Raw genomic sequence first — 72,089 nt, 5'->3', positions numbered from 1 at the left:
CTAGTCCAATAATGAGACAGGACTGTAGCCTGGCAAGCAAGACCTACATCAAGATGTTAGGTCTGGCAACTCTCCATAGACACGGATCAATCCGAGGGGCAGGATAAACGGCTGTCTTTCAAATTCCCTCTGCACGCAATAGGACAGCGCTTCAACCAACCAGAGCATTTTCCCAACAGCAGAGCTAACGTTCAACTTTTGAATCTGGCCGATGAACACATCTTCCTTTTTTAAGAATGACTTAAGTGCCGTTCTTTGCTCTTTTCTCTAAGAAAAACTTAACTCCAAGTCCTCCAGAGTCGCGGCCAAAGCCGATTCGAAAGACTGTTCGCCAGCAGCCGTCATTCTATGTTTTCAAGTAGCAGGGAACCGTCGCAACTCTGTCGTCATTATGTTAAGCCCGCCCCGCCTACTCTATACACGATGTGATTGGCCTGACCCAATTTAGGTTTTTACAGCTCCGAAAGTCAACGGAATAATTTTTGCTGCCGCTAGGGTGCGTCTAGATTTCTAGGCTAACAGGACTGTTTATCTCTTCAGGATGTGTCAATTTACAAGTCCAGAATTGTACTGCCATTAGCCATAACTGAGGTGGCCAACATCACTTGATCTCATTTTCTCTTGTTTTTTTTTGCAGCAACAAACGTGTTTCATAAACACATAATTATAGCAGCCAGAGAAAATGTTATATTAAAGAGTCAATGGTCAAGAGACCAACTAAAGCAAACGCTAACCACCATAGTGGTGACTTTAAAATACAACTATTGATTTCATTCAAACGGAAATGAAATAAAGTCAGTCTGGTTAGTAATAAGTGAAGCTGGTAATGCTGTTTGTGGAGTTGTTTAATCCTCCTCTGCTGAGATCTTCACAGATTTAATGTCTTCTTTTCTCTTCAGTTGATTTCATCTGAGGCTGTGTCTGAAGTCAGTTGTAGTTCTTGTGTTTCTCTTTCCTTCAGTGATTCTGCTTGTTAACAGCAGGTGTTCATAATTAATGCTCAATCATCACTTAATTATCTCATTAACTTCAACACCGCTTTAACTCTGTAGTGTGCACACATATGAACACTGAGCTCATTAACTGAGTGTTAATTTAACATGGGCGTTTTTCTGTGTACTATTACATAAATCTTACCTGTTTCATTTACATACGACTGACAAATATAAATCACATTCAGTTTATTAATACAATTACATAAATCTTATCTGTTTCATTTAGATATGACTTAAAAATATGAATCACATTCAGATTATTGATTGGTTTATGTTAAAACTATGTAATCCAAATGCATGGAAATTTGTTATGCAATTCAAATACATAAATCTTATGTTTAGACACAATTTTTTTTTTTGAGTGTAATGTTCCTTTAGGGTAGATTCACTTTACAGTGAATAATCTTCGTTTACCTTCCTATTAAATATTTCTATCAGGACATTCACTTTAAAACATCTTGTTCTTTCCGTTTGTAATACTAATATCATTGTTTTTTTTTAATTTTCTCCAATTTTTTACCCTAATTTACTTCACCTATATTCTAGTGCTTTATACGGTGGATTCATCAGGCAAGATTGTGCAGATATGAGAATCCCATAATTTCAGTAGTTCCATAGTGGACTATTCAAATGTTCTTCCTTTATGTACTATTAAATATATTTTTCCACTTTCTATATTTTATACTTATAGATTTTCCTCATTAGCTTTATAGCACAACTTCCTGCTTTCTTTTGCTCCCAAAAAGCTTTAGTTCACTTAAATCGCTTGTACTGTTAGGCTACAGTAAAATCAACAAAATGCCAAATTGCTGCTACATTCATAATAATTTAAACAATCAATAATTATCATTTACCCACAGCAATTGATTTATATTAGCAGGATTTTTCTATATTTCAGCATTATTCTTCCCTCTTTTTGGACTATTTACTTTAATTGTTTTTGATAAGTAAATTCCAAAGTATCACTCTACACTGTAAAACCCAACAAGTTAAGCTAACTCATTTCATTTGAGGAAACCGATTGCCTCAATTCAATTAAGTTTATAAAAACAATAGTTATGAGTACTCTGAACTTATTTCAGTTGAGTTTACTAAAAGTAGATATACATTGCAGTCAATAAATTAAGTGATTAATTAAGTGATTATTGAGCATTAGTGATTAACACCTGCTGTTAACGAGCAGAATCAATGAAGGAAAGAGAAACACAAGAACTACAACTGACTTCCAACCACAGCCTTAGATGAAATCAACTCAAGATAAAAGACGTTTAAATCTCTAAAGATCTCAGCAGATGAGGATTAAACCACTACACAAACAGCATTACCAGCTTCACTTATTACTAAACAGTTTAACTTTTGTCATGCGTCTACAGAAGTTGTTATTGAGAATGAACAGAGGATTAGATGATAATGATTTATTGAGTTTCATTTAAAGACACCATGATAGTGATCAGTGTTTGCTTTAGTTGGGCTCTTGACCCTTGACTTTATAACACCAGTTTTTCCTCTGGCTGCTGTAACTGAGTGTTTATAAAACACATTTGTTATGGCACATACGCCAAAAGAAAATATGAGCATGTGGTTGTGTTAAGATGATAAAAACCATAATTTAGTGACTTGATTCTCTGATATTTTCCAGAGCCTAATCTCTGATTAGACAGGTGATGTATTACTTGTATTATTCATTATAATAGAACTGATTCTGCTGTAAGGCCCATTGTTGTGACAATCAGATTTTAAAAACCTCTATGGTATCATGCTGACTTACACAGTAATCAAGAATCAGCATATGAAACTCAACAATGGTGACCATTAAAAAATGATTTATGCCGCAATGCATGCTGGGAGCCATGAATAAGTTTTGTATTATGCTAGTACCCAGCATGCATCATTTTTTAATGGTCACCATTGTTGAGATTCATATGCTGATTCTTGATGTCTGTGTGAGTCTTTGTAATGCAATACCTTTTCTGTGAAACTTTTTGTGCACAACTCTTTGTAAAATCCTTCTTATTATCTGATAGTGATGGGAAATCCGGTTCTTTTCCGCGAACCGGTTCTTTCGGACAGTTCGTTTCAATGAACCGGTTCAAAAAACCGGTTCACCAGTTCTTTTACGTCATCACGTAATGACGTCAATTCTGTCATCCCGGCGTATAAATATACATTCAAATAAAGGCATTTGTAATCATAACTTCAGTTAAATAATGTACTCATCGTCATAATAATTTTGGATCGGTTTCTTACATTTACGTTTTGAAAATGAACCCTGTAGTAGGCCTAAGGCAATGCGCAAACGCGGATGTTTTACATGTGAATAAACTGGTCTTCATCATTTTTATTTTATGTGCAATTAAATAAACTTACATTTCGCCGAATTCGGCCCCTCATTCAAGCCATTGGTTCACCCGTGCTCATGTAACAGCACAGCACATAGACAGCATATAAACACAGCATCAGTTGGCCAAAAGAAAGTTCGGTTCAGAGACGGTGCGATCACGCATGCGCAGTCTCTCCAGCTCATCGGTTCTCCGTATCGAACGTGTCCGAAAGAAACAGTTCTCGGTTCTGTGCTGGTGATCCGAGAACTGCTGCAACAACCAGTTCTTGACTCGAGAACCGTAGCATGCCTGTGTGTGAGCTGAAAACTACTGAAACCTTACTAGGCTAAATCAGTCGACAAAACTAAAATCTCGATGCATGTCTCCAGCATGTTTAATACGTTATGTTTTGATTAACACATTATAAACATTTGCACCCTTTAAAACCTTGGAAAGAGTTTAGGCTACGTCAAAAACGTATATCACCTTACTTAGAAATTAAATTATCTGTTCCTGAAAATAATGTTTTAGTATAATAATAAATGTTTAGTTTTATAATCCATTCATTGTTTCCAATCTTTAAAATAATACAGTGAAAAGGCAGTAGCCTATGTGATAAACATGTTTCTAACATGTTTTATTTTGTTACACTTATTGATGTTCAATAAAATACTTAAGAAACATGCATTTCGTCCCTCTGAAAAAATTGCACGCATGCTCAGCTCATCAGCTCATCGGTTCTCCGTATCGAACGCGTCCGAAAGAAACAGTTCACAGTTCTGTACTGGTGATCCGAGAACCGCTGTACCTGTACGTTCGGTAGTGCGCGCATGCTCAGTATTAACTGCTCGTGCTCATCACTTCTCTCAGCACAACATGTCTCAGTTCAGTGAACTGTTGGATTTACTGGAGTAACATATATGCCTACTCCGGGATATTGGTTTATTTTGAGTCGAAGGGACTGTCAGGACTCAGGCATGTCCGAAAGTGAGTAACTTAACTTGTGGATCAGCGCTGACGCAAGACTCAAGACGCGAACTGTTTCGAACGATTCAGTCCGATTTAGTGTACTGGTTCGACCAGTTCACTAAAAAGAACCGGTTCAAAAGTACGATTCGTTCACGAACCGGCCATCACTATTATCTGACAGTCCTTCACCATCAACACCAGATTAGACTTTTCCTTGCCTTTTGTGCCATAACAAATATGTTTTATAAACACTCAATTACAGCAGCCAAAGAAAATCTTAAGTGCAAAAGTCAAGGGTCAAGAGCCCAACTAAAGCAAACGCTGATCTCCACCATGGTGACCTTAAATGAAACTCAAATCATCAACTTCTAAACCTTTGTTAATTCTAATAAGAATTGTAGACAATTGGCAATATAAAGTCAATCTGGTCAGTAATAAGTGAAGCTTGTAATGCTGTTCGTGGAGTTGTTTAATCCTCCTCTGCTGAGATCTTGACATATTTAATGTCTTCTTTTATCTCCAGTTGATTTTGCTGTGGCTGAAGTCAGTTGTAGTTCTTGTGTTTCTCTTTCCTTCAGTGATTCTGCTTGTTAACAGCAGGTGCTCATCACTAATGCTCAATCATCACTTAATTAATCACTTAATTATACAATTATCATTCTGGGATCTAGAAATGTTCTATAACTCATTCAGTTTGAGTTCTGTTTCAGTCATTCCAAGTTTCGGTAATATTTGAGTGCTGTGAACTCAATTGTATTTAGTTAATATTACTGTTAGGTTGTACAGTGCATATTTACGACGCTAGAAATACCCAGCTGTTTCCAAGTCTGATTTCTTTGTACACCTTTGTTCCATAATTTTGCCTTAAACGGTTAAATCACCAAAGGTCCATGCCCCAAATTCTACACATTGCCTACCATATATACCAGCAAATTACTTTGGTTAATGTCTTTCAAACATTCATCGTATTTAGTCCACTGCAACCCTGTTACATACACTCTAAAAAATGCTATGTTGGCTTTAATTAACTTTTTTATGTCAACAGGTCCCACGTAACTAGGTTACGTTGGATTTATGTAACATTATTTATTGCATTATTGAAGACACCTGATGTTAACAAGCAGAATCACTGAAGTGTATCACAAATCATAAATTGTAAGTTACCGTTATGGTGATGGGTGTTTGCTTTAGTTGGGCTCTTGACCCTTACATGCTTACTTTAAAGTTTGATTGGCTGTTATTGATTCATAGCAGGCAGATGAACAAAGAGACAATGTGATCTGATGGTTTTGTTTATGCTTTGACATAATCATACTGTGATCGGGAAAATGAAGTTAATTGATATAGTTGGGTTTAACATGTTAATTACAGCTGCTCTGTGATTCCACTGAATATTCTTTTTCTTTTTTTTTTTTTCATATAATCCAAAATATTTAATAAATTTTGTTCTGATCAAAAGATTTTTAAATGAATTTATTTAGAAACACAGACATCAATAATCAGCCTGTGAATCTCAACAATGGTGACAATAATAAAGCATGTTGCAGTGGCTGCCACCAATCACAACTCATTAATGGCTCCCAGCATGCATTGCGGTATGAATAAATTATGATCTGAATTCTCTGTATGTAATTTACTTTTCCTAATTTAATATTCTGCTCGTCACCATTGTTGAGATGCATAGACTGAATCTTGACATCTGTGTGTGCCTAAAAGAAAGATTTTTTTGTTTTTCGTTTTCAAAACAACTTTTGAGAAATCCTTTGTATTATATCTAAATTTCTGGATATTTATGCAGAATCACAGTTATGCTGTAATCAACAACATAAATCTTTGTCAGAATTAAGGATCTTAATGAGTTCAGTGATCAAATTCAAACAATGATTGATATGGTGTAACCAACACCATCAGTTTTTTTCTTTGTTCATCTAGCAATTATAACTCAGATACAACAGCCAAACAAAACTTAAAGTAAATGTGTAAGGTTCAAGAGCCCAACTAAAGCAAACACAACTCTCCTGGGAGTTTATTTGGCTCCAGACTCAAGAGTGTTAAAGTTAATGAGCTAATTAAGTGATTGATTGAGTGATGATTGACCATTATTGAAGACACCTGATGTTAACAAGCAGAATCACTGAAGGAGAAAAATCACAATTTTAGACACCGTTATGGAGATTAGGGTTTCGATTTAGTTGGGCAGTTGACCTTCAAATGATTATCTTTAGATTTTGTTTGGCTGTTGATCTGAGTTATTACAGCCAGATGAACAAAAAGAAAAGTTGATCAGGTGGTGTTGGTTATGTTTGAACATAATCATAATTTGATCTGAATCACTGAACTCAATTAGAGCCTAATCTCTGACTTAAATGTATATTGGTCATTACAGCATCACAGTAATTCTACAAATTAAGATCCAGATTTTTCAATATAATTCAAATTATTTCTTAAAAGTTGTTCTGATAAAGAAAAAGAAAATATTTCTTTAAGGCACACACAGACATCAAGATTCAGTGTATGAATCTCAACAATGGTGACAAAAAGAATATTCAATTAGGAAAACAAGACAATTCAGATCATAATTTATTCATACCGCAATGCATGATGGGAGCCATGGATGAGTTTTGATTGGTGGCACCCAGAATGCACTGCAACATGCTTTATTGTTGTCACCATTGTTGAGAATCACAGGCTGATTCTTGGTGTCAGTGTGTCCAAATAATAGAATTTTCCAAAGTCCTTTAATCAGAACTACTTTCAAGAAATCTTTCTGATTACATTGAAAATGATTAACATGGCATAATATTAGAATCACAGGCAGCTGTAATCAACAAGGTAAACTTAACTCTCTAAATGAGTTTTGTGATTCAGGTCAAATTATGATTATGTCAAAACAGAAACAACACCACCTGATCAACGTTTCTCTTTGTTCATCTGAGAGTTATAACCCAGATACACAACAGCCAAACAAAATCTAAAGTTATTAGTTTAAGGGTCAAGAGCCCAACTAAAGCAAACACTGATCTCCATAATGGCAACTTAAAAAAGAGATTTTCTCCTTCAGTAATTCTGCTTGTTAACATCAGGTGTTTTCAATAATGCTCAATCATCACTCAAACAATTACTTAATTATCTCATTAACTTTAACACTCTTGAGTCTGGAGCCAAATAAACTCACAGGAGAGTTCATTTAACACTGGAGTTTTTGCTGTGTGAGTTCATGGGTGGAATAAATATATGGCAGGACTTTTACTTTCTGACCCCTGGACTTTCCACCTCTGCAGATGTGGGCCGGATCTGGGCCGACACAATGTTGGCAACCTTTGATATTGTGTTCACAGTTTGAGCACACAGTGAGAGCGCTGTGAGGTTACACTTTTAGATCACTGTGAACTCAGATGGACGGTGTGACCACATGGTGACATCACTGTGAGATCAAAGTGTTGACTGGGCAATTACTGTACATCTATGCCAAAACAAAATAAGCCATCTTTTACAAACAAAACAAATAACAACATTGAATGCAATGCATTATATCCAATACATTGGCTAATTAGGTGTAACAAAAAGGCATCTATAATGAACAAGGAAGCAGGTAATTGCATTTTCTTGATATTATACAACAAACTCTACACCCTTGCTTCCTTTAGTGTACGCGGATCCATGAATATGTAAATTAGCCCCGCCTCCACTCACTCACAGCAGCTCAGATCACTGTACTCTGCAGTGAGCACCACTTCCCAGCCAGCACAGCCATGTGGGGCCCAAATGGGTTTGACCTGGGCTATCTAACTGGGACCCAGCCAGTTTTGTCCTCGGTTTCCATGTAGGCCCCACATGGGTTTGCCCAGATGAAATGAACACTGCTTAGTGTGCACAGTACAGGCTGTTTAATGTAACACTGAATCAGTGTTGGAGGTAATGAGATAATTAGGTGATTGAATAATGATAGTGCATTATTGATGAACACCTGCTGTTAACAAGCAGAATCACTGAAGGAAAGAGAAACACAAGAACTACTTCCAGCCACAGCCTTAGATGAAATCAACTGAAGATAAAATACATTACATCTCTCAAGATCTCATTAAACAACTCCACAAACAGCATTACCAGCTTCACTTATTACTAACCAGACTGAGTTTATTTCTGTCAGACATCTACAGAAAATAATTAAGAAGAGGTTTAGATGTTGATTACTTATTTGAAAGTAATAGTTTGATTTGATGTTACCACTGTGGCGATCAGTGTGTGCTTTAGTCAGGCTCTTGACTTTTTAACATTAGTTTTTCTCTGGCAGCTGTGTCTGTTTGTTATGGCGAGAACAGCAAGAGAAAATGCAATCAGATGCTGTAAGCTGATTGATGATAAGAATATAGGCATTGTCATGTAGTGGCTTAACTCACTGATTTTTTGTGTAAGGTTTGTACGGGTAGTATGTCATTCATTTTGTTTTATTGTTGTGATTCTACAGCAAGAGATCCAGCACAGTTTAATCAGAACATCAAATGATTTTTAAAACCCCATTTACACATGTTGGACTACTGAAAGTTCTACTTGCACACAGACATCAAGAATCAGCATATGAATCTCAACAATGGTGACACGCTTCATGCTGCAATGCATTCTGAGTAGGGTAAAGCCGGTTCCTTGATTAGTAGTAAATCGCCATCACCTGCTTTCAGATGGAGTGGTGTTAAATTAACACTCCTGGGGCTGGGAGTGTATATGAGTCCACACTCAAGAGTGTAAAGTGTTAAAATATGAGTGTTAAATTAACACTCAAGAGTGTTAAAGTTAATGAGATAATTAAGTGATTAATTTAGTGATGATTGAGCATTATTGAAGACACCTGATGTTAACAAGCAGAATCACTGAAGGAGAAAATCACAAATTGTAAGTTACCCTTATGGTTATGGGTGTTTGCTTTAGTTGGGCTCTTGACCCTTATATGTTTACTTTAAATTTTACTGTTGTTTGTCTGCTGTTATTGATTTATAACAGTTAAATGAACAAAGTAAAGTATGATCTGATAGTGTTGGTTATGTTTTGACATAATCATGCTGTGATCTGAAAAATGAAACTTATTGAGATAGTTTTGGTTTAACTTGTTAGCAGCAGCTCTGTGATTCTACAGCATATGAGTATCAGTACTTTACTTATAATCCAATATATTTAATAAACATTGTTCTGATCAAAACACTTTCACATAAATTCATTTAGAAACACAGACATCAATAATCAGCCTGTGAATCTCAACAATGGTGACAATAATAAAGCATGTTGCAGTGGCTGCCACCAATCACAACTCATCTATGGCTCCCATCATGCATTGCGGTATGAATAAATTATGATCTGAATTGTCTATGTAATTTACTTTTCATAATTGAATATTCTGCTCGTCACCATTGTTGAGATGCATAGACTGAATCTTGACGTCTGTGTGTGCCTAAAATAAAGAGTTTTTTTTTTTTAAAACAACTTCTAAGAAATCCTTTATATTATATAAAAAATTCTGGGCATTTATGCAGATTCACAGTTATGCTGTAACCAGCAACATAAATCGAAGTCAGAAAGAAGGCTCTTAATGAGTACAGTGATCAAGTTCAAATGATGATTGTCATAATATAACCAACACCATCAGATCACTTTTTTTCTTTGTTCATCTGGCAGTTATAACTCAGATACAACAGTCAAACAAAATCTAAAGTTAATAATATATGGGTCAAGAGCCCAACTAAAGCAAACAATGATCACCATAATGGTGGCTTACAATTAGAGATTTTCTCCTTCAGTGATTCTGCTTGTTGTCATCAGGTGTCTTCAATAATGTTCAATCATCACTAAATTAATCACTAAATTATCTCATTAACTTTAACACTCTTGAGTGTTAATTTAACACTGGAGTTTTTGCTGTGTAGTAAATGCTGCTCCATCTGAAAGCAGGTGATGGCGATTTACTACTAATCAAGGAACCGGCTTTACTGATGAGATGCGCATAACAATATCATGCCCATATCGCCCAGCCCTAATTCTGAGTGCATCATACGAAACTTATCCATAGCTCCCAGAATGCATTGCACCATGAAGCATGTCACCATTGTTGAGATTCATATGCTGATTCTTGATGTCTGTGTGCGAGTAAATCTCACAGGAGCCCAAAATATATAAACGGTGTGTTAAAAATCATTTGACGTTCTGATTAAATTCTATTATTCTCTTGCTGTAGAATCACAACAATAAAACAAAATGAATAACATACTACCATATAACATATAAACCTCACACATAATCAATGAGCTAAGCCACTACATGATGATTATACTCAATCAATTATACTCAATTATACTCAATCAATCAGCTTACAGCATCTGATTATATTTTCTCTTGCTGGTCTCACCATAACAAACAGGCACAGCTGCCAGAGAAAAACTTTTCTTGAGAAAAGTCAAGAGCCTGACTAAAGCACACACTGATCGCCACAATGGTAACATCAACTCAAACTATTACTTTCAAATAAGTAATCAACATCTAAACCTCTGTTAATTCTCAATAAGATTTTCTGTACACGTCTGACAGAAATAAAGTCAGTCTGGTTAGTAATAAGTGAAGCTGGTAATGCTGTTTGTGGAGTTGTTTAATGAGATCTTGAGAGATGTAATGTATTTTATCTTCAGTTGATTTCATCCAAGGCAGTGGCTGGAAGTAGGCCTAGTTCTTGTGTTTCTCTTTCCTTCAGTGATTCTGCTTGTTAACAGCAGGTGTTCATCAATAATGCACTATCATTATTCAATCACTTAATTATCTCATTACCTCCAACACTGATTCAGTGTTACATTAAACAGCCTGTACTGTGCACACTAAGCAGTGTTCATTTCATCTGGGCAAACCCATGTGGGGCCTACATGGAAACCGAGGACAAAACTGGCTGGGTCCCAGTTAGATAGCCCAGGTCAAACCCATTTGGGCCCCACATGGCTGTGCTGGCTGGGTTTCAGAGATCCACTTTACGTTACTGTAGTAAACATTGCACAATGTCAAGTGGAAATATTGGTTTAATTCAGCCATATATTTTTGAACCAGAAACTGATTCAGAAGAAGAAGTGGAAGAGTGAATTATACAGGCTCGTCTACAAGTCGATGTATCAGAATACGTTTTATGTATCACTCTACGGAGAAAGGCATATAGTTGTTCATCATAACATCATAATATATATTATATACACAATTCACCCGCTATATTCCTAAATGTACCCAATTTTAATATCAACAACAACAAAAAAATCCAAAGATGATCAAACATTTTGAAAGTAAATGTAATTAATACATTATATAAAAGCAGAAACATTGACTAATTGTTTTTAGAAAAAAATTTAATTGTATGTGACACTTCCTCAAACATTAGTGACACCTTTAACAACATCATCTGCGACACCATTTCTGCTTTAAAGTCATTCTTTGCTTACTGCACTTTTCATCTTTTCCTTCATCCTGGCTGTGATTCTGTGTTTGAGGTCCGAATGTGTCCTCAATATCTCTGCGTTCAACATTTTGATAAATGTCCTCTGAATCCATTATTCACTGTGTCTGACAGTATGTCTTCACAGATGAGCTGTGATCTTTGAAGTGGTTTCATTTCACACTGGCCTTCGACACAAATAAAGACTTGCAGTCCAACTTAAAAAACTCCCTGCAGACTCATACTACTGTGTTTGTGTACTGTACATTCAACCACATGTTATCAGCTTCAAAAGCCAACAAGAGGAATCTATGAACACTCAAATAAACTCAAACACCCTTAAACAGGCCAAACTGGACCTTTGTATTGATGATGCTGGAAACAGCAGAAAGTGCCTGAATCTGATGTTTCTGTTCCTCTCTGATCACTTCAGTCTGATAAACCTGCTCTCTGCTGCCCCTGCTGGACTGGAGCAAATATAGCCATAGTGCAATAAAGCAGAAACAAAAATGAAATATGAAATAAAAACAAAAACAAAAATACAGTTTACTATAGTGATAATGGTTATGACCATTTTATTCAAAGTGAAAGCAATACAACTCAAAAGCAGTTTCACAGACACTCAATATCAGAATAACTGGGAGAATCTAGATGACTTTAAACTTCTATATTTTACTGTGATTTTCACCTCAGCGCTTCAGACAGCAAATGAGACGCATGATAACAGCCAGAAGAAGGTTATGTTGGCATAGATCTGCTTGTGATGGAGAAAAGTGTGCCACACTAGTACCAGATTACCCAGTTTACCCCGCTGATGTTTATTATAGTGACACTTTTTTTGTTGTTGACAGTTTTATATTTTTCTACCATGAATTTCCATTTATGGTTTTGTATGTTACAAAATAGCCTAGAATAAAATGAAATTGATATCATGAAAGCAGTTCATAATTATAGCAGACTGTTTTAAAGACAGGAATCTTAATCAAAAATCAATAAAAAAGACTGATGATTCCATAAAATAATACAATTAAAAACATTAGAAGACGGGATGAACCCTACACTGTAAAAAATTGCTGTAAAAAAACAGCCAAATTTTACAGTAACATGCTGTTTTCCATTCCAGAGAAAAAGCATTCTGGGTGATATTTGTCGTTTTCGAGAAAGTAGCCTACAGGAATATACTGTAAATTAACAGTGCTCAAAGTTGACAATCAGAGGCTGTGTTCCAAATCATACCCTATACCCTCATTCACTATTCCCTAGTTCACTAATATAGTCCACTTAATTGAGTGAGTCGTTTCATAGTTGATTCAGTTAATTTTCGAAGTTATTGATGAACACCTGCTGTTAACAAGCAGAATCACTGAAGGAAAGAGGAACAAGAAGAACAGAAAAAAAAGATGAAATCAACTGAAGATAAAATACATAAAATCTTAGCAAAAGATCTCAGCAGAGGAGGATTAAACAACCCCACAAACAGCATTACCAGCTTGGTCAATTTAAAGCAGTCGGTTTCTGCAAGTGAAATTAGTAAACTCGAGTTTTACTTTAGTGCATTTTTATAGTAACATGCTGTAGATTACAGTAAAGAACTGTACAATTAACAGTAAATTACTGTAAAAAAAAAACCTGGTAAGGTCTAACAGTGTATATAATAACTGTTTCAAGTGTGTATAAAAACATCTGAACAAATTTTCTCTAAATGTGGAGAGGTTGTGAGCAAAAACAGAAACAGGCTCAGTCCAAATAGTGTGGAAAAAAATATTGTTCCTTTAATAAAAATTGAGTGTTCCCAATCCCACATACCCCCTGGCCATAGTTACACAAGCACACCCAACTTGTGCCATATTTTCCCAGCACATCCTCTGTTTCCCCACAATACACAAATTCATCAATCTTTATTTGTAAAATGAATGATATCCCATTCTTAGTATACATGTGCACTGTGTGTGTGCTCTAGATTTACTATACTCGTCTTAAAGCCTTCCGTCCACTATCTAGCCGTGGTAATTTAGATGCAGCCTTGGCACTTCACCAGGCGAGGGCGCTATTACTGAAGCTTTGAGCAATGAACCCATTTTCAAAACAATTCTTCTAAGTGGTTCAGTGCTTCAGCAAAGCTTCATTTGCCCATCACTAGTTTAAGGGTCAAGATCCCAACTAAAGCAAATACTGATCACCATAATGGTGTCTGAAAGTTTAAGCTTTTCTCCTTCAGTGATTCTGCTTGTTAACATCAGGTGTCTTCAATAATGCTCAATCATCACTCAATCAATCACTTAATTAGCTCATTAACTTTAACACTCTTCAGTTTTCATTTAACACCCTGTAGTGTGGACACATATGTACACAGAGGAGTGTTAATTTAACATTGGGGATTTTGCTGTGTACAGGTAAGGGCAAAATAAAGTTCTAGCATATTAAAGTTGTTTCAGCAATATTTTAACACTTTAACACTCTTGAGAGTGGAGTTAAATAAACAAAAAAATCATATGAATTTCATTTTTAAATTTTTAATTGTAATTCTGACTCCAAGACTACTTTATTCTGACTCCAAATTTAAGTGACTCTTTGTTTTTACAAATTGTCTATCTTAACAGCTGGTTCTCAGATTAGTTGTGATTTAATTTAGACCATGGATTATTCTGGATATCCCATAATTTCAAATATTCTTTCATTAAGGACCCGGTATCGCTTTGAGACCGCACATCATGAATGTGAGCTCACAGACACAAACTAGCCAGTTCTGAAATAGTCAGAGGGTGCAGTGCAACTATTTTACCCTAAGCGGCCGCTCACTGCTGACTCACAACAAAAGGTGTCATTTTTTAATAGTCGCAAGATGCGACGTGCTAAGTCAGTGATAGAAATCAGAAGGTCTCCTTAATGGTCTCCTTGCTCCATTCATTAGTGCCTTCAGTGTGATCTATCCTAGAAGAGATTTGTGGAAACACCAGACTACACATTAATGATTTCAGAATAATTCAGAATAAATCAAGGTTTAGCATTTATTCTTTGTCCTGGGTTCCAGGATAGTAATAAACTCACAACATCCAGTTACTCATGATGTGAATTAGGTTGATCTGGGACACCAAACCTCAGATGTGTTCATGACTGTTATTCTGATATTGAGTGTCTGTGAAACTGCTTTTGAGTTGTAATGCTTTCACTTTGAATAAAATGGTCAATAACCATTATTATTAAAGTAAACTGTATTTTTGTTTTTATTCTATATTTCATTCTTGTGTATCTGTTTATTGCACTTAAAGCTCGTCCCATGTTCTGTATAATTTTTTCATCATATTCATAAATTCATATTCAAGTTTGTCATTTCTCTTAACCCATCTGTAATGATAAAACACTCAGTTCCCCGAACTAACACTAACACTCTTTAGAGTGGGTCCAGATGTTCTCTGAGCAGAGTTAATTTAACCCCTGGGGATTTTGCTGTGCATGGTGGAAACTAGATGAGACAAAAAATGTACAGGTCTTAGAATAAACTAGTCAAAAATGTCACTTCTATCGTTTACGGTCTGTATTATTATTTTAAAGACTTCTTTAAAGTCAATGAGTTTCACTTTTCAAACATTTAAATACAAATTGCCCTCAAAATCTATAAAATCTGAACTGCCTGTAGCATCATTTATTTTACCTTTAAAATCTCTGTGTCTATGATTTTCAACTGAAACGTGCTTTACTATGAATAGCTTATTATCACTTACGACACAGGCTCAGCAGAGTTTAGCTGACTTTGAATGAGAGAGAGACTCAGAGGCATTCAGGACTGGTACACTGCATTTTCATAAACTTTTAACATAGTTGTATTCTACTATCTTTTAACTGTAGCCGAAGTTAAGACATCTTTGCCAGAAATTACACACGTCGTTTTTAATTTCTAAATAATTTTGGACTATCTTGTAGAATTTTCTTCATTGTTACAAATTATTTTGAGTTTATTACTTTTTTCTCAAATAATGTTAATATTCCAAAAGTGAGAAAAACAAACAGTAAAAGCAGTTTATTAATTGCTTAGCCACTTGTTATTATAACAAACCTGTTGATCTGCTTTATCAATGCAGAAATGTTCTCCATAAACAACTGCAACTGCTGATAAAGCACCACATTAAGTAAAAGGCAAGGGTCAAGAGCCCAACGAAAGCAAAAACACTGATCTCCATAATGGTGACCTCAAACCAAACATTTTCAATAAGACATCAACATCTAAACCTCTGTTAATTCTCAAAAGATCTTCTGTAGACGTGACAGAAATAAAGTCAGTCTGGTTAGTAATAGGCTAAGTGAAGCTGGTAATGCTGTTTGTGGAGTTGTTTAATCAGATCTTGAGAGAGTTAATGTCTTTTATCTTCAGTTCATCTAAAGCTGTGTCTGAAGAAAGTTGTTTGTTAAAGTTTTATAAAGTTGTTAAAGTTTGTGTTCTTTCTTATTACGCTTTCTTTCAGTGCTTGCTCACAGCGGGTGTTTTAATGATTGAAAGAATGTTTCAGGAACATCACACTAACCTTTCAATAACATTCTATTAACATTCAGGAAACATTTTTATGTTCTTTGAATGTTACAAATAAACGTTCCTAGATTGTTGAATTTTAAATCAAAATTATAATGAAATTTAAGAAATAATGTTTAAGGAACATTATATCTTTTGAAAAACGTTCCTCTAATGTCAAGAAAACTGGAAATTTTTTATGTTCCCGGAACCAACGCTGAATATTTAGAGAACGTTCTCATAACAAAAATCTGTTAGCTGTTAAATTCTGTAATTATTGCACATTAACACTGGTGGATTCGTGTCAGCCTCAATTACATCAGCCGACACCTGGCCTATAGTTTGATCATTGTGAGCTTGTAAACGGCTCCAACTTACTCATTCCATTGAAGCAAAGGGTCTCATTCATGAAACATTCGTAAATATACGAGTAAATATGTGAGTGATTTGCGCGTAAAGAGACCTTCCCGAAAACTCTTCTCCTGATTCACAAATACTTCGTAAACGTCAGATGTGATAGTGAAATGTGTGTGTGTGTGTGTGTGTGTGTGTGTGTGTTAATGAATTCCAATCAGTCGTAAATGGGCGTGCACGCTCATTCTCAATTACCATAAATCCCGCCCATTAAATCCGACTGACAACTATATATGGGCATCATATTATGACACCAAACGAAGGATTTCAACATGTCTTCTCAAAAGCGAATGAAAAAGAGAAATTTCTCATATGCAGAAATTGAAGTTTTATTATCAGAAGTTCATTCAAAACGCCACATTTTATATTCAAGCGTACATAGTGGCGTATCAGGTCCTAAAAAAAAAGGAAGCTTGGCAGCATATTACAGATGCAGTTAATGGAGTTTCATCTGTTAATCGAACAGTCCCAGAAGTGAAAAGAAAATGGTTCGACATGAAGCTTGACTGCAACACTTGTGACTTGCAGACTTGCAGATGCTATTACTGGCTCTCATAATAAAAGTAAAAAGAAAAACCGTATGTAATTACTATATATAATATTTTTTCAAAATGCTGTGTAAATATGTACCCGATTAAGGTGAATTAAAATGCAGCCTTATTAATGAGCAAAACGTTCGGATGTTAAACGCACTATTTACGCGTGGCTGGGAGCAGGTGTAGATTTCTTTCGTACCAACTAACATTTGGAAAATACGAACATTTTAATGAATCCGAAAATTTACGCCAGAACCACTTTACACACGATTTACACAAAAATTCGTTCTGCTCGTGTTTCATGAATGAGACCCAGTGTGTCAATTAGGAATGTAAACAGAGTCACTGATAAGCAGTTCTCTGTATTGTTTTGACAGTCCACAAAGTGACCGATTCAGTCACAATAGCTGAATCATGTTTATCATTTATCATTATCATTGGCAACACATTAATTTTTATTAGCTGCACGGAAACACTGAACATGAGGTTTCAACAAAGTTTCTGTTTAACTTGAGTCACACTTTTCCAGGGAAATGATCCCGACCCAGAATTTCCTTTGCTTGCTTTTTGTAAAGCAAAGCTATTCATAAATAGTTCCATACATTATATCAGAAATTTAATTTTTGGCGCACAGCAAAAACTCCTGGGAGTTTATTTGAGACCACACTCAAGAGTGTTAAAGTATTAAAATAAGAGTGTTAAATGAACAATGAAGCAGTTAATGAGATTATTAAGTGATTAATATGGAAGTAAAATAATGGCAAATGTTTTTGAAACAAAAAAGCCTGTTGAATTGCACTACTTGAAAAAAATAGGCATTGCATTAACCATGCACTCTTAGAAAGAATGTGGTAAAAATGACACAACCTGTGTTAAATTTTGACACATCCGTGGGTGAGCTCCAGGACTACTAGTTTTGTGTTAATTTTAACTCATTCACTGTGTAAGTCATTTTAACACACAAATTGTGTCATTTAAAAAAATAAAAGCGAAAGGGCCAGATGCTAAAATATTAACCATTTAATCAATAGTCGAGTACAGAATGCATGTGCACACAAAGTACAACACAATGTTTCAAGCTCAATGACTGACAGACTCACTGTACTGGACATTATTCAGTTATTCACGCTTCAACCCCTAATTGATAATGCTGCTTTTGACAAAAGTTCATGAAGAGATAACAGTTAACAGAGTTTGCACTTTGAGTGTCGGCACTCAAAATGATGAGTTGAAAACAACACAACCTGTAAAAAAGAGTTGTTAAAAATTACACATGTTGTGTAGATTTTAACACATGTAGTGTATGTGCTCAGGGACAACACATGTTGTGTAGATTTTAACACATGTAGTGTGTGTGCTCAAGGACAACACATGTTGTGTAGATTTTAACACATGTAGTGTGTGTGCTCAGGGACAACACATGTTGTGTCAAATTTAACACACAACCTGTGTCGATTCTTAACTAGGACTACACATTTTGTATAGAGGGTTTTCACGACGCGTCATCAATCCGGAAGTCGGCCATTTTGGAGGTACTGAACGTAAACAGTGCCATTGAACTGAACGGACTTGCAAATTTGGCTGATTATTGCTTCTGAAAATGGTCAAGTTTTGGTCTGTACTCATCGGTCGCACCGAGAAAAAACATTTCTAGTTCTATAGACTGCCGAAAGTTAAAGAGAAGAGTGCAAAAAACTGATGAAAGATGGCGTTTGTGGTTGAGAGAGGCACAGCATCAGCCACATGTGTAAATGAAGCGTTAACTATGGCTAAAATTTTGACGTATAATAGTTAACTATGGGTACATACACACTGTCAATCCGATTATCTTTGTATCCGATTGGAATATGATCTAAAATGATGTCCACACTCCACACTGTATTGCAACTGTTCAGAACCGATTTGTGTGTCCACGCAGCTCTTTGACAATACGGCAATGATGTTGCGTTGATGGAGAGGTTTGCATTTGCAATATAAATGTTTTCTTATTTAAATTTTACAATATGGAAATGTATAGCCGCTGCGCTGGACTACTGCGTCTTGAGCTGCAGAACTGTAGGAGGCTGGTAGGTTACTGTATGCACAACTCTTTTTCATCCGCGCCGGTTTCAAAATACTTTTCAAAAATAATAATTTTCTGCTTGTCCTGCACTTTGCAACAACACAACCTTGTTTCGGCAGCGACTTTCAGCATGTTCCCTATAACAACGTCTGATGTTTATATTTTACGTGGCGTGAGAAAGTCACATAAACCACGAGAAAGAGCGTTCAGACTGGTGGATTTCCTGATATGTGATTTGAATAGGATATTAAACCACATATGGATAGCTTGAAACTGATTTCATGTGTTTTTTTTGGACTGACAATCTGAACGTAGCCAATGTCGGGATACGAAAAAGTAGTAAGGACTAGAGAAGCTAGCTCGTTCAGATCTTCACCACATATTACCTTAAGTTTGTCAAAATTTTGAGCTCTTTCCTGCTTACCAAGTCCTTCTCTATATGATTTCGCAGCTTCCATGTGTTTTTCCCGTGGTTTAGACATCAGAAATTAGTGTAACAATGTGTTCAATAGTACATAAACAGTGCAATCCATGCCGTTGTTTACATCCGAGTACCTCCAATATGGCCGCGCATCCGGGTAACTGACCAAATCGTGACGTAGGTGAAAACCCTCTATTACCTTTAACACAACTAATGTGTTATTCCTCTTACACAGAAGTGTGTTGAAACCTTTTACACACTAATGTGTTATAGTTACACAACTTGTGTCAGATATGTGTCACATGTGACTGTAGTCTGTGTATTTGCCAGAGTTACTTCCTGTGTTTTTACTAGAGCCCGACCGATATATCGGCGGGCCGATATTATCGGCCAATATTAGGCATTTTCCTAACTATCGGTATCGGCATTTATAATGGCCGATAAATTAATATTAAAAAAAATGCAGCGTGCAGTGATTTATGTAAGGATGGCGCTGCCAATAAAGCACCTAAAAGCTGTCACAAAGAACTGGCAAAAGTGGCAAAAAAAATAACGGCCGCATCCGGTGTAGACACAGTGTTAAAGGGGGGGTGAAACACTCATTTTCAGTCAATCTCATGTTAATCTTGAGTACCTATAAAGTAGTATTGCATCCTTCAAATCTTCAAAAAGTCTTTAGTTTTATTATATTTATAAAAGAAAGATAGGCTGTACCGAGTCTTTCCGGAAAAAAAACGAGCGGCTGGAGGTGTGCCGTGTGGGCGAAGCTAAAGCTGTGCTAACGCGCCGAGCTAACAACACTCAGACATTTGAAGCAGTTTTACTCACCGCCCGGTTCCAACGCACGACCGCGAACCTTTATCATTGTGACTGCTCGATCCTTAAGCATTAGACGATCTGCAAATCCGTCGATCTGGGCTTTGTTTATAAAACAATCATCGTCGAAATGCAGGGAACAAACAAGAACACTTGCACAACTCCGTTGATGCTCTGAAAAAAAAAAAAACTCCATCCACTGGTCCCTTAACGCTGGGTTCTTTGGGAATCTGTGCAGGGTTGTCTTGCCCTGGCAACCAAAAACACTCTTCTTTGGTGACATTGACTTCCCTAAAGCCGAGCAGAGCGCTTTGATGGCGTACTGCTTTGGCTCTCTTCTCTCTCTGGTCTACGGATGCGCGCACGCGCCCGCGCCCGCGCCTTTGACCCATATAAGGAAATTACGCCCCAGCTGACGTCACACAGACCCATACTCGAAAAAAACTTTTGAAACTTGTGACAAACTGGAAGGACAATTTTTGGCACAGAAATACTCCTTCAAACGTACAATTTAATTTTTGAAACTTTGTCCATGTTTAGCATGGGAATCCAACTCTTTAACAGTGTAAAAAACTCAGTATGCATGAAATAGCACCCCCCCCCCCCCCTTTAAAGCTCATTCTGCTACGTTACATCATCAAGCAATATTCCAATAATTTATGTAATTATGACACTTTATATAGGGCCATTTTGCATTAAGAGTAGCCTAGTTTCACGTTTAGTACATTTAGTACACGTTAGTGAAGATTATGCAACAGTATTTAGAATATAATATAATATAAAATGCAATGCAAACTAGTTTGGTTACAGCTCAAATTCTCATTCTATCATTCACCCTGCCTCCATTACATATCTTTGTCACACAAGTGTTTGATCACCACATTTGAGTGATCATTGCAAAACGTTTATATATTTATACTGTTTATTTTGTTTGATTGTTACCATTGTTGAGATTCATATGCTATTTCTTGATGTCTGTGTGCGTCTAAGTAATGCCATAGATGACAGGGTTTTGTGCACTAAATAGTTATTAAAAGCCAAGTACATTATTTGATAAACAACACTTCTAGATATGCTGTAGAATCAAATTACTTCTGTCATGAATAAAACCGCTTTTAAACCACAAGTCCCATATAATCAAAGCATTAGACACTGAACATGATCAGGGATTCAGGCAATTACATGATGATTTCATCAATAAACAGCCAAAATCTCCTGATCTCAGTTTCTCATGGCTTTTTTAGCTACAACAGTTGTGTTTTATTAACACACAATTAAAGCAGTCAGAGAAAATTTTATATTAAAGAGTGAAGGGTCAAGAGCACAACTAAAGCAAACGCTAACCACCATCATGGTGACTTTAAAATACAAAATATGATTTCATTAAACTGGAAATTAAATAAAGTAAATCTGGTTAGTTTTAAGTGAAGCTGGTAATAAGTGTACGGCCATGCGTTTCACCTTTTTGTTTGGCAAAATGACATCAGCAGAGGTCAAACTCTTGACGTCAAATTGACATCAACACTTTGACGTCAATATGACTTTCATTTTTGACCTATTTCTTGACGTAATTTTGACATCAAGATGCCTGCCGGGAAGCTGGAAGAAATTATTTTAAATATTATATAATTGTATATATTATACTGTATTAATAGTCTTTCTAGTTACATTAAGGCTACATGTATTAAAGCAGAGTGCTCTGGGTAATATTTTAATAATTTAAATGTCTGGCATCGAGCCACAGTGCTTCAAGTGGGAGCCCCCTACCCCTGTTATCAAGGCATCAAAATGTGCAACAAACACTTACAACACAAAACACATTTCATAAGCTGGAGTGTGTACTCTTGTGTACACACACACACACACACACACACCTTAATACTCTAATATGTCATTTGTTCACAATGTCCCACCACACAATAAACCATTATACCATTTCGACTAGACACATTCAAAATGCAAAAAGATTTGTTTTTCCAAACTGTTTGGAGCAGTTTGTTATATTTTTGTAATTTTTGTATATTTGTAATTTAGAAATATAACATTAAAGAGTATATTTGATGTGATGAATTGCTCTGACATGTATCAGATTTACCAATTGTTATAATTTCAATTTGTGCTGGTTAATTATGAACAATGGTTAAAATTGGGGGGGTAGGGGCGGGGCTCCATTAGGGCTCCTCCCCTAACTGCATGTGATCTCACTCCAAGCTTTTGATAAAACTTGAGAACCCTGCTTTATAAAAAACAGACAGGACGGCCAGGACAGGACGTGAAAACAGTCCTGGGAAAACAGGATGTTTGGTCACCCTAATAAAGAGTTTGTTTGACCATTTGGATGGTTTAGACATCATGAATCTACATAGACAAGCTCTTATTGAGAATTAACAGAGGTTTAGATGTTGATGTTTCACTGAATGTTTTATTTGAAGTCACCAGAATCGTGATTAATGGCTCCTTTATTTGAGCTCTTGACCCTTTATTCTTCTTTTAGTTTTTCTCTGGCTGCTGAAAATATGATCAAATGTTTCTTGATGATGTCATAATCAGCAAGTCCTGATCTGATCAAGTTTTTGAGTATATGGATGGTTCGCATTTAATTTATTTATGTGTTGTTAGTTATAACAATCTTGTGACACTACATCATGTTGTCCTGCAGTGCAGAATAAAAAATTAAATAAAAATGTTTTCTGAAAATGTTAATCTACAGCAGAAACTAGTCAAACACAGACATCAAGAATCAGCGTATGAATCTCAACAATGGTGACAAACAAAAAGCTTCATGCCGCAATGCATGCTGGGAGTCATGGATGAGATTTGTACTATGGTGGCACCCAGCATGCATTGCGGCATGAAGCTTTATGTTTGTCACCATTGTTGAGATTCATGTGCTGATTCTTGATGTCGGTTTGATACCATAGCCTGTAAGGTTTTGTACGAACTGTGTATTAAAAAATATTAATTTTAAGTTAATTGCAATATGCTAATCTTTTTAAAAAAACATCTTTAATATATTATACTCATCTTTCAAATATCAAACTCTTGCTGAGCTTAACAATCTTACATGTTCATGATGATAATATTATCATCTGAGCATATTTTTTTCATGATTATGTCTGCTGTTTCAAATGTGTTAAAATAAATACAGATTTACAGCAATCAGAGAAAACTAATATTAAAGAGTCAAGGGTCAAGAGCCCAAATAAAGCTGACACTGATCACGATTCTGGTGACTTTAAATGAAACATTCAATGAATCGTCAACACCAAAACCTGTTAATTCTCAATAAGAGCTTCTGTAGAGTCTGACAGAAATAAAGTTAATCTGGTTATTAATAACACGTGAAAGCAGCATTTGAAAAAGACATTGAAAAAGAGGCATGATGTGATTGGCTGCCAAAAAACACCCGTTAATCTTTAAGTTTTCATGAATTAAGATTTAATTTATTTATTTGAATGTATTGCTTTATTTATTTTAGAGCATGTTATGGGATACCATATAAAATATACCTATAATTTTTTCATAAACACAAACTCTCCTCCACCCAGTGCTATTCTATCCAGAGTTACATTTTAACACACATTGTGTGTTAAAAATATACACAACATGTGTCAAAATACCATCAACACATGATGTGTGTTGTTTTTTAACACATCTCTTTTTAGAGTGTGCTTGCATTTTAATGCATTGTATTTTTAGGGCTTGCATTTTTATGGGCTGAAATTCAACATGGTTGAATATTTAAGCTGTGAATATTTCAATTAAAAACATTTATTAAAAATTCAATAATCCATATTCACCTTTCATATTTCACTTCCAAAATATTCAAACTGTTAAAAAATACAACCTATAATATTCAACAGGCATTTTTCGGTCCATTTTATTTCGCTTTGCAAATTCTCATTATTAAATTTTTAATAATGAAAATGTGTTTGAAATGTTTTTAATTGAAATATTCACAGCTTAAATATTCAACCATGTTTCAAAAACATTTGGCATTATTTTACTTCCATAGATTAATTGAGTGAAGATTGACCATTACTGAAGATTATATATATTGTGGAAGAAATTTAATATGTTCTATATTATGTTTGCATTTTCTTATATTCATAGAATCTTAGAAATATGATGATAATCAGATGAATGTAGTGTTGATGCATACCCTTATGAAAATACGCATGTGTACGTCCTTGTATATGACCTGACAAAAGTTAATGTGACTGAATGTATGACCAAGACAGAGAGTCTCCATTCAAGGGTTTAATATGATTAAATATGATAGACAAATCTAAACAATGTGTTAGTTATGGCTAAGATGTATCTTGATTTTGCCTCAGGAAAATAACCTTGGGGGAGGAACAACTTAAAGAATGAAGGATACCCCCCACTCTGCAGGCACTTTGTAATGACTGTATGACTGCTGACCTTTCCTTGCAAGGGAATAAATCATTGTTAAGGACAATTGATACCTGTTTATCTCTTATTCAGTATTAGAAAATTGTTTGCCACCATAATTTGGCGTTGTCGGCAGGATTCCTTGGATGTGCCTCATGGACCCGAGAGCGGACGGTGACTGATCATCCTGGACTGCAGGTCCAGCCCTACCTAGCAAACTTGAGAGAGAGGGGCCGACCACAGGGGCCCAAGAGAGACACCACTGGAATCAAAAGAACTGAAGTGGCGTAAGCTGTGACTGGTAAGAGACAGAGTCTAAATTGTTGAAAAGGGATGAACTCATGATGGTCAATGGAACACTGTGGTGGACTAGTACAGATTGCTAGTCCAGACTAGTACAGTTTATTAGTCTGGTGGGTTCAGTTAATCCACTCAGGGACTAAGGATCTGTTTGATCAAATTTGTGAGTAAGTTCTCACTGGCGTGAGAATGAGTGCTCGCCTTTTTTCAACTGAGGTGAAAATTGATGTCTAGAGTTATATAGGGGCACCAAAAAAAAAACGGAAAAAAGGGACCATCATGGAGAAATCTCAGAGTAAACTGCGCAAAAAAAGGTCAATATGATAAACCGGTGTTTGGTCTAATGTAAAAAGGCTATGGGGAAAAATGTTTGAACACTGTAAAAAAAAATCCTAATTTTACAGAAAATAACTGTGATTTTTTTACGATCATTTTCTTTCATTTTAAATTGTACTCAAAACACTGTAAAATTACAAAAAATATCTGTAAAATAAAAATTCAGCTGTTATTTTAGGTATTGTGACATTAATGACAAATTACAGTAATTCACACTTTTTATACAGAACATTTGTTGTATTTTTCATACAGTATTTTTTCTGTTTTCTTAAATTACATAAAAATGTATGTAAAATTACAAATATAATCTGTAATTTAACAGAAAGAAAACAGTTAAATGATAAAATGGTCAAATGACTGTCAGCTCCCCAAAAAACTGTAAAACATCCTAAATTAAATAAACTGAAAAACACTGTTATTTTACAGGTATTTCCTGAATAATCACGATCAAATACCTTCATTGTAAAAAAAATCGTAAAAAAAGGGTCAAATGACTGGCAGCTGTGGCTGCCAAACAAAAACCTTAAAATTAAAGTCAAATATGGTAATTTAAATAAACCGAAAAAGCACTGTTATTTCACAGGTATTTCCTGCATTATTATGGTCAAATACCTTCATTGTAAGAAAATCGTAAAAAAAGGGTCAAATGACCGGCAGCTGCGGCTGCCAAACAAAAACCCTAAAATTAAAGTAAAATATGCTAATTTAAATAAATTGTAAAAAACTTTAAAATAAATTTGATGTCACCATGATTGAGATCAGTGTCTGCTTTAGTTGGGCTCATGACTTCAATTTTTAACTGACGTTTTTCTTTGGCTGCTTTAACTGTGTATTTGATGCACAATTGTTATAGCAATAAATGCTGGAGAAAATTTCAGATGATTTTGGTCATTCTTTGATGATGTCATCATATGTTGGCTTGATTCTCTGATATGACAGTCAAAAATATGAATATATTAGCTTAGATTACATGTAGATGGACTTTAGCTTTATACAAAGTCTATAATGTCATAATTTCTCACATGCATATCATTTTTTAAAATCGTAATAATTCAGGAAATAGCTGTAAAATAACAGTGTTTTTCTGTAAAACATTTAAGGAAAATTTCTGTAAAAGTTTTTTGCACTTCTAAAATAGGATATTTTACTTTATTTTTACGGTTTTTGTTTGACAGCCGCAGCTGACAGCTTTAAAATAAATTTGATATCACCATGATTGAGATCAGTGTCTGCTTTAGTTGGGCTCATGACCCGTGAGTTTTTAACATTAGTTTTCTCTGGCTGCTTTAACTGTGTATTTAATACACATTTGTTATAGCAATAAATGCAGGAGAAATATCAGATGATCTTGATCATTCATCAGTGATGTTACAGTCATCGTGATGATCTGATTCACTGATATGACAGCCAAATCTCTGAATATATTAGTTTAGATTACATAATATGTAGATTGTATTTAGCTTTATACAAAGTCTATAATATCATAATTTCTCACATGATCCTTGGCAACAATATTGTAATAATCTGAAATTTAAAAAGATATGTATTATATGGAAAAAGTTTTGAGCTGGTTAATTCTTTTTTTTTTTTTTTTTGTAGTATAGACATCAAGAATCAACATAGGAATCTCAACAATGGTGACAACCAACAAAGCCTTTTTGAATAATTCAGGAAATAGCTGTAAAAAAACACTGTTTTTCCGTAAAACATTTAAGGAAAATTTCTGTAAAAGTTTTTTGCACTTAATTTAAATTAGGATATTTTACTTTATTTTTACGGTTTTTGTTTGGCAGCCGCAGCTGACAGTCAATGATTTTTACGATTTTATTTTTTACAGTGAAGGGTATTGAAGAATTAATAAAATACCATGAGTTCCCTCCAAAGGGAACATTGAGTGTCACTAGGCTGACAGCGGTGCAAGAGTCGGTAAAGGAGGGAACGGAACAAAAGGGGTGTTTTATGAGACGTGTGTGTGTGGATTGTAATAAAACAATCATGTGCTGGATGTGGGAGGCAGAGGTGAGAGATAGAAAAAGAATGCAATGTGAACTAGCATATAGGGCAGTAGGGCCTGATGAGAAAAAAAATCTAACGATGAGAAAAAACTCACTGCACCAACACCTTTCAACCCTTTCAAATCCTTTCAACCCTTTTTCTGTTTTATCTGTTTTAACACCACCACCCTATCTGTATCCTGTGGCTGAGCTGTAAGTGCTGAGATTGGATCCAGAACTCGACTGCTCTCCTCCAAGGCCACAAGCGCAAGCCCAAGGGGGTTGTGTTTCCAACAAGAATCGACACAACAAAGGTAACAAACTGCAGCCAGGGCAAAGAGAAGTCTGTCCAGGACTATTATGTTCGACTATATGATGTTTACAGCAAATACAGCAGCATAGAGGAACCTCAAGAAAGGGGCGACAAACCAGGACTCTGGGAGAGTCATTTGACAGGCAGTTTCCTGAACGGACTGAGACCAGAGATCACATATGAAGTGAAATGAGTTCAGTGATTCAGGTCAAATGATTGTGAAATAATGATTATGTTAAAACACAACCAACACCATCAGATCACCTTTTCTCATTGTTCATCTGGCTGTTATAACTCATGTACAGCAGCCAAACAAAACTTAAAGTTAATAATTTAAGAGTCAAGAGCCCAACTAAAACACACACTGATCACCATAATGGTGACTTTAATTATGGTTTTCTCCTTCAGTGATTCTGCTTGTTAACACCAGGTGTCTTCAATGTTGGCAATAAAAGATATTTTGTAAATTTTACTCATTTTAAATGGTTAACTTTTAAGGAATTAATTTGATTAATTATTACTCAATTCTAATTTGTTACATTTAATTAATAATATTGCTTGTAATCTGTTGCCTCAATTTTATTGATTAGATATCAATAAAATCAATGTATTCTTTTTTACAGTGTAAGACTGTGGCTGAAATTACTCCATATTTAATATACACACATTTTTTGGCTCAGATAAGGTCCAGTTCTGGTTTATTTCTTTACTCTTGGCTGACATGTGGCATTGCTATGCAGAGGAGTAAAGTCCAGGTTCAAAAAGTAAAAGTCCTCCTCAGTATTTTGTTCCACTCACTGACTGAGTTTATGGGTGGAATAAACATATGGCAGGACTTTTACTTTCTGACCCCTGGATTACCCACCTCTGGCTCTGAGCAGTGTTGATTTAACACTGGGTATTTTGCTGTGTAGAAACGTCACAGTACTGTGTGGGGGTTTCCTGGTTACAGATTTCCAAAGAATATTTTTTTCTGGTTTTGGGGAAAGGAGCCATTAATAACAGATAGTTGGAGAGACACCACCCAAAAAGGAGAACAAAATTCTTGTAAGTTTTCAATCTTGAACACACTTCATCTGTGAACACATAGACTACTGTATTGTAAGACTGTGAGTTAGAGCAAATAATGAAATCAGGCAGGTATATTGTAAACAGAGTTACTGAAGGCACAACTGGACCACAAACAGAGAGTCTCTGGCAGGATGAGGAAAAAGCTCCAATGTGCAGTAAGTAGAAATTTTATTCTGACGTAGAGATGGAGTTGGTAATGGAGCAATAAAGTTACAAAATTTTTTAATCATTCTGTTTTTACATTGTAAAATTCAACAGTTGTTCTAATTAACTAACACTTTTTAGTTAACTTTACTTAATCTCTTAATTGTAAAAATCTTCTGTACTATTCACATGCTTTGCATTGGTTATTCAGAAAACCCAAGTTAAGATTAATTGATTGGTTTGAGTTACGTTTTGTCAAGCAAAAATAAAAAATGTTTAATTTTTTTTAAATGAATATAAAGTTATAAAGACAATAAAAAGACACCAGAGATGGTATTGTTAATGGTGTCACTAATGTTTGAGGAAGTGTCACATGCAAGTTCAAATATTTTTTCTTAGAACAATATGTCAATGTTTCTGCTTTTATATAGTGCTGGGCAGATCAAGGCTTCGTAGATCACTGAAACAGTTAAAGCAAATGTGCCGAGGCTTCGAAACAATCCGACACCCCGTCTCCAGGGTGACCTCTAGTGGTCAGAACAGTGTAAATGCAACAAAAATCCGGGCCAAGCATGCATAAAAATACATTTGACAAATCTATTGCAAAAAAATGTTTTAAGTAAAATCTCTGTCGAATGCAATTATCTAATCAACTAATAAGATTATCAAGTGTCTACATGTTATTTTATCAATTGTCAGTTTTTTTTTCTTTTTTTTTTTCTATGAATGGCTCAGCTAACAGTCCAATAAGACACTATTAACTACCATCATTCATTTTAATTATACTAATGTCTGATTAAAACAAATGTATAAAATCAGAGATCAGGTAAAACCCACAGACACTTGTTCATTGGTTCTTAGATACTCCTCATAATTCATCGGTTGACAGAAATCATCGCCCCCCAGCGGTGAACCACTTAAATTCTGAAGTGTTTCGAAACAATTATGATGTAATGACGCCTCGTTTCCTGAAATCATGTGACACTGGCAGTTTGATACACCCTCCGAACCACTGATCCGGAACAAACAATTCGTAAAGGTTTCAAAGCTTCATGAAGCAGTGTTTTGAAACTGCCATTTTATATTTAATGTATTAACACTTATACACAATTTTTTTCCAATATGTTCATCTTTAGATATTTTACTATAAAGCAATGTTTGTCTTGTAACTGTGCGTTCACACCGCCGCCGGCGATAGAGCGGCAAAATTCGCTCTCGCCGCCCTGCCAAGATGCGGGGACGCTCTGACGTAGATCGAATTGCTTGACTGCGTCAGAGAATGTCTAATAAGGGGAGAACTTCCACTCTCAGTAAACTTCCGGCTTCTGAACTGGTTGCAGTTCCACTCTGGCTCCATATGAGGGCGCTCACAGGACGAGTGCAGAATGAATGGAGGTCTATGGCGCTATACCCCTCAAAATCCACTTTTCTCAGGATATAAAGTTTTGTCTAGTAAGTTGAATGTTGTATTCGAAAGGAGATGCAAATAAATTACACATTGCTGGGTGTTAGATTTTTTAGAGTCACTTATTTGCTTTAAAAAGTATTTTAAAATGTCAATGACGTCATACACATCGTACGACCAGAGATACTGCTTTACGGCAATCCTTCAGTCACTCTGGTGCTTTCGCGCTCTGCACTTTCTTTTCTCTCGAGGCATCGACAACACAGCTGACACAGGTAAATACACGTGCTATCAGTCCTTCACTGACCAATCAGCGTTCATTAGCAGAATGCTAGCGTGTTATGGGCAACAACAACTCAACCTGTAAGAAATCGAAAGGACATAAGTACTCGTTCATTCAACTTTCGACCTATAGCCCATGTTGAACTTGCAAAACTTATAATCAAATCTGAGATTTCTTAATGTCAATTGGGTGAAAGAGACAAATTTAGCCGTCTAGCCCCATAGACTCCCATTCATTTTGCACTCATGGGTGATCGCCCCCAGTGGAACTCTGGTGGAACTTCAACCAAAATTCGGTACAATAGGACTTAATAAGGAGTGGCCAGGCTCTCCGTAGACGGGCACTGACTGCGTTCTCTGGAGTCTTCTCAAGCGGAGGACTTCTACATTCCGATTGGTTGCCCCCAGACTGCGTCATAGCTCATTACCATAAAGTTGACCTGACTTCAACTCTTCTCACCGCTCTCGCCGTCCAAGAAGCGCCGCGCCGCCCTCGCCACCGACTCGCATTGAAAATGAATGACTTTTGGCCACTTAGACGCTCTCGCCGATGGCGGTGTGAACGCACAGTAAAAAATAAATAAAAATACTATAAAAGCATATTATCTAAAGACAAAGATTAAAAGGTTGATTTTAATCCTTTTTTGGTAATATTATATGAAAGGTATTAACTGATATGTGTGTGTTTTGTCTCTGTTTGTCAGGAGGACGCAGGTGTTTGGTGTTGATGACAGTGTGTCTCGGGTTCATTTGTGTTCTTCTGCTGGTCTTCATCACACTTCAGCACATCACCATCACAGCAGAGAGAGACCTGCTAAAGAGTTACAAGAACACAGTTGAAGAGTTCAATCACACTATCAACAGCTTACAGGACAAGAACACTGATCTAATGGCTGAAAAAGACCAACTGAAGAACAACTTCAGCTCTTTGAGTCAGAAGAAACTGGAGTTAGAGACTGAACTAAGGGAGTTATCTAAACAAGGTTAGTACAAATGGATTTGTATGTTTATTTGCCCTTTATAACACATATAATGAGCAAAGTGTTTGTTTATTGAAAGGAAATTGCAGTTTTTTCTTCATATCCAATGAGTTGATGAGCTGGTCTGAGAGCAGGAAGTTCTGCAGAGAGCGAGGAGCTGATCTGGCCATTATCAACACTCTAGAGAAGCAGGTGAGTTTGTGTGAGTGTCTGTTAATAAATGAGAGGAATCACACTTATTCCTGTTTATATTCACACACAGAAACTCATATCTTCAGTAGTCAAGGAGAGAGTGTGGATTGGTTTGTCTGACATTGAGACTGAGGGGATCATGAAATGGGTGGCTAATTCAGCACTGAATCAAGGGTAAGTGATAAAACACTCACAGAGAAACAATTCATATTAATTTGTTTAACATAAATAGTTGTCCTTAATTACACAAACACAATCACGACAACAACCACAATAAAAAAAATACAAACTGCATGGATAAATTCTTCTCTCTTTTACTTTTCTGCACTTTAACTTCTGCTCTGCTATTCTGGGGCTGTGAATATTGTTGGCTTCTTTATGATGAATAAAGCTTGTTAAGCTCCTCATTTTTTGTTTTACACATTTTATTCAGGTTTTGGTACCAAGGTGAGCCGAATAACGAAGAAGATGAGGACTGTATTGAAATGATGCCTACAAAAGACCCTGTGAACAACTGGAATGATCAACCCTGCTCTGATACGAGGACATGCATTTGTGAGAAACAAGTTTAATAAAGTCTTGTTGTGCTTTTGCTTCTATTATTTTAGTGAATCATGCTTATTGTGAATGTATTATTTCTGATTGAGGTTTCTGTCTTTTAAAAAAAAACTGCCATCTGATCTTCATGTGAATTTGCTAGAAGGAAATGTAAAATTTTCATTATTTTTTCATTGCTGTAATAAACTCACAACATCCAGTTTCTCACGCTGTGAATGAGGGTGATCTGGGACACCAAACCTCTGATGTGTTCATGACTATTATTCTATTGAGTATCTGTGAAACTGCTTTTGAGTTGTATTGCTTTCACTTTAAATAAAATGATCAATATCAATTATTATTATTATTATTATTATTATTATTATTATTGTAAACTGTATTTTTGTTTTTTAATCATTCTTGTGTATCTATTTATTGCACTATGGCTATATTTGCTCCAGTCCAGCAGGGGCAGCAGAGAGCAGGTTTATCAGACTGAAGTGATCAGAGAGGAACAGAAACATCAGATTCAGGCACTTTCTGCTGTTTCTGCATCATCACTATAGGTCCAGTTTGGCCTGTTTAAGGGTGTTTGAGTTTATTTGAGTGCTCACAGATTCCTCTTGTTGGCTTTTGAAGCGGATAACATGTGGTTGAATGTACAATACACAAACACAGTAGTGTGAGTCTGCAGGGAGTTTATAAGTTGGACTGAAAGTTTTTATTCTTGTCGAAGGCCAGTGTGAAATGAAACCACTTTCTGTACTGTAAAATCCAACAGTGATTCTAACTAACAATTTTTGTTAACTTTACTTAATTTTTTGACTTAATTGTACAAATCTAGCAGAGGTGGAAAGTCCAGGAGTCAGAAAGTAAAAGTCCTGCCATATGTTTATTCCACCCATGAACTCACACAGCAAAAACTCCAGTGTTAAATGAACTCTCCTGGGAGTTTATATGGCTGCAGACTCAAGAGTGTTAAAGTTAATGAGATAATTTAAAGTTCAGTGATTCAGGTCTAATTCTTGTGAAATAATGATTATGTTAAAACACAACCAACACCATCAGATCATCTTTTCTATTTGTTCATCTGGCTGTTATAACTCATGAACAGCAGCCAAACAAAACTTAAAGTTAATAATTTAAGGGTCAGGAGCCCAACTAAAACACACACTGATCTCCATAATGGTGACTTTAATTATGGTTTTCTCCTTCAGTGATTCTGCTTGTTAACACCAGGTGTCTTCAATGTTGGCAATAAAAGATATTTTGTAAATTGTACTAATTTTAAATGGTTAACTTTTAAGGAATTAATTTGATTCATTATTACTCAATTATAATTTGTTCAATTTAATTACTTTTACAATTAATTACTAATTGAAATAGCCCGAGTAAAGATTACAAGCACTTTCTGTGTGGAAAAAGTTGCCTAGCTTTTTTTAAGTAAATGTCACTCCACATTTTTTTCAGTGCATGGATTTAGTGTGCGTGAAGTGTACTGCGCTATGGACAGTCTTGCACACTTACTTCCCGTCATGTGCACACGCTCTCAAGTGACCAAGACCGCAAGTGTGGGTATTTGGACAGACCCAGAAAACATCCCCATCACAGAAGAGAGAGAAAGAGAGTCCTGTTTAAGAGTTTGATAATCTTTCTCAGACACAGATCTGCAAACTTTACCGTCATGGTTCTCATTTGTTCTGAAGTGCACGTTCACATTAAGCATGCTGATCGTTATCGCTTCAAAGGAGAAAAAATGGTTAGGATTAAAACACCAGTGATTACATCATCTGTCATCACTTCTTCATCATAATTTTGTAACCCGTTTTGTCAGAGAAATCACTTCCTGTATTCCTTTTTGGCGTAAGCACTATTTGTGAAACCATGACTATCATTCAACTACAGCTCATCTGTGAACACTTGCTGTCAGACATAAGAGTGAATAATGGAATTAGAGGACATTTATGAAAATGTTAAAAATGATGATATTAAGGACACAACTGGACCTCGAACACAGAATCACAGCCAGGACGAAGGAAAAGATGGAAAGTGCAGTAAGTAGAAAGTTTCATTTGAAGAAGAAATGTTGTTAACTTTTGAGGAATCTTTTTTTTTCAAAGAACAACGTGTCCATAATTCTGCATTTATTAACATGAAGTTGCATATTTAACTGTAGATATTCCGCTATGATTATTAAAGAATAAGTTTTTGTTAAAAAGGCCTGTGTATTGTCTAAAGATAAAGGTGGATTTATTTGAGCCTATATTTCTAATAATATGAATTCTAAGTGAATTGGTTGTTAACTTGTCTCTGTTTGTCAGGAGGACGCAGGTGTTTGGTGTTGATGACAGTGTGTCTCGGGCTCATTTGTGTTCTTCTGCTGGTCTTCATCACACTCCAGCACATCACCATTACAGATTTAGAAGAGACCAACGAGAAACTGAAGAAAGATTCTGGACAAGGTCAGAACAAATCAGTTTTTGTGCAAGTGGTTTCTTTTAGGATACAGGTTTGAAAAGTGTTTATGTACAAAAATCTGTGTGGTCCAGTTTTTTTTTTCATGTCCTACGAGGAGATGAACTGGTCTGAGAGCAGGCAGTACTGCAGAGATCGAGGAGCTGATCTGGTCATCATCAACACTGAAGAGAAGCAGGTGAGATTGTGTGAGTGTCTGTTAAAGGAGTAGTTTACTTTAAAATGAAAATTAGCCCATGATTTACTCACCCTCAAGCTAGGTGTATATGACTTTCTTCTTTCCGACGAATACAATCAGAGTTATGATAAAAAAATGTCCTGGCTCTTCCAAGCTTTATGGTAGTGCATTGCAACCAACAGTTTGAAGTTTAAAAAAAGTGAATCCATCCATCATTTAAGTGCTCCACACTGCTCTGGGGGGTTAATAAAGGACTTTTTTTGTGAATTTGTGTATGAAAAATATTCATATTTAACATGTTACAAAGGAAAATTCTAGCTTCTGGCCAAACGAACATACTCTACTTACGCCTAAAGCGCAACTTAATATAACTCCGACTGTATTTGTCTGAAAGAAGAAAGTCATATACACCTAGGATGGGCTTGATGGTGAGTAAATCATGGGCTAATTTTCATTTTAAAGTCTAAATCTACTCCTTTAATCAATGAGTGAGAGAGCAATCACACTTATTCCTGTTTTTATTCACACACAGATGTCCATATCTTCATTCATGAAGGAGAGAGTGTGGATTGGTTTGTCTGACGAGAACAAGGGCAACTTGACATGGGTGGACAATTCACCACTGAATCAAGGGTAAGACTTAAAACACTTGCATAAAACCACTGCTTATTAGTTTTAGTCATCATAAAATGTAGTATACTCTTCTTCTCTGCTCTTTCACTTCTGGTTCATCTTCTGTACAAGTTTAGGACATGAATTGTGATGCTTTGTCATATGTTAAATTGTTAAAACGAATAATTAAACATTTCTTAATAATTCTGACACATTTTATTCAGGTTTTGGGATAACAATGAGCCGAACAGTCTTGATGAGAACTGCATTGAACTGGATCCTGGAAGAGACCCGGTGAGCAACTGGAATGATCTCCACTGTTCAAGGAAGATAAAATGTATTTGTGAGAAATAGGTTTCATGCAGTCTCGTCATGCTTTTACTTCTATTATCTTATGGATTCAATCTTATTTTGATCACATGATTCATTTTTAAGATTCCTGTCTTTCAAAACTGTCAGTTTATTTCATCATGAACTGTTTTCATGTGAAATGATGCACTTTATCTGATGTGTTGCTCCATTACAAGCATATGACCATATCCTAGCTGTTATCGTGATGAGCCTCCTTTGTTAGTCAGAAATGTTGAGGTAAATATCACTTTACAGAAGGTAAATTGCCGATTCACCCTATTATTCGGATATTGAGTGTCTGCGAAACGTTTTGAATCGCTTCTGTTCTAATAAAATGGTCACTTGCCGATTATCACCGCATTTTTGTTTTTATTTCATATTGAATTATTGTGTAGGATCTGCTTTATTGTGCTGTAGAGATTTCCTCCGGTCCAGCAGGGCGCAATAAAGAGCAGATTTATCCCACTAAAGTGATCAGAGAGGAAGAAGAAGACATCAGACATCAGATCCACAGCACTTGCTTCTGTCATTCAGTGTCTTTGCTGCATCTAGAGACGTTTTTTTTCCCTCAGGATCCTTGGGAAAGGACGGATTTTGATTCTTTCATTTGGTTATTTTAAACCATGCTCATGCTAATCCTGCACTAAATGATATGTTCTTCAAGATGTTCCAGCAATAAGTAAAAATGGATGTATGGCGACCGTCTGATTAGTTTAGAAGACAACTAATAACCCCACCAAGTGAAAACCCTGCTTCTTCACCTGCTACAGTTGAGGTCCTTTGTGTAAAGAATCGTCTTGACTCTGCTTTCACACTCCCGCTGGATTTACCTCAGACGTCCAGTGATTCGGGCAGTTTTTAAGAGGATCTCTTCCGTAAACACAAGGCCGATTTCTGTGGGTCAGACCCTGTGTGAACCGTCATGGCCAAAGTGCAGGTGCTAAACGTGGCTGTTCTGGATAACCCCAGTCCTTTTGGAAACCCGTTTCAGTTCGAGATCACGTTTGAATGCATGGAGGACCTACCTGAAGGTGAGAGATTTCACAAATTAACACTATTTAAACACGAACTTGGTAATTACTGTGTTACATAGTCGAATACTATGCATTTTTTTGCAGAATCATTATTCCTTAAACAGCGCGAATAATTCGAATAGTCATGGTGATTTTTACGCGGGAAAAGTCTTATTGTCAGTTGTTAATGTTCACGCGCTAATATTTTGGCGCCGGCGGGGAGTTCGATGACAGCGCGAGGCCGCCCCTTCTTCGCTGATTGGTCGGATTGTGGACCAGTGTATTTGTGCTGGCTTTGATTGGTTGGAAGTTATGACGTCACGTATCGAGAAACTATGAAGATTTGCGAGTTATGATTCGTGTCCTGGAAATGTTAAATTCGGTTATGTTACTGAAATACATTTGTTTTATTTTATAAACACGAATAAGCGAAGACTCTTTAAGTTGTTAGTTAGCTTCTTTAATTTGTTTGGTAAATTGTATATCCATATGCTAAAATGTACACTCTTAAACGCTAGTCTTGTAGAGTTTGAAAACATTTTCAATCCCAGACTTGTAAATTATACAAAAGAATTTTGTTGGGCACTACAGTGATACCTAGGCCTAATCCGTTTTATTATTTATCTATGTATATAAGTATAATGTAATGTTATTATGCCATTATATTCGGTACAAGTTTGTATTTGTTGCACGTACAATCAAAATATTGTGCAGGATTTATTTAGTGTCTTTTTTTTTAATTTGTTTTCAATTTTAGTTATGCCTTCTGGACATTTTTACTTTTTCTCAACATTTGCATTATCATAGTTAAAAAAGAGAAACACTGGGCATGTTTCCACACATTTTTTTCACATAAAAGAGAAGGAAACAATTGTTTTCAGTTATAGCCACCAACTTAACCGTGATTATGACACTTAATGGCCAAATAAAATGCTCATTAAAAGTTGTTGGCATCAATTTGTAGGCCAAACCCTGAAGGCCAATTCACCTTTTAAGAATAGCAGTTTTTTGATAAGTGAGATAAGGTTTGTGGTTAACATTAGGGTAAGAAATGTTGTTATACAAATGCTAAACCTCAAATAATACTCCTGATATCATAACTAAATATAAAACACTAAATACAAATATAATGACCACAAAGGTTGTCGAATTCGTCAAGCATGCAAACTCACATCCTTGTGGTAATTTTGCACTAAATGCTCTATTTGCTTGCAGCTGTTTTGTTTTTGTTTTTTTTTTTACCACTGAACATCCTCTCTTGAGTTCATTGTATTGGAAAGACCTTGTGCAAATGTGAGATTTGAATATTTATAATAGCTTATCCCTCTGTTTCTCTCAGATCTAGAGTGGAAGATCATCTACGTGGGCTCTGCAGAGAGCGAGGAGTACGACCAGGTTCTGGACTCGGTTCTGGTCGGCCCGGTTCCTGCAGGAAGACACATGTTTGTGTTTCAGGTGGGCTGAAATACTTCTTCCTGGTTCAGTGCAGTTTGATCATCTTCCATCTCAGCTCTAAGCCATATAATTATACCTACTTGGTAAATAAATTGCAGTGCACTCACTGCCACCTAGAGATGCATTGAGAAAATACAATGTGAATTTGCAGTAAAGTGCACAAATTGGATTAAAGAGGAATTTTGAGATTAGTCTCAGTTCCAAAAAAGTGCTAAACGATGAAACATTTTACCAATTACAATTAAAGATAGGCTAGTTGTTGGCCAACATTAATATGTACATTCAACTGTCCATATCCATGCCTAGATGAGTCCCTAAGAAGTCAGTGAGGTTGTGCTTTGTATGTGATAAGACTATCGGACAAGTTTATCTTACCGAATACACAGGTTATTTTCTGTTATTTTTAGGGATGTTACAATATATCGTGTCACAATATATCGCAATACAAAAATGCATCAACATGTATTGTGTATAGTTCGCCCCAAAATGAAAATTACCGTGTGAAAAAATTCAAGTTTACGGAGTTTTAGTGTCAGTACTACATTAAACTGCTATATATAATGTATAATAATGCAATAGGGGAAAATATGTGGGTCCTGATAATGCCAAATGTCTTATGTTACCAGTAAAAAGTATACATTATTTTAAATTGATCTAGTCAGTGACAGTGCGCAAGAATATTCGTATAAAATTATTCTGTGCATTGGGTTTCCAGCACCAAGTCCAAGCCTATTCATTTAGACACACAATGTAAAACCAAATTTAGTATTTTAAACAACAGTACACTTTTTGTTAACCTTGTATCATATGTCTTGGAGTATCGCAATAATATGGTATCGTGATATGTATCGAATCGTGACATGAGGGTATCGTTACACCCCTGGTTATTTTCAGTGTGTACTGTATTGATCTTTTGGAAACAGTTGAATGCATAATTATAATCTACTCAGATTAGTCTTTTAGGGTTGAAAAGGGGGCTGAACATTTCTGGTAAATTTCCAGAAACTTTCCCAAAAATCCTGGAAAGTTTCAGAAAATTCTGGACAGTTTCTGTAAACTTTGCAACCTTAAACAAAGGGGCGTTTGTAGATATCATGTTATTTAATGAGGGCATCAGAGTGAAGGTCGTGTTTCTCTCTCTCTCTTGACGTGATTGACAGGCGGACGCTCCAAACACTGGGCTGATCCCTGAGAGTGATGCGGTGGGCGTGACCGTAGTGCTGATCACATGCACCTATCGGGGACAGGAATTCATTCGCATCGGCTACTATGTCAACAATGAGTACACAGAACCCGAGCTACGGGAAAACCCCCCGGTCAAACCCGACTACACACAGGTGAGAGATTACATTCAGATTGAGCTTCAGCCGCTGATGTTACAGCACACACACACACATAAAAGAGTAGAATTCCACAAATTATGGTTATAATGCTGTTGAAAAATGAATGTACACAAAGTCAAATTAAGACTATTGTAAAATAAAGCAATAAGCCCCTTGAAAGTGTGTTTTACAGTGAGTTTAGAACAGCTCGGGCGTTGTTAGACTCGACGCGGAGCGGAGTTAAACCCCCTTATCTCTTCTAAATCCACTGTAAAACACGGCTTCAAGGGGCTTATTGCTTTTATAAAACGGTTACTCCGTAAAATATTAATTTGAATATTAATTGTATTCATAAAATAAACACCAGCAACAAAAAATGTAACGTTATAACACATTTATTCCTCCGCCAAACAATGTAGTTCCAAAGAGGTTGCTAAGCAACACATGCAGCAACACAGAATCACAAACGGCAGTTGCGCAGTAACGCTAATGTAACGCGGTCACAGGCGTGTGTTTGTCGAGTAATTTACAACGGCTTCGAAAGCGGCTCAACCAATCAGAATCAAGGACTGGAACTATCCGTTTCATAATACTGTTTTGATTTTAAATGTCTTAAAGGTTTATTGATTTGCTAAATAATGAGCCATTATCTCAATATTTATAATCATTAGCTATGTTTTCATCCAAATTGCGAACATTCGAAGTTGAATAGTCGATGAGAACAAAATCATCACTTCCTGATAAACTGTCGCCAAATATCACTAAGAAAAGTGAAGTAGGAGAAGCCACTGTTGGTCTTTTTTCATATATAAATGAAACTCAGTAGAGCGTTTGTGAGCAGACGTCACAGTTACGTCACTTGCAGCTGCGCACACATCGCGGCGGCAGAAAAAACAGTGGTAACAAGTGGAGGAAAATGGGCAAAATCTAGGAAAAAAAAGAGGATGTCAGAATCAAAACGCATAAAAAGATAAGTAAAAAGATATAGTAGTACAATAATATTCACACATGCAGTTCATTGGTGGCATAATGTATTAGCCCTATACATTTACAGCATGGAATAATAATTAACCTACCATTTTATCACAAATTCTGACATTTTCTTGCAATTGTGAGTTTATATCTCTTAATTCGGACTTTATAACTTCATCATTTATAACAGTTGTGCGTTTATATCACAATTTTCAGGAAAAAAAAAAGTCTAATTTGCCGGATATAAACTCACAGTTCTGAGGAAAAAAGACAGAATAACGAGAACAAACTTGAAATGACCTTTTTTATTCTTCCATAGAGGCCATTATTCCGAACCACTTTGACGACAGATTTTGCTCAGGCTTTTCAGAACGACCTTTTCAGATGCTCATCGAGGAGTTTATTCAGTAAATGTGTTTCCATCGTAGTTTATGTGCATATTTTCTTATCGGATAACACATTTACCCGCATCAATTGAGTGCATACGTTTTATTTATGCTCATTTTTTGAATTTATGCATATTTTTTTAATGCGATATCTCAAAATGCGCATAAAAATAGGTGGCTAGAAACCAGATATTAACAGCAAGAAGTAAAATCTAGATTCTAGTAAAAATCTAAAGGAAAAAATCTAGTAAAACATTATTAAAGCATATTTTACACACTGGTTTTTACCGAATGAGCACACATTTTTTTTTTATAATTAATTATATACATCAATATAACAATAAATATAGATATTATTAATATATAATATATTTATATTGAAATTTTGAATTTTTACAGGAATATGGGAAGCAGGAATACAGATGTGAGTTTAGACGAGAAGACCCATTAATACTCAGACACATGATGCATGTTATATACCGAGAGTGTGTTTGTGTAACACAGATCTGCTGCATCTGAAATGTGGTAATGCCGGCCAGATCAAAGAGGCAGGTGGCGGCCGCTAATAGCCCAGTATCGTTTATAATTCATTCATTCTGCTAAACCATTCCGGATCACTGCCATTGTGCGTGTTGTTCCCGAATCCCGTATTTCCATCAATCCCATTCTGTTGTGAATTAAGAGATTCTAAAGCCATTCAATGAATATGTAAAACTCATTTGACACGTAAAGCAGGTGAATGGGAAACAGACACCACTGCTGAGATATCATTTAATAATAATATATTGGTAACAGTTTACAATTAGGTTTCCATTTGTTAACATTAGTTAAAGGGATGATGCATGGATTTTTTTATTTTTTATTTTAATGTTCCTTGAGGTGTACTAATAATGTTCAAGTTTTTGTACAAAAAAACCCCCAAACAATTTTTTTTTTTTTTTTTTTTTTTTTTAACCCTCGTTCTGAGCCTCTGTCTGAAATGATCAGTTTTTAAGGCGCGGCTCCTTTAAGGCTGGTCAGTAAACGCCCACTGTTATGATTGACGGACGTCACTGCACTCACTAAACAAAATGCTCCGAACAAACATATAATCCTCCAATGTGATTCTGGACGCCACTCAAATAAAGCATCCTCTTGTTTCCGACGCTGGATCCTCTGAAGTCTGCACAGAGATTCAAACCAGCTGTTTAAAATGGACGCGTCAAAGCAAACGTTCTTTCACTCTTCCAGTTTGGCGCCAGACTAGAGCGTTGAGTACGTCAGAAACTGAACACACATCTGTAAACTGTCAGGCATTATAATGGCTTCTGTTTGCTTTTGACGCGACGCTCGCATCGTGTAGGCAAGTGTCAGCCGTTAAGCGACTGAGTGCCAGTGGGCGGGGCCTATGATGTGATGATGTGAAACTATTGGTTGATGTCTTGCTCTGGAGGTGGGCATATGCAAATATATTTGTCGCCATATTCAAACAAGCCGTTTTTTTTGTTTTTTTTTAGATTGATCAAATAAACGCTTTGTTTATAATGAGGAGGATGTTTTAAGCTTTGAAAATTGCAGGATGATTGAACGGTACAAAGACCTCTATTATGGCGAATCTGATTTGCCATGACCCCTTTAACTACATTAGTTACCATGAGCTAACATTGAAAAATAGTCTTAATGTTAATTTCAGCATTTACTGATACAATATAAAAATCTAAAGTTGTATCTGTTAATATTATTTTAATGGACCTGAGCTCACATGAACTAACAATGAACAGATGTATTTTAATTATTGCTCATTGTTAAAGTGTGTATGTCAGGTTAAATTTTTTTTTTAGATAAACACAAAATAGTTAGGGGAAATACACGTTTGACAAGTTGATGTATTGTTTTTTATGTTTTTCGATACCTAAAGGCAGAATATAAGATGAAAAAGTTCGTTATTTTCAGTACTCGCTTAAAACTGCTCCTCCCCCCAAACGAATCGCTTGACGTCATAAGAGGGAGACGTCTCCCCAGTTCAGAGTTGAGGAGAAGTTTGTGAGCTGTGTTGATAATTGTACGAGTGATAGAGCGAGAGAATTAGTGATTAGGACATTTATTTATTTAGTTAGTTAGTTAGTTATTTAAGTTAGTTAGTTAGGTATACGCAGGCGTATTTTCACGATGGTGAATTACTGCGTTTGTGCTGGGTGCAAAAACACCGTTAAAACCGGTCACAGAGTCCACTTTTTCCCAAAAAGCAGGTCTGTGTTCCGTGCCTGGGTCAAGTTTGTTCGGACCAAACGCGCTGATTTCAGTGCTGCTTCCGTATCCAAGACTTCGGTCATATGTAATGAAAATGACGGAGAATGTTTTTATGTTTCCACTGTTCGATCGCGTCCGCGCCTATCTCTTTCTCTCTCTCACACTCACACACACACACACACACACACACACACACACACCAACCAACCAACCAACCAACCAACCAACCAACATATTCCAGAATTGCAATCTTGACATCGCAGCCTGTTCATTATAGCCACGGAGCTTCAGAGCTGAGGCGGAGCTACAGATTTGGCGTCCCTAAATAACCCGCGTGACTAACAGTAGTTCCGCATTAATTCATTTGCACGCGAGTTTTATTTATTTTTATACCGTGTATTCTCAGTGTATATTCATGCACCGTACCGTTTCGGTTCAATGCTTTTACATGTACCGTTCCACCTCTAAGTTATGCCTATACTTACCAAGACACCTGACCAACTCTCCACTGGTTCTCTTCACACCAGATGTTTATGGTTCTTCGATAGGAAGTAGTTAAATTTCTGTTTGGCTCCTCATCCGTCTCACGCCTGGGAGGCTCAAAATTGTATGGCTGTGGGCCATCGTAGGTTTGAGGGGGATTTTGGATCTCCTCAGACTCAAAACTCTCCATACTTGAATAGAACTTTTTTGGCACGTCTCCCTCTTATGACGTAACAGCTCAGCGGCATTTTAAAAATATGATCTTGACAGAAATGGCTATAAAGCGTACTGTAGGGCAATTACAGTAATAATTTTAATGATAATTACATTTTCACTCAGACATCTAAACATTATTTAATATATCTAAAAAAAAAATTTAACCTGACATACACACTTTAATGTTAGTTAGTGCATTAAGTGCACTCTAAACAACACTGGGTTAAAAACAGCCCAATTTGGATTGTTTTCAACCCAAGGGCTGGGTAAATATAGGACAGAACACATGTTGGGTTAATTTTACCCATCAAATTGGGTTGTTTATTTAACCCAGCTTAATGGGTTGATTAATTTTTACTATAGTACTAGGCCTAGTTCTTTTTTTTTTTTTTACTTCACTTCCTCACGTTGATTTGCATAAAATTGAACGATATACAGAACATTAACGAATTTATAGATACAAAAAACATACACAAACCTGCATTTTACCGAAGACACGCACCAATTTGACAAAACTTTACAGCTCTCTCCTGACGAGGTCATAAAAAGCCTGCGATAAATAACTCAACCCCAGGGTTGTTACGTCTGACCCAGGATCTGGGTAACACAAAAACTACCCAAACACTGAAAAAATAACACAAAAAATGACCTCAAAATGCTAAAGCCAGGATTTAGGTAGAACAAATAACCCAAGATTTTTTTTTTTTTAAGAGTGTAACGTTAACTAGTGGGACCTTATTGTAAAGTGTTACTAATATATTACATTTTAAGGAACAGTGTTAGCATTGAGTCTTTAAAATGTAACACTGACAAATCATTATTCTTTTTGATGTTTCATCATGGGTTTTTTTTTTGTGCCGGTCCGCAGCTTCAAAGGAACATCTTGGCGTCGAACCCTCGGGTGACCCGTTTCCACATTAACTGGGAAGCAACGATGGACAAGATGGAAGATTCTGAGAATGTAGACCCCGCCCCCAACACCATGCTCCCGCCCACTTCCATGCCCGGCAAAGCCCCGCCCCTCGGACTCATGCCCGACAACTCCATGGACTGCTTATAGAACTGACACAACAACAACAACAACCTCATTCATAAAGTAATAAATGTGTTGTCTTGTATTTATACACATACATGTTCTCTCAGTTGTGATTGGACACAGTCAGGGACTTTTAAGGCCTTTTCTTGCACTTCCTGTCTCGAACAGCAGGGGGTGGGGCCTACAACGTGGGGGCGGAGCCTACAGCACCAGCAGACACAGACTGTTTCTTCAGTTTTCCTCTGGTGCGCATCACTAGTGGAAACATGTTCAGGTCATGAAAACACGTTTCAGTCACATTTCTCTGCGCAGTTAAAAAAAAAAAACTGATTTTTTGGATTCGTTTACAGATATTTCCCCAATTTTGTCTTTATTATAATGCAAAACAAGCTCATTTTCATCACTGCAATGCAAAAATGATCATAAAACATTTTATTGATGCTATAATAATTGATGTAAATTGTAAGTTGATAATGATAGTGTGGATACTGTAATAACAAATCACCAAGGAGAATATTAATAATAATAATTACATCTGTAAGCTTTGATTTTCTTTTAATTCTGGAGTGAAATGTGACTGACGTGTTTCTGTGAGATTCACGCTGTGATTCTTTACGGTCAGAAATCAGCAACTTTTCTGGGAGTGTTTTTCTCGGATACGATCGGAACTCCTCACAAATCCAACTCGGTTTCTGTTTTGTTGGAGTGAGATTATTTAGAGAAGTATTTTGGTTTTACTCTAAATGCCTGGTTTATATTGGTTTTTGTTGCCTTCTTTTTCTTCTCATGTGATTTTTGTTGTTTATGAAAAGTATTCGCCTGAATAAATATTAACTTTTGTCTTTGTAAAGCTGTCTTTGGTTTTCTCTGCATCCTCGCGCTCTTTCATTCGGATACACACCCTGTGTGTGTGTCTTTTTATGATGTTGCTAGGCAACAGCTATTAGAGATGGCACTTTGGGCTGCTCCACCTTTGATCCACACATCACATCAGACAACTACTCTTCCTTTCATCCCTCCATCCCTCCCTCTCTTCTGTCCTCTGATGTGTGTGTGGAAATATGCAGACTGTGGGTCAGAGGGGCTGTGGACGCGAGTCGGGTGACGCCCACATCATAATGTGCATTCAGGAATTCATATTTACTCATGAGCAGAAACTTATAAAGCTTCAGAAAATACAACAAGGATCATTCATGGGGCGGGTTATAGGGAACATACTAATATATTTTTTATGGAGTCCAAATTACTAAAATTTAAAGATTTGGTGGATTTACAGACTGTGCAAATCCTATATAGGGCAAAGTGTAATGATTTACCTCAAAATGTACAAAAGTTATTTACTTGGAGAGAAGGAGGGTATGTGTTGAGAGGAAAATTAAATTTCATATTACCAATGGTACACAGTAGGAAGAAAAGTTTTTGTGTTTCCATACAGGGGGTGAAACTGTGGAACAACTTAAATGAGAAGCTTAAGAAATGTCCAAATATAAAACAATTCAGGAAAAGATTTAAAGAAATGATTTTTGAACGTTATAAAAATGAAGTAAAATGAGTTGGTTAAGCCAGAAATGTCTGTTGCTAACATATTGTATAAATGTATGAAGATTTATGTGGTTGTGTTTTGTAAAAAAAAAAAAAAAAAAAAACTAATGTATTAAGAGTTTGAAAGAGGGGTGGGAATTAACAAGTGTTAAACTTCAGCCCACTCCTTTTCAAGCAGCGGTGAATTTTATTTGTTGGATCATCAGTGTTTTTCGATTATTGTCTTATGTTGTACACACTGTACACTTTTTCACTGTGTGCTTGAAAAAAAAATAAATAAATAACTATAATAAGCCTGCAACGTGGCTGATATTTTGCACCCTTTTGCTTTTTAGCGGAATTTTTTTATTTTTAAGTTTTACATTTGTTTTACAGTTAAAATGTTGCGGGTTAAGCCTAATAGCATGTGATAACCATTTTTTTGTGACGAGACATATATGGGCTATGATGTAGGCCTATGTATGCAATTTCCCATGAAAACCACCCCGACAGTTTTAAAATATAAACACTTATAATATGCTTACCATAGTGAATCAGGGTAAGACAAAAACACACTTTGGAAGAAGAATTGATGATGTATTGACTCATTTGAATTTGGTTAATTTTAACCTATAAGTTTTCTAAATTTTGTTTCCCTAAATGTTAACTATAACCTTGTTTTCACACAAGGAAATAATGCTTTGATATTTTGTATGTTACCCTTTTGGATTTTAACAAAACAATATATATTTAAGTTTTATATTTTATATATTTTAAGTTTTATATTTCTTACAGTTCAAAATATTGCGGGTGAAGCCTATAATAGCAGGTTCCAGAGTGACAAAATGTCCTTTTATTGGACCCAATATGCGTTAAATGATCGGCATCGTTTTTTCCCCAGGACAACAACAGTGGAAATGTTCAATACATGTGTTTATTTTATAAAACAGTGAACATTTAAGCCACTCAATAACATCATTCATAAAGTCCCGTCCATTTTAATAAACATAAAAAAGGGACAGTTCTCTTTCTACATTGGCTAATCACATCTCACAACAGCTTGATTAGTGCCTGTCAATCACTCCACACATCTGTCCGCCTGGCCAATGGGGCGAGTCGGGGGGGCGGGGCTCAGTCCGTGTGGGCGGAGTCTGTGTCGATGGCTACGGGAAGCGCAGCTGCATGAACGATCATCTCACCGATCCTGCGTCCGTGTTTTTCACCCGCGATTCCCGGAACACGGAACACCCCGCGGGGCGGCGAGCGAGCGAGCGAGCGAGGGACTGCGGGGCCGCGGAGGTGCGGCGGAGAGCCAAGCCAGGAAAGGACGCCCGAGTCCGGGTTGATGCTGGCGGCCCGTCCGCCCTTTAAACACGGATGCTTCTGCGTTCATAAACGATCGCCGTTTATCCGTGAACACATCGGACGCGTTAACGTCCACTATTTTCACTCTCAAAGCCGATCGGCAGGCGTCAATCGCATTCACGGACCGTGAGAGCCGAGGCGCGGCAGGAGCATCATCTTCCTGCGGGTCTCCAGCGCCTGACAGGCCCGGAGACATGGGCAACACGCCGGCCGCCAAACGGGGAAACGAGATGGAAAGCGGTGGGTGTCTTTAAACCTCCCGATAATTGTGTTTAGTCATGATCGATCATGGCGATCGGTTTCATCATCAGATGCTCAGATTCATCGGGAATATATTCGTGCATGTGTGAGGCTTCAGCAAAGAGAGAGAGAGAGAGAGAGAGGATGCTGATGCTGTCATGGCGATTTCAGGCTCAAACAATGTGTTAATGCTTTAATAAGCGCTTCGTTTGGGGGGTTTGTGTGTGTATGTGTATGCAATGCCATATCAAGAATGTTTATTCAACAGAAAATACTCTATATGTGTGTATTTGATGGGTCCAGATGTGTAGAAGGTCTGAAGAAAACAGCAAGAGCCCCTTATATTCAGGGGACCACGTATCAAAATTTGATCACAACCGTATTAATTGACATCTTTGATGGTTATGGCCCTGCTGGTTGAAATGTTTAACCCTGGGTTAAGTCTTCACGGTTCATACTAACCCTGGTTTAGCCTAGTAATTAGGTTGTCACACTTTAGGCTAAAACCCATCAGGGTATCATTATTAATTTGCATATTTACATTGTTAAATCGAGTTGCAATCTGTTTTAATAATGCTCTAAAGTCACGCTTGCCCTTCACTGTTGACGCTTTTAATGAGTCTTTCTCTGCTGGAAATCAAATCAAAATTGTTGACGGCATCATCTTGCGTGTTTTTGTCCAATAAAATGCTTTCTGAAATGATCACATCACGTCTCGCAGCTGTGACGTGAACCAGTGGCTTCTGGCTAATGATGTTATTAATGAATACATATTCGATAAGTCCCTCGATTATGTCCCACCCAGCCTTCCTGTTTCAGTATGAAATGTCAAAACAGGAACAAAAACCGCTCAACCGTTTCCCTCGATGCTGACGCTTGAGAGTTTCTGTGACTGTACAAAATGAATTAATATTTTCTGAGTCAGGAATTCTTTTATGATTGGTTTGTCTGTTGCGAAACAACTCAACGTAACGCATAGGCCTACCTTTGGTAGTGAAACATTGGTGCTGCTAACCCCTGTTACAAATACAAGTGTGAAACATTGCTTAACCCAGGGTTAAAAGCGGCCTTTCAACCCAAAAATGAAAATTATCCAATAATTTACTCGGCCCTGAGCCATCCTAGGTGTATATGACTTTATTCTTTCAGCCAAACACAATTAGAGCTATATTAAAATATATCCTGGCTCTTCCTAGCTTTATAATGGGAGTGAATGTTACCTGAGATTTTTAAAAAAGTGCATCCATCCATCATAAATACGACTCCAGGGGTTAATAAAGGCATTCTGAAGCGAAGCCATGCGTTTGTGTAAGAAAAATATCCATATTTATAACTTTATAAACCATAATCACTGGTTTCCGTTAACGGCTGTACGCGAGTCTAGTTCCGGCGGAAGAGTGACCTCTGACCTGAAGAGTGACCTCTGACCCGAAGAGTGACCTCTGACCCGGCACATGACGTACTGATGAAGATAAGGATAGAGGAAAACAAAACACCGGTCATGAATTAGAAATCTAAAACAAGAGTATTTGAAGAGAAATGTGGGAGGAGCTAAAGTTTGTTGTTTGAACTGCGAAAGGCGTCTATTCTTACCTGAGCCACTCCTACGTTCTACGTCATGCGTCGGGTCAGAGGTCACTCTTCGGATCAGAAGTCACTCTTCGGGTCAGAGGTCACTCTTCCGCCGGAACAAGACTTGCGTACAGCCGTTAACGGAAGCCAGTGATTATGGTTTATAAAGTTATAAATTGGATATTTTTCTTCGCTTCAGAAGGACTTTATTAACCCCTGGATACGCATGGATTACTTTTATGATGGATGGATGCACTTTTATGGACTTCAAAATCTAAGGTACCATTCACTGCCATTTATAAAGCTGGGAAGAGCCAGGACAATTTTTAATATAACTCTGTGTTCGTCTGAAAGTCATACACACCTAGGATGGCTTGAGGGTGAGTAAATCATGGGCTAATTTTCAGTTTTGGGTGAACTAACCCTTTAACCTGGGGTTAAAAAGACTAATAGTCCAACTTTATCTGCATGTACACACAGTATACTTTCATAAAGCGATAGGCCTATACTATATAGCAAATCTCACCCGCTGAGTGCTTGTATCGATGCAGAATGTAAACTATATATTATCGCTCGGCTCGAATCTGCTAAATGTTACTGTGCGACATGAAGATATTAAACATTAATGTCGTGCTTTCCTGAAAGCTGCTTTGAAACAATGTGCGTTGTGAAATTCGCTAAACAAATACATTTGTCTTGAGCGTATTGAGTCGTTTTACGCCTGCTACAGATCCTATAAGATCATTACAAATCACACTGTAGGACATGGATCTAATAAACTTGTGTACGACATGTATGTAAACTTTACGATGATGACACCTATTGAATCGTAGGCTACGATGCTAGTTAGTATAGCAGAATAAAACGTCATCAGCATACGTTAGTGGTGAACAAATAGAGCAAGATGAATCGCACTTGTGGTTTTTATGTGTGCTGAAAAAAAGAGGATGAAGCGAAAGAGGCGAATATGGCTTGACAATTGTGCAAATAGGGCTTGAGGAAAGTAGTTTGACGTTTTAGCGCCATGTCGCGTTGATCAATACCATTTCATGTCGCATTTTGATTGGCTAGTCGGTAGAAGTAGCAGCAAACACTGAAAATGATCGTAGACTATCTTAGCATTTGAACCTTTTGAACCACGTTTAGGAGCCACAATCACAGAAATCTCCACGATTGGTCATCTTTCGTCTGAGACAGACCAAAATCATACAATGTGTACCCGGGTATAGGCCTAACTCCCATAAGGAAAGCCCTGCTTGAACACACAGTTTAGACCAGTCCTTCCCCGCTGGCCTGCTGTGGGCTTGCTGTGCTATTTACATGCGATTTGTTTTTTTGCTTGCTTTATATCTTTCTGTGCTGAGTTTGTGGGAAAATCTGCGGAATGGATTTTAAAACTGAAAGGTTAAAATTACACTTATTGTAAGCTGAAGTTGAATCAACTTTTTATAACCTTTTGTATTGCTGATTTTGCCATGTTATCACGTTTAAACCTTATCATTACACCGTGCCCTAACCAGACGCGATGCCAGCGACAAATAATTTGTATATCCACACACTGCGAGATGCGTCAAAATCAATCAAAACCCATAGCCAATCAGAACAGCGTGTGGGCGGAGTCTCGCGGCAAGTGCACGGCATCAGAAGAACGGCAATCGCAAGAAATTGGACAAGTAGGCTACATAATCAAATTCACAAATATTACACCATTTAAACATTAAAAAACATAGGCTGAGTTACCAAAACAATAATTGTCAAAGAATACTCTTGTTTGTTCACAGTTTGAACGTTCTTGTTTCCATTTGTTTAATTTCAAGATCTGAGGTGAATTATCCATTGTTGCTTTTACAGCTAACGTTAAGTTACAAAGCTGGAGCACGAAATGATATTCAAAGTCACATTACACGCTTTTAACATTAAATAAAGCACATAAACAGTACCTGAGATTATCATTGCCACACTTTGTGTTTGTTGTTGACAAAAACTCTGAATAACATGTAAAAGATACCTTTTATCGCGCGTTGCGTCGCCGCGTCGCGTGCCTCGCGTCGCGTGTAGTTAAGACACGTAGTTATCCTTAACTATCTTATTCAAATTCAATACATCCGGCTTTTTTTTTTTTTTTTTTTTTTTTTTTTTGGCTTGTAATGTATATTTTAGTGAGAATGTGGAGGAAAAAACACCTCAGTTTTATTCAAAGGTCCAAACTGAGCAAAACTACGCAATCTGGTGCAGTTCCTGATATTTATAAGGCCAAAAAGTGCAATGAAATTCTGATGAAACACATTTTAATGTAAATCAATGCAATTTCCAACAACTACTTGCAAAAAATGCAGATAAATATTAGTTGTCGCTGTATCTCCCAATAATATTAAATAGTACGATTAATATTTAAATGCTTAGTTTTAAATGCTCAGTAGTTTTTATTGTGGAGGCAAAATAATGCAATACAATGATGATGATGATTTAGATAAACCTTCTTTAAAAGCCTGATGATCATATTTGATGGCTCACATTTTGATGAATGGATAATCAAGTAAATCTATCAGTTGCTTCAGTCCAGTAAGTGTTCATCTTGTAATATTACTAACAATATAACAGCTATTCTTACATTTACTTTATACAAATCACAGAAAACCTTGCATCACAACCTTTTAAAATGATACTTTTACTAGTTAAAAAAAGTATAAACTGTCAATCAGACGACAGAAGGCATGTAGTAGATTGTGTTTTGATCATTTAGTGGCCTTAGAAATCAAATATGATGTTGTTTCTTGTAATGTTGAGTGTGTTTTCTGTCTCTTCCCACAGTCAAAGAGTTTCTGGCCTTCGCCAAAGAAGATTTCCTCAGGAAATGGGAGAATCCTGCACAGGTAAGAGGATATAAAGGGAAAACCAGGCTTCAGCTTTCAATACGCAAGCGTTTCCAGTGGGAATAGTTCTCAGAGCTGGTTTATTGTATTATGTTAAACGAGTGTCACCTGGTCATTTAAACAACAGTTGAACAAACCCAGAAGATCACAGACTCCTTTGATAAACCACACAAAACACTCTCGAAACTTGTGATGAGAGCTTCGAATCGATTAAAACAACAATGATTGACTGTTTCTGGTGACGCCTGCCGGTCAGAACTGTGTAAATTCAGGGAAAACTTAAAAAAAAATACATAAAAACACCTTTTACAAACCAACTGCAAATGTTTTATTGAAAGTTAATCTACTAAAATGCACTTAACAAATCATCTAATACAATTTAAATATGAAGTGTCTGTATAATAGATGCTATTTTATCCATTTGTAGAGCCTGTTTGGTTCGTTTTATAGAGAGCTTGGTCAATCAGAGACTTTCAACTACAACTCTTCCTTTGTATTATACAAATATGTCATTAAAATGTCTAAAAATGTGTAAAACTGATCTGAGATCAGGTAAAACCCTGTAGATTCTGGTTCATTGTTTCACAGAGATCGTCGCCTCGTAGCGCTGAACCATTGAAACTTCAAAACATTTTGAAACAGTTATAAAGCCCTGTTTACTGAAATCACGTGACTTTGAGAGTTTGATACGTGCTCCAAATCGATAATCCCAAACAAATGTTTCACAAAGGTTTTGAAGCTTCACAAAGTACTTTTAAACTTAAGCTTAACTTTTAGATATCGTACAGCAAAAGAAGGCTCGCATAAACACAAGTGGATCAAATACATAGAAGCTTTAGTTTGTGCAGAAAGATGAGAACACACATACACACACATAAGTAGGCATTAAACGGAAGTTGCGCTCATCTTTTCTTCAGTATTTTGACATATATCCGAGTGAAACGGCTTCACAAACAAGAACAAATGTAGGGCGGGGCTTGTGGAATTGATTGGATGGTTGTGGTTTGCTATTGGTGGATCTGATGTGATTGACAGGTTATTGCCCCGCCCTCGTCATCAGAGAAGAGAAGGAGGGGAAGTTACTCTGATTCAAGATTACACATTAATTAAAAGAAAATTGTGTGCACAAATAATTTATAATAAATACTGCAAAATTCCATAAAAATATGAATGGTCAAACTCAGTTAATGTGAGTTAAGCGTGTCAATGTGTTTTCTGTTTATAACTGAGACCAGTTAGTCTGAAACATATGGAAGCTTGTTTCCGTCACAGAATAAAACATTTTAATAGGTAATTGCAACTTTTTATCTCACACTTGCGGGTTTATAACTCACAATTCTGACTTTATAACACGCAATTGCGAGTTAAGTCCAATTCTAAGAAAAAAATTAAATTTCCTCAGAATTCTGACTTTATATCTCCAAATTGTGTTATAAAGTCAGAATTGTGAAATATAAACATGTAATTCTGAGAAAAGATGTCACAATTGCAAGATATAAACTCACAATTGTGAGATAAAAAGTTGCAGTTATCTTTTAAAATGTTTTTATTCTTTATAACAGAACTGCGACTTTATATCACGCAATTTTGACTTTTATACAGTGAGGAAAATAAGTATTTGAACACCCTGCTATTTTGCAAGTTCTCCCACTTGGAAATCATGGAGGGGTCTGAAATTGTCATCGTAGGTGCATGTCCACTGTGAGAGACATAATCAAAAAAAAAAAATTCCCCGTCACCCTTTCCAGCCTTGTGGAGGTGTACAATTTTGTCTCTAGTGTCTTTGGACAGCTCTTTGGTCTTGGCCATGTTAGTAGTTGGATTCTTACTGATTGTATGGGGTGGACAGGTGTCTTTATGCAGCTAACGACCTCAAACAGGTGCATCTAATTTAGGATAATAAATGGAGTGGAGGTGGACATTTTAAAGGCAGACTAACAGGTCTTTGAGGGTCAGAATTCTAGCTGATAGACAGGTGTTCAAATACTTATTTGCAGCTGTATCATACAAATAAATAGTTAAAAAATCATACATTGTGATTTCTGGATTTTTTTTTTTTAGATTATGTCTCTCACAGTGGACATGCACCTACGATGACAATTTCAGACCCCTCCATGATTTCCAAGTGGGAGAACTTGCAAAATAGCAGGGTGTTCAAATACTTATTTTCCTCACTGTAACTCACAATTATGACCTTTTTTTGACTTTATATCACTTTATATAGATGTAAACTCACAATTGTGAGAAAAAAGTCTGAATTGTGAGATAAAAAAAGTCACAATTACCTTTTTAATTTGAAACAAGGTTTAAAAACTGTATGAGCAGATTCTGTTCTGATTAATCGGATATTGATATTAATCGGATATACATTACTTTAGTATCTGTGAATAACAGCACATAAACATGCTAAAAACAGCGTGGCCTGTCCCGCAGAACACGGCGTGCCTGGAGGACTTCGAGCGCTTGAAGACTCTGGGCACTGGCTCGTTCGGGCGCGTGATGCTGGTCAGACACCGAGAGACCGGCCAGCACTACGCCATGAAGATCCTCAACAAACAGAAGGTGAGCGGGGCCGACACTCACACTGGTGTTACGCCGAGTTCACACTGCACGGTTTTCACAGTAGCCGGGTCGCTGTCCTATTCACACTGCACGACTATCTGGCGTAACATTCAGTTTCTGCTGTGTTCACACTGTAAGATGGATCGGCGACAGGAGGTCTCACACTGCATGACTTTACATGACTACGACTGGGGCTGCGTTCCAGTCCACTTTTAGACACGCAGTTGCGAACGTCCCTAAGCACTTCCCCTCGGGGGAATCCCTGCCGCCATTTTGAAGTGCGTTCCACTTCGTGAAGTGGACGGGGGAAGTTTATATGAACAGACCCTCGTTCCCTCAATTTTGACCGAGTGAGCGAGTCTACTTCATATGTACGCTTCAGGCAGCTCCATATACGATTGTGACGTCAACGGATATTGCGTTTAATTTACCCCACCACAAACAACTCTATGATATATTAATTATAAAAAATAAAAAAAGCAACTCAAACACTCCCATATACATATAGAATGCTGCATTAAACAATTGTGTAAGGGAAAATTTTTTATAATAAATCAACCCCATAGTGGATTCCAAGTGATCAAGGGCTTCCAGTTCAGCCTATTGCAAAGGTTCGCCAGTAGTAGGCACTCATGCAACGTTAGCAATGACGTTCATCCGAGTGAACGAGACGGAGGGAAGTTAGCGAGTGAAGGGCATGACAATTTTGACGATCCGATTTGCAGCGAAAAGGAGAAAAAGAAAAACAGATCATGCTGGAGGAAATGGTTGGAGAGACGCAGGGAGCAAGGATTGTGTGTTCTGCAAAGAGAGTTTGGGGAAAATAAATAGTTTTGCAATGTTCTGCTGGTCAAGCAAATGTTTGTGCTTTGTTTCTATGTGATATAATTGTAAATATATCTATTAAAATACTGATATTCTGGTCAGTAACTCCTCCCCGAACATCCCGCTGCCCTGTATCTCGCTCTCTCATTGGCTGTCGGTCATCGCCGATGTCGTTTTCAGTCAGAACACATTCACACAGCAGGACTTTGAGTCTCCGACAGGTCCAGATGTTTAGCATGCCAAATATCTCACGTGTGTCTGCGATTCTCTCAGATCTCGTCTTTGATCATTCACACTGTGTGACTGTCACTCTCGTGAACGAGCACTGATTTGCCTGTGATTTCGGGCATTCGTCGACGATCTGAAAATCCGGCCTAAAATGGTTCAGTGTGAACTCGGCATTAGACGTGATGGATGCGTTCAGTAACACTGCTTGTCTTCAGGTGGTGAAGCTGAAGCAGATCGAACACACACTCAACGAGAAGAGGATCCTGCAGGCCGTCAGCTTCCCCTTCCTAGTGCGCCTGGAGTACTCCTTCAAGGTGAGGAACGTTCAGGACAACAGTAACTGGATGATGGCTCATGTAATGGACGTGTGTGTGTGTGTGTGTGTGTTTGTTGCAGGACAACACCAATCTCTACATGGTGATGCAGTATGTTCAGGGAGGGGAGATGTTTTCACACCTGCGCAGAATCGGCAGATTCAGGTGAATATCTGTACATTCTTGATGTACATGTACATTTATATACTCTGTGTATTTCTATGGCATCGCTGTCGAAGAGTAATTAGCTGGTGAAGTGGATTCACTTATTGTAGAGTTAGCGAAAGATATCATGAGTGTTGTAATGTAACAAATAGTAGATTTTAAAACGAGCCGTTCATTCATAAATCTGCAAGATCTCATCTTCATGCTGTGGAAATACAAACCGGGAGACGCTGAAAAGGGGCGGGGCTACAGAAGGACTATGCCTTAAAGGGATAGTTCACCCCCAAAAAATGAAAATTCTGTCATCATTTACTCACCCTCATGTTGTAACAAACCTGTTTGAGTTTCTGTCTTCTGCTGAACACAAAAGAAGATGTTTTGAAGAGCACAGGTAATCGAACAGTTTACGGTAGCAATTGACTTCCATAGTAGGAATAAAAAATACTATGGGTGCCGTCAATTGGCTACGCATGTTCTTCAAAATATCGTCTTTTGTGTTTTATATTTTGGGTCAACTATTCCTTTGAAGTCCCCCTGTAGTCAAGAATTTTATCCCTTACAGCTCATCTTTGATCGCCAAAATTTAACTCGACACCCTTGCCTCATTTAGTATATGCGGTTCTATGAATATGCAAATGAGCCCCGCCTCCACTCACTCACTCAGCTCAGAGATCCACTCGTTGACGATCACACGTTGATCTGATTGGTTACAAGGTAGTTTGTGACGTCAGAAACACCAGCGATTTTCAAACCGTGTTTTTGAGAGGGTAGTTTCACTTTTTTGCGTTTTTAAGCCCCAAAAACGCTGTCGCCGTCTAAACGAAAGGCACATCTGATCAAATATTTTTACGTTTTCACCCGCGAGCGTTCTCGTGTAAACAGGGCCTGAGACTGTCTTTGGTTCACTGCAGTTTTAAGGAGAAAATACTCAGAAATGGGTTCGACTTATGAATTTACACATGGTTTGTCTTAAAGCATTTTAAAAACACCACATAGACATATAAACACATAAAAAAAAGTATTTGCTTAGGATTTATGTTTACTATTATCATCACTTTAATATCTCCTCTAATTCAAAAGATTTAAAAACAACAATTTAAATACATTATTTAATAATACATTTATTATCTAGTATATTCCCCTACTTGTTTTTTTATGTTCTCAAATTTGTATTTTTGTTGAAATGTAAGTTTTGCAAATAAAAACACACACACACACACACACACACACTCTTATACATCTATCTTTATGAGGACATTCATTGACACAATGCAATCTCTAGCCGCTTACCCTAACCTTACCCATCACAACTAAGTGCCTAACCCGAACCCTGACCCTAAACCTACCCTTAAAGGGTTAGTTCACCCAAAAATTAAAATTCTGTCAGTAATTACTCACCCTCATGTTGTTCCAACCGCGTAAGACCTTCGTTCATCTTCGGAACACAAATTAAGATATTTTTGATGAAATCTGAGCCATGTTTCACTCCTCCATAGGCTTCCAGTGTGACCGAAACTTGCTGGCCCAGAAAAGTTATTAAAGAGATCGTTAATATAGTCCAAGTGACTCCAGTGGCTCAATCTTAAGTATATCAAGCGACGAGAATACTTTTTGTGCGCAAAAACAAACAAAAATAACGACTTTATTCCACTATTCATTTCCTTCTCTCTGGATGTCTAGTTGGTTTGCGTAGTGTTTTTGCGCAGCGCGTCTGTGTTACACGTCACCACGTAGGCTCACTATTGGCCGACGCCAGTCATGTGTGTGTTGCGTGATGACGTGCAACACAGACGCGCAGCGCAAACACACTACGAGGCCCAGAGAGAAGGAAATGAAAAGTGGAATAAAGTCGTTATTTTTGTTTGTTTTTCCGCACAAAAAGTATTCTCGTCGCATGATAAACTTAATGTAGTGCCACTGTAGTTACTTGGACTATTTTAACGATGTTTTAATAACTATTCTGGGCCGGTGAGTTTCGGTCACACTGGAAGCCTATGGAGGAGTCAAAATTCTGTCAGATTTCATCAAAAATATCTTAATTTGTGTTCCGAAGATGAACGAAAGACTTACATGGTTGGAACAACATGAGGGTGAGTAATTACTGACAGAATTTTCATTTTTGGGTGAACTAACCCTTTAACCTCATTATAACCTTATCCCTAAAACCAAGTCTTGACCCTCAAACAGGCCTTTAAAGGGGTCTCAGAAAGTGAGGACCGGCCAAAATGTCCTCACTTTACTCTCTTTGTCCTCACTCCAATGGTCTAAAACTCAAACTGGTCCTCACAAAGATAGTTGTACAAGTACACACACACACACACACACACACTAATTCTCCATTCTGACTACAAGTCATTAAAAACACGAAAAACACAAGTGGAAATACAGGAATGATGTTGTGATTAAAACACATGAGTTAAACGCCAGCTCTGCTCACTTTTTAAAGTGTAATGAAGGAGTTCACATCTATGACTTGGTGTTTTTCCGTCACAATCTGGTTCAACTCATTCTTAAAAATCACAATGGTCAGGCTTTAAGCAGAAGCCTTTTAATGTTGATGAGAAATGTGTGTGAACCTCTGACTCGTGGTTTACATGTGCAATTACAAAAGACCAAATGCTTAGAAGGAAAAACGGGTCGTATTTATATTTCTTTTGACTCAGATTGAATTGCATGTGTATAAAAAAAACAATAAAAAAAAAAACTTTGAGATTCCATTTTGCATCTGTTTTTGGCCTAAATGCTAAATTTGATCCTCTGACCTACATCTAAAAAAATCTTCTTTAAAGGTATTTATGGTTCCGTGAGGAAACTTTAACAATTGTCCCATTGAACAAAAGGTTCTTTACAGTGAATTTTTTTTAGAATGCTCTTCACATTAAGAAGAAATGGTTCTTTTAAAGAACTCTTCACTGAAATGTTCTATGAGGAACTAAAAATGGTTCTTCTATGACATTTTATAAAAAATAAATAAAATTTTTTTTTTTTTTTTTTTAAAGAGAGTCAATTACAGTATATGTAGTTTAACTTTTATGTTTTTTTAATCCACATAAAAGTTGACATAAAACTGATCCGACATTTGATCACGTAACAGTCTGCATATTTGTGCTTGATATCTTTGGCTTCGGCTCGTGTTCGTCTAGCTAAATATAGAGGATAAAACAACTTTGGGTATAAAGAACCGAACCATGACTTCCGGTGAAATCCGAGGATATTCGTCCTGAAAGCTGTGCTAATGTGAGACTGTGACATGCGTAATATTTATTTGTTTTGTTTTTTTGCCATGACATTGTGTCCTAATGCAGTAAATCACTGATGCATCGGGGTTCAGTCCATCTGTTTTATTCTTGCTGATGCCTTTATGTAACGCTGTGTTTTCTCCTTGTCTTTTGCTCTCTCTCTGTCTCTCTCTCTCTTTCTGCAGTGAACCCCATGCACGCTTTTATGCTTCACAAATAGTTTTGACCTTTGAATATCTGCACGCCCTTGACCTGATCTACAGAGACCTTAAACCAGAGAACCTCCTCATCGATCAGCAGGGATACATCCAGGTGAAACACACGTCTACGCCACTGTGAAAGAGTTCACATTCAACAGACACTAATATTTATTAGGAAATGAACAGTCTGGAATAGGTTGTTCACGTGAACTTCTGAATCATTACTGTTCTCCAGCATTTGTGATCTACTTTACATTAATATGCATCAATAAGTATTTTAAACAAATATTTTTGCACAGGCTTCTCTGTAAACTTTAACCCTTGTATGCATAAATGTTCCGCCAATCACCATTACATGTTCGGGTCTTTAGCGACCCGGATCTATATCTACAGTCAAACCAAACATTATTCAGACACCAGATATCATTTTTAATATTTTTTTTTTGTACTAGTGTGTGCAGGACACTATTAGTTCATTTATGAAAGTGAGGAAAGCAAAATAAAGTAAACTGTGACATATTATACCCAAATATTCTTCATACACTGACTACCAGTAAAAATTATACAAAGTTGGGAACAAAAAGTATTCAGACACTTTGAGCTGATCATGTTTTGCTTTAGTGTTTTTTCTTTAATTGCTAATGGACCTTTTCACACACAGACTGACCTAAATGAAGCATTACTTGGTGATCGGTTGATCTAAACTGGTGTTATATAATTGTGTAGTTAAATTTAACAGCTGACAGATATTCAACATAATTCATTTATGAGACAGTCTAACAGAAGGACGGACAAAACCAGAGAAATATCCACTGATTTAATAACTCTGAGTTCTTCTCATATTTCCATTTTCTAAGCGATGGCGAATAAACTGTGATGATGTGAGAAATGTTGAAGGTGTCTGAATAAATGTTGGTTTGACTGTATGCATACACTCTTGATATTTTAAGAACAATTACAGAGGAATAAAATAAAGCATATTTCGTGACGTTTTGGAACTTTGAAGGCTTAAATTTGAGCAGATGTTTTATATCATCATCATCATCACTGTCCTCATGAGAGCTCATTTCCCAGTACATCAGCATCTGGCTCATATTCGCCATCGCAAACACGTTCTCAGTGTCTTCAAATCAATATTTTGATCACTCACGCTATAATTGTGTATCAGACATTGTCACTTTGAGGAATAAAGGTAAATTGAAATTGGAATATTAAAAAAAAATGTCTTGTTACATTGTTTATTATGAATTGATTGATAAATACTAAGAAAAAAAAAGAGTTTTTTTTTTTTTATCCATTTGAAAATCTTGTTAAAGTATGCTATTATAAACTCGTAGAGCGACTCTCTCCCATGCCAATTTTAAGTAGATATAAGATGTCATTTGATAGTAAAACAGACCATAGGCTATATGGTCATTAAAGCGGTCATGTTTGCACTTAGGTTTTATTACGCATTTAGGAGAGTATTGCAAGAAGCTGCTTACATTAACCTTACTTTCGGAAAAAAATAAGTACAATCATGATTTTTCATGAAAAAATTACCGTTCATAATCAAAAAATATATATAAAAAAATCTTCTAACAAAAATAAACACATATGAACAATTAAATTATTATTGTTTTATTAATTATTTGTAACTATCTTGAAAGTCTACCCAAGCAGCGTTTCGCGCTCAGATGTGACGGCGGAATGAATACATTACCAATGTGATTACAGAATATATTTAAATTATCCATCAAATTGTCATTTTCTCCTTACTGTCTTACTGGGGGAGAGAGAGAGAGAGTGTCTGAGTGTGTGTGTGTGTGTGTGTGTGTGTGTGAGAGTGCAGGCTGGATGTGCTCTAAATCACACACAGCTCATGATCTCACCATTACTGCCCCCTTGTGGCTAATATAAGAGTGACATCAAAGAAATGTTTCATAAATCACAGCGGCATCATAAATCGTCATGTGTGTGTGACTGTGTTCAGGTGACAGACTTTGGCTTCGCGAAGCGGGTGAAGGGCCGCACGTGGACGCTGTGTGGGACCCCGGAGTATCTGGCCCCGGAGATCATCCTCAGCAAGGTGAGCATCTTGAGCATCAAATCATCATATTATACTGATTTCTGAAGGATCATGTGACACTGAAGACTGGAGTAATGATGCTGGAAATTCAGCTTTGATCACAGGAATAAATTACATGTAGAAAACAGTTCAATTGTAATAATATTTCACAATATTATCTTTTTTACTGTATTTTTGATGAAATAAATGCAGCCTTATTTTTATCTTAATTATTCCAAACCTTTGACCGGTAGTGTCTATGAATTGTTTGCTAATCATTTGATCTGTTTCAGTTTGAATAACTTGCATCTCATCTCATCCCTTCTCTACTAGTTTAAATCATCTTCCCATCAATGTACGCAGTTGTCGCTCCACTTTACAGTGTTTCATCTCCTCTTGAACTGCTCCTGATGTGTGTGTCTGGCAGGGTTATAATAAGGCGGTGGACTGGTGGGCTCTGGGTGTGTTGATGTACGAGATGGCTGCTGGTTATCCTCCATTTTTCGCCGATCAACCCATTCAGATCTACGAAAAGATTGTCTCAGGAAAGGTAATTTTGCCTACACAGTCTATCGATTTCTAAACGAATCCGACAATATCTGAGATTCTTGTCTTCAACCTGAGCCACTTTCCTTGTGATTGTTTGCTTATTTCTCTCCACAGGTACGATTCCCGTCGCACTTCAGTTCGGACCTGAAGGACCTGTTGAGAAACCTGCTACAGGTGGACCTCACCAAACGCTTCGGAAACCTTAAAAACGGAGTGAATGACATTAAAGGACACAAGTGGTTCTCCACTACTGACTGGATAGCCATTTACCAGCGGAGGGTGAGAAACACACACAATCCCTTCATCGCTGACCGTGATCTGATGTAGACAGTGTTTTGACCTGTAAAGCCCCGTTCACACCGCCAGCGACCTTGTCGCTGCTTGTTGCTGGTCTCTGTACTGCGAGTCGCTTGTGGGCGTTCATAGTGCTGTCACTCTAATGTGATGTGCCACATCTATAGAAAATACAATCACAAGTGATATATACAACTAAGATATCATTCTAATTTGACTAGGAATTAGGCTTATAAGAATTAAAAAGTAACATTATGCTGTTGGAGAGTGTTGTCATATTAGCAGTGTTCAGTGCATTAAATCATTAACTACATCAATGATCGATCAATCAACAAATTAAACTCACTCATACTGTCATAAATTAGTAAAACATCATTCGAATTTGACAAATAATACATTTTCTTCTCCCTAATATTCAACATACTGCAGGGGAAACTGTAAAATGAACTGCAGCAGTGCTAAAATTGGATCATAAAATTACAACACACGAACTATCAATGTATGAATCAAATTCACTGTCGAAAGTTTCTTTTCCATGCATCATTTTATTATATCCATGTATGTGGTTACAGTCAAATCATATAAAACAGTGAAATCGCTGTCTTGCCTGCAGTCGAGACGGTGACGCAAGCTCCACTGACGGTCTTCACTCCTATTGGTTGTCGCTCGTGAAATTCGCTTCTCATTTGCATAAAGTTGACATTTCTGAACTTTTATTGCGTGTCTCGCGTCGCTTGACACGCCCACATTCACTGTCGCTCGTGTCGCCGGTATGAACGGGGCTTAAAGTTGCGTCACACTATTTATGTATGGCATTCACTGATGTTATTCCATGTTGTAGAGCAGACAATAGCCGCGTTTCCATGACAGATTTGTGCAAAACTTTTGCGACATTTTCTTAATGTCGATAAAAAACTATTGCGAAATGACGGCATTTCCATTAACCGATGTTATGCGACCGAAACGTATTTTTTTCCTCTCATGATCATCATTCCAAACATCATGGCAACAGATATTGGTAGGTTTACATATATCCCAGCCACCGCACTGGCCATTATTTTTAATGGAAGGAGACGTAGGAGTGTTTTCCAAGAATGAATGGCGAGGAAAGACCCTTATACTTGAGAGCGGCTCATATGAGGTGTTTCTGGGTGTTTCTCCCTCATATCTGCTTCAAGCTCTTGATTGTGGCATTTCTTTGTTGTTCAGAATCCAGTATTCCCGTAATTCCTTTGTCTTTTATGAGTTTAATGAAGAACTCTGTCTCGTCTTCTGTCCAAACATACTTTCTTCTTTAAAGAATGATTAACTTTTACATACGCCAGATGACCTGTAAATACACAAAAACAGTTTTTCGAATTGCCTGAAAAACCACCTCATGTGAGCGTCAAAACATTTTTGCGATATATGGGAGTTTTTGCGAAATTGACGTGTTTCCATTTGGGGTATTTTCAAATCCCAATTTCAATTTATGAAACCGCGGCTAATGAATCAGTCTTTGTGATGCTGAAACAAACATTTTGAAGAGAAAAGACTAAATGGAATCAGTACATAAAATTCTTAATGGTGTGGTTGATTATGATTTCACTTTTCTAACTTTAGTTAGTGTGTAATGTTGCTGTTTGAGCATAAACAACATCTGCAAAGTTACAACGCTCAAAATTCAAAGCAAAGGGAGATATTTTCTTTCAAAGAAAATTTTTTTTAAGGACAACAACAAACGGCTGGTAGGGACTACACGACATTCCTAAAATGTACATAAACCCTGTCCCCAGAACATGATTTATAGATTATCAAGACAGAATATGCTAATCAATGACTAGAAGATAACTACACATAAGCTACGCACTTCTTCTTGAGTCTCTCCATCATTGTCTGAATCCGGTTTGAACATAAAAGGCAAAAAAAAAAAAAAATCCCGCCCTCTGTGCCGGGAGCAGCGGCTCATTTGCATTTAAAGGGACAGACACAAAAATGGTGCGTTTTGGCTCACCCTCAAAAAGCGACAACTTTAACATGCTATATAAAAATATCTGTTGGGTACTTTGAGCTAAAACTTCACACACACACTCTGGGGACATCAAATACTTATTAAATACTTAATATATTGTGAAAAGGGCATTATACCACCCCTTTAATATTAAATGTAAAAGCGAAACAGTGAGTGCTCTTTGCCATCACAGCTTTTTATCTACAGTGAAATTTGTATGACCGTTTTAGGGTCACGGTTTCGGTACAGTTCGGTATGTGCTATGTTCAGCGGAAAATTGACTGCTGACATATAAAGATAAAGTAAGAACAAATAATCAAACTACACAGCACAAATAAATACAATAGAGCAAAGATACAAATGCTTTTTAGTTTTTTCAGGTAGGTCTTACATTAGTTTTCAGGTACATAAACTGAATAAAGTAATCAAATGTAAAATAACATTGCATATTTGACTATAAATAAAGATGATAGATGAATCCTTATTAAAGTTACAAAAGCTATTCAGTCTAGAGCAGTGAGTAAATTCCTTGTCTTTTGTTGTTTGATTAACATTAAAAACACAACAGCAGGAATATTAGGCTGCTGTCACTTTAAGACTGAATGCAGTGATACTGTTACACGTGTGTTGTCTTTCTCGGCTGTTTTTATTCACTTAAGAAATAACCAACAACACATTTATGTAGAATAAATCCATTCAAGTTATTTGTTCTGATTTATCTAGTAATGAAACAAGTGAAGTATTTATGCGCGAGTCATTGAATCATTCACTCAACCCGATTTTCTTTTTAAATAATTCATTCAGATTAATTAGTAATTACACCTTTTAAATAGACTGCAGCAATTAACATTTTGTCAGAACCTCTAGTAAATTATATTTAGTTTAGTGGTCCGTTCAGAATCATAATCTCTGTTAGAAAAAAAACAAAAAAAAAACGTTGTGCAGCTCAAATCCGCATATATTTTAAACAAATACTTTTTACGCTTTTCTCTGTTGATCGATATGTAATTTGAAAAATAATATATGATCCATGTCAAAAGTAAATCGAGCACAAATTATGACAAATGCCGTTAGATGAACAGAAACATATCAAATATTCCGTGTGACTTTGCTGTTACTCAAAAACAAAGGGGAGTGTAAAATATGAGCAAAGAAATACTTAATATTGGTATTGGCGATGACCTCATGCTCAAATGTAAATATCAAGCGTGAAACGTTTAAGATCAGGTAAATGCCTCTCTCTCCGTGTGTGTTTTGGCAGGTGGAGGCCCCGTTTGTGCCTAAATGCAGAGGTCCCGGGGACACCAGCAACTTCGACGACTACGAGGAAGAGGAGATCCGTGTGTCGTTCACGGAGAAGTGCGCAAAAGAATTTGCCGAATTCTAGAGGAAGAAACTATAGAAATCAGAGCGAGGGATATAGGTGGAGAGAAAGAGAGAGAGAAGGAGAAAAAGTGCATGAATCTTAAAAACCGATCCTTCCTCCTGTAAAACAGCAGAGAAACCAGCGGAAGAGTCCAGAGAAGACCTCCAGGGATAAACAGTGAGGCCTTTATCATCTCCTCTATTTTAATCATGTTTGCAATTTTCTCTCTTTTTTTTTTTTTTTTTTTTTTAAATCTCTGTTCATGTGATATTAATCATGATGGATTTGATAGGGTGTAATTGTTGGCCTGTGGACTGGGATTGTTGTTGCCGCACAAAAACAGACTGGATTAGTTAAGTCTCTAATCTTGAACAGTTACCACTAAGGTGCAAGTTCTCCACTAGGTCACCATAACAACCATACAGAAAAATAGAAAAAAAAAAACCCATAAAAATATGTATTCCTGTGTAATAACCGAAATATTTTTGGTCCTGTATACTGTCATGTGTTTCTTTATTCTTAAAATGCACTGAAAGGGACGACGAAGTGAAAATGGCATAGAAAAGAAGCCATGATTTCATAAAATGAGCACCTCTTTTCTTTTTCTTCTTTCAGCTGTAGGTCCACTGCGCTCTGTAAAATATTCACTGATGAACTTTGAACTTTCACCTATGAAATGTGCCATGAAATCCTACAAGTGTCAATATTTTGGCTCATCAGTCGTTTCATTGATTCTAGCTGACAGATAGCAGTCGACAGCGGACCGCGTCAAGCCTTCGCGCAGAGGAGGGGATGAATGTTTTTGTTTCGTTTGTTTAGTATTGTTAATACTATAATTGTTACGGTTCTCATTGGGTTATACATTTCTAGTACCTGACGAAATCGCACACACACTGTGCGTGATTGACACGGAGAAGTCTTGCGGTCGACCAATGAGCCGCCGCATTGATCTCTCCGTTTTCGCCATTTCTTCCCCCCTTCATTCTTCCATTTCTGCATTTTTAAATAGGCAAAGTCTTCTCTCTGAATGGGTGCAGAGCATCTGGCTCCTTTTTGGGTGAGAATTTCTTACACGCAACTCTCTAGGCTACAAATATCTCCTCTAAGCTGGAGGTGAACTCAGTGGATACCAGTGCTTACTCCTGAGGACATGGTTCAAGTTAATTGTGATATTTTGCACCACAAGAATCATTCCAATAAAGTATTACTATAAATACCAAACAGGTTTCACGTCCTTTTATGTGTAAGCACCTAATATTTTAGTACGTTTCACCCTGTCTGCAGCTTCTGTCCTATTTGGCATGCTGTCATTCTGAAGTAGAAGTTCTGTCATGAAACTCTAGATGGCGCATGCCTCAACTCAGTCTGCTTGTAATCGCATCATTCTCTATAATGGCGCAGCTGATCGGTTTCTGCTGTATCAGTAGCCAATGAGCTCGCTGCTCAACCTTTAAATACTGATCAGCATTTGCTGTAACAGTTGCAGGACGCTTTCAGAAACCCTCCACCTTCCCCAGCTCCACCTGTATAGATCTGTTATGGGTAATTCATGTATGCTATATTGTACAGCAGCAGCATGTCTTACTTGCTCACAGCGGCGTGTTGTGTATGTATTTGCAGTAGCAAGTCCCGTACTTGATCTGCAGCAGCAATAACCAACAACAACAGCAGTAATCGACATCAACAGCAATAATCTACAACAACAGCAATAAGCAATAACCAACAGCCAATAACCAACAACAACAGCAATAATCTACAACAACAGCAATAATCTACAACCAATAACCAACAGCAACAATATCCAAGATCAGCAGCAATAATCAACATCAGCAGCAATAATCAACATCAGCATCAATAATCAACATCAGCAGCAATATCCAACATATAGCATCAATAATCAACATCAGCAGCAATAATCTACAAAAACAGCAATAACCAACATCAGCAGCAATAATCTACAACAGCAATAACCAACATCAGCAGCAATAATCTACAAAAACAGCAATAATCTACAACAGCAATAACCAACAGCAATAACCAACATCAGCAGCAATATCCAATATCAGCATCAATATCCAACATCAGCATCAATAACCAACATCAGCATCAATATCCAAATTCAGCATCAATATCCAACATCAGCATCAATATCCAAATTCAGCATCAATAATCTACAACAACAGCAATAACCAACATCAGCATCAATAACCAAATTCAGCATCAATAATCTACAAAAACAGCAATAATCTACAAAAACAGCAATAATCTACAACAACAGCAATAACCAACATCAGCATCAATAACCAACATCAGCAGCAATAATATACAACAGCAATAACCAACATCAGCAGCAATAATCTACAAAAACAGCAATAATCTACAACAACAGCAATAACCAACATCAGCAGCAATAATCAACATCAGCATCAATATCCAAATTCAGCATCAATATCCAACATCAGCATCATTAATCTACAAAAACAGCAATCATCTACAACAACAGCAATAACCAACATCAGCAGCAATAACCAACATCAATAACCAAATTCAGCATCAATAATCTACAAAAACAGCAATAATCTACAACGACAGCAATAACCAACATCAGCATCAATAACCAACATCAGCAGCAATATCCAACATCAGCAGCAATAATCTACAAAAACAGCAATAACCAACAGCAATAATCAACATCAGCATCAATATCCAAATTCAACATCAATATCCAACATCAGCATCAATAACCAACATCAGCAGCAATAATCAACATCAGCATCAATATCCAAATTCAGCAACAATATTCAACATCAGCAGCAATAATCTACAAAAACAGCAATAATCTACAACAGCAGCAATAATCTACAACAGCAGCAATAACCAACATCAGCAGTAATAATCTACATCAGCATCAATATCCAAATTCAGCATCAATATCCAACATCAGCAGCAATAATCTACAACAGCAGCAATAATCTACATCAGCAGCAAAAATCTAAAAACAGCAATAATCTACAACAGCAGCAATAATCTACATCAGCAGCAATAATCTACATCAGCAGCAATAACCAACATCAGCATCAATAACCAACATCAGCAGCAATATCCAACATCAGCAGCAATAATCTACAAAAACAGCAATAACCAACAGCAATAATCAACATCAGCATCAATATCCAAATTCAACATCAATATCCAACATCAGCATCAATAACCAACATCAGCAGCAATAATCAACATCAGCATCAATATCCAAATTCAGCAACAATATTCAACATCAGCAGCAATAATCTACAAAAACAGCAATAATCTACAACAGCAGCAATAATCTACAACAGCAGCAATAACCAACATCAGCAGTAATAATCTACATCAGCATCAATATCCAAATTCAGCATCAATATCCAACATCAGCAGCAATAATCTACAACAGCAGCAATAATCTACATCAGCAGCAAAAATCTAAAAACAGCAATAATCTACAACAGCAGCAATAATCTACATCAGCAGCAATAATCTACATCAGCAGCAATAACCAACATCAGCAGCAATAATCTACATCAGCAGCAATAACCAACATCAGCAGCATTAACAGAAGCAGTGTAGATCTATTCCGCCAAGACCAAATATATCAATATTGTAATATCCATTACAATACCAAACTCTGCGAGAGTTTATAAACCCATCTCTCACGACAGAACTGTGTGTAGTGGGATATTGCACCATTTTTCATTAAAACTGCGAGATGACTTGGTGGGCTTTCACACCCACTGCTCCAGAACCTCCAAAACAGGGTAAGTATATTATAGGTCTGGTCAGGCATCATGTTCACAATGAAACACTTCTGTATTTGTTTAGCAGTTTGTATAGCATGTTTGCATTATAAAGTGCAGCTGATCATGTATACGATAGCTTTGTATTGTTTAAGCAGTACACAACTGCACAAATAACCCATTATATGAAAGATTGAGAAGATCATGAGATGTCTGCCCATACTATTATAGATCTGTTGGTTAAATATGTTGGAGGGCAAGGCTTTCTCCAAATGTATCCTTATGCATTTTAAAATATGCAATATAATTAATTTAATCATGTTACTTTGTGCCTATAGATGCTAGGTTTAGCTAATCAGACCAAGTCCTTCATGCTGCTTTCACTAATTAGTGCAATGCAAATTTTAGACCAGTTTTTTGTTTTTAGTTTTTTCATTATGCAATTAACTAATTTAGGACTTTAATTAAACTTTTAGCTCTTTTTATTATTAATTTTGTCTTGTAGATATTGTTTTCCCCCATAATGTTTTTGTTGCAATTATCTGTTAACATCTGGTAGTGACGTGAGAGCCATCTGTCATCTAACCATTCAATACTGATGCTTTTTAATTGAATTGAATTTTAATTGAATGTTTGTTGTAATTGTATAGTTATACAATGACATTTAGTCTCTCATTCGAAAAGTGCGCACACACATCAAAAATATAATATAAACTAATGTAAACAAATGGTACAGAATGTAAAAAAAAAAAGAAAAGTTTATTTACATAAATATAGTGATCACATATGTGACCCTGGAAAACAAAACCAGTCACAAGTCGCACAGGTATATTTGTGGGATTAGCCAATAGGCTACATTGTATGGGTCAAAATTATAGATTTTTCTATATTAAGTAAAGATCACGTTCCATGAAGATATTTAGTAAATTTCCTACCGTAAATATACATATCTAAAATATTTTTGTGAGAGGATGCAGCAAAATCGCGAACCTAAATGGACAACTTTAAAGGCAGTTTTCTCAATATTTAGATTTTTTTTTTTTTTTGCACCCTCAGATTTTTTAATAGTTGTATCTCGACTAAATATTCTATCGGCCTAATATGTCCTGTCCTAACAAACCACACATCAATGGAAATAATATTTATTAAGATTTCAGATGATGTATAAATCTAAATAAAAATAAATAAAAAAAAGACACTTGTGACTGGATTTGTGGTCCAGGGTCACAAATGGGGAAATATGTTGGATTAGGTGTAATGGACTGCAGCGCGAGCGTTGACGAGGTGCGCAAAACGCGTAACTCTGCAATACCACCTTAAATTAGCGCAGTGTATAGCGGATGGTTCTATTCGCAAGTAGTCCACCTTAAGCGCGCATAACGCAGGCGTAGAGCGAGGCTTCCGCTTCATTCCCAGCCGGGCTCGCAGCGGATCACTTCGGGGACAAGAGAGAGACGCTCGGCCAACGCCAACAGAACCAGAGCCGCAACATGTCGGAGCCAAAATACCGAGAATGGATCCTGGAGACCATCGACTCCCTGCGCTCGAGAAAAGCCCGACCGGACCTGGAAAGAATCTGCCGAATGGTCCGAAGAAGACACGGGTCAGACCCGGACAAAACCAGGGCTGAACTAGAAAAACTGATCCAGGAGCAAACTGTGCTGAAAGTTAGCTACAAGGGCTCCATTTCCTACAGGAACGCTGCGAAAGTGCAAAGAAAATGCAGAAAGAGAAGCGAGCAAAGCGAGTCCGCGCGCGAGCAAACCAAACACGCCAGTTTCAATAACAACGGCGACAGCGC

At 36.9% G+C, this 72,089-nt stretch overlaps 5 protein-coding genes across 8 annotated transcripts in view; all 5 read left to right on the top strand.

The window, feature by feature from the left end:
• The first annotated feature begins 28,714 nt into the window (after window positions 1-28,714).
• On the top strand, window positions 28,715-32,795 carry LOC311285824 (CD209 antigen-like protein C). Of its 2 annotated transcripts, XM_084401629.1 has the most exons (6): window positions 28,715-28,876; window positions 28,985-29,055; window positions 31,436-31,714; window positions 31,791-31,903; window positions 31,974-32,077; window positions 32,337-32,795. In XM_084401629.1, exons 2-6 carry the CDS (start codon window positions 29,049-29,051, stop codon window positions 32,473-32,475), a joined length of 642 nt encoding a protein of 213 aa, XP_084257755.1. In that variant the 5' UTR covers window positions 28,715-28,876; window positions 28,985-29,048; the 3' UTR covers window positions 32,476-32,795. The 2 variants fall into 2 exon arrangements, with proteins under 2 accessions (XP_084257755.1, XP_084257754.1); XM_084401628.1 differs by having other exon boundaries at window positions 28,832-29,055.
• A 1,503-nt stretch (window positions 32,796-34,298) lies between these two features.
• On the top strand, window positions 34,299-36,407 carry LOC311285826 (CD209 antigen-like protein D). 2 transcript variants are annotated; one of them, XM_084401632.1, is made up of 5 exons: window positions 34,299-34,494; window positions 34,765-34,902; window positions 34,990-35,093; window positions 35,626-35,726; window positions 35,930-36,407. In XM_084401632.1, exons 1-5 carry the CDS (start codon window positions 34,386-34,388, stop codon window positions 36,057-36,059), a joined length of 582 nt encoding a protein of 193 aa, XP_084257758.1. In that variant the 5' UTR covers window positions 34,299-34,385; the 3' UTR covers window positions 36,060-36,407. The 2 variants fall into 2 exon arrangements, with proteins under 2 accessions (XP_084257758.1, XP_084257757.1); XM_084401631.1 differs by having other exon boundaries at window positions 34,304-34,494; window positions 34,762-34,902.
• A 121-nt stretch (window positions 36,408-36,528) lies between these two features.
• On the top strand, window positions 36,529-46,018 carry asf1bb (anti-silencing function 1Bb histone chaperone). Its single transcript, XM_084401630.1, has 4 exons — window positions 36,529-37,087; window positions 38,409-38,524; window positions 39,685-39,861; window positions 45,001-46,018. Exons 1-4 carry the CDS (start codon window positions 36,979-36,981, stop codon window positions 45,190-45,192), a joined length of 594 nt encoding a protein of 197 aa, XP_084257756.1. The 5' UTR covers window positions 36,529-36,978; the 3' UTR covers window positions 45,193-46,018.
• A 1,804-nt stretch (window positions 46,019-47,822) lies between these two features.
• Window positions 47,823-66,964, top strand: prkacab (protein kinase, cAMP-dependent, catalytic, alpha-b). Its single transcript, XM_084401616.1, has 10 exons — window positions 47,823-48,294; window positions 52,678-52,739; window positions 55,173-55,301; window positions 56,570-56,668; window positions 56,751-56,833; window positions 60,258-60,384; window positions 62,245-62,340; window positions 62,747-62,869; window positions 62,983-63,147; window positions 66,414-66,964. The coding sequence occupies exons 1-10, from the start codon at window positions 48,249-48,251 to the stop codon at window positions 66,537-66,539; spliced, it is 1,056 nt and encodes a 351-aa protein (XP_084257742.1). The 5' UTR covers window positions 47,823-48,248; the 3' UTR covers window positions 66,540-66,964.
• A 4,722-nt stretch (window positions 66,965-71,686) lies between these two features.
• samd1b (sterile alpha motif domain containing 1b) overlaps window positions 71,687-72,089 on the top strand; it is a 15,371-nt gene continuing 14,968 nt past the window's right edge. Inside the window, exon 1 of one of the 2 annotated variants that reach the window (XM_084401611.1) lies at window positions 71,687-72,089. This exon is cut by the window's right edge and continues 754 nt beyond it. In XM_084401611.1, coding sequence (XP_084257737.1) covers window positions 71,779-72,089 — 311 coding nt within the window. In that variant the 5' untranslated portion in view covers window positions 71,687-71,778. The other variant, XM_084401610.1, reaches the window with a different exon arrangement.

This window comes from Rutilus rutilus, assembly GCF_951802725.1.
Source record: "Rutilus rutilus genome assembly, chromosome: 2".
Classification (NCBI taxonomy): Eukaryota; Metazoa; Chordata; class Actinopteri; order Cypriniformes; family Leuciscidae; genus Rutilus; species Rutilus rutilus.
The sequence above is the reverse complement of the archived record's forward strand: the minus strand, read 5'-3'. Positions and strand labels throughout refer to the sequence as shown.

Coding starts and splice junctions, on each gene's coding strand:
- asf1bb (XM_084401630.1), top strand. CDS start 36,979: ATGGCCAAAGTGCAGGTGCTAAACGTGGCTGTTCTGGATAACCCCAGT. Junction 38,525..39,684: donor GACACATGTTTGTGTTTCAG/GTGGGCTGAAAT, acceptor CGTGATTGACAG/GCGGACGCTCCAAACACTGG. Junction 39,862..45,000: donor TCAAACCCGACTACACACAG/GTGAGAGATTAC, acceptor GCCGGTCCGCAG/CTTCAAAGGAACATCTTGGC.
- prkacab (XM_084401616.1), top strand. CDS start 48,249: ATGGGCAACACGCCGGCCGCCAAACGGGGAAACGAGATGGAAAGCG. Junction 48,295..52,677: donor GGGAAACGAGATGGAAAGCG/GTGGGTGTCTTT, acceptor CTCTTCCCACAG/TCAAAGAGTTTCTGGCCTTC. Junction 63,148..66,413: donor TAGCCATTTACCAGCGGAGG/GTGAGAAACACA, acceptor GTGTTTTGGCAG/GTGGAGGCCCCGTTTGTGCC.
- LOC311285824 (XM_084401628.1), top strand. CDS start 28,956: ATGAAATCAGGCAGGTATATTGTAAACAGAGTTACTGAAGGCACAACT. Junction 29,056..31,435: donor GGAAAAAGCTCCAATGTGCA/GTAAGTAGAAAT, acceptor TCTGTTTGTCAG/GAGGACGCAGGTGTTTGGTG. Junction 31,904..31,973: donor TCAACACTCTAGAGAAGCAG/GTGAGTTTGTGT, acceptor ATTCACACACAG/AAACTCATATCTTCAGTAGT.
- LOC311285826 (XM_084401631.1), top strand. CDS start 34,386: ATGGAATTAGAGGACATTTATGAAAATGTTAAAAATGATGATATTAAG. Junction 34,495..34,761: donor AGGAAAAGATGGAAAGTGCA/GTAAGTAGAAAG, acceptor TCTGTTTGTCAG/GAGGACGCAGGTGTTTGGTG. Junction 35,094..35,625: donor TCAACACTGAAGAGAAGCAG/GTGAGATTGTGT, acceptor ATTCACACACAG/ATGTCCATATCTTCATTCAT.